Genomic DNA, 72,089 nt, shown 5'->3' with positions numbered 1-72,089 from the left:
GTGGTTAAGTCTGCTTGCTCCACTTCAGCAGCCCAGGGTTTCACTGGTTCGGATCCTGGGCGTGGACATGGCACTGCTCACCAGGCCATGCTGAGGCGGCATCCCACATAGCACAACCAGAAGGACCTAGAGCTAGAATATACAACTATGTACTGGGGGGCTTCAGGGAGAAAGAAAAGAAAAAAAAGAAGATTGGCAACAGATGTTAGCTCAGGCGCCAATCTTTAAAAAAAAAAGTGTCCACAGGATTGCTTCCTTGGACTGTGAGGGAGAATCTGTTTCAGGCCGGTTTTTGACATTCCTGTAGTTAGTCTGAGGGTGAGAGTTAAGAGTTTGGGTTCAGGTTCAGGTTTTGGATTGGGTTTGGGTTAGATTGTTGGAGTGCAGGTTCAGGTACCGGTTTGGGCTAGGGCTATGGCTGGGCTAACATGAGCGAGGGTTTAGGGTTTGAGGTTTGGCTAGGGCTATAGTTTGGGTTAGGGTTTGGGCTGGAGTTTGGCTTCGGAATCAGTTGCGGGTTGAGGTTTGTCTTGGGGTTCGGGTTTGTGTTCAGCTTGGGGTTAGGGTTCGGGTTAGTGTTAGGGTTGGATTTAGCATTAGGGTTAGGGGTCATGGGTTAAAGTTAGAGGTTAAGGTTAGGGTTCAGGTTCAGGTTTAGGGTTTAGGGTTAGTGTTAGGGTTTAGGGTTCACGTTGTGGTTCGGGGTTTGGGTTCGGGTTCGGGTTAGGATTTGGGCAAGGGCTACAGCTAGGATTAGGGGTAAAGATAGGCTTGTGTTCTGTTTGGGGTTTGAGGGTTAGGGTTGTGTTAGGGCTGGGGTCATGGCCAGGGTTAGCGGTAGGGGGTAGGGTTTAGGGGTCAGGGCTAGGAGTGTGTGTGTGGTGAGGGGCCACAGGTGCACGGTGAAGGTAAGGTTAGGGTTCAGGGTTAGGGTTGGTGTTAGCGATCAGGGTTGATGATTTTGTTGGCGTCAGGTGGGGGCAGGGCCGAGGGCAGAGTCCCATTAGGAATAGGGTCCGGGTCGAGGGCTAGGAGTGACAGTGAGGGGTCTGGGATTATGGTTAGGGTCCTGGTCATGGCTCACTAAATTTAGCCCACAGTGGCAGGAACCCCACCCCGGGTCCTGTCGACAATCAGCTCCTCATGCCGGGCCCCTGACCTACAGCCCACGCCCTTGCCCTCCCCAGCCCACACCCCCAGGCCGGAGCTCCAACTCCCTGCACAACGAGTTGAGGGCATGGGGCTCCTGCAGGAGCCAGGAACACGCCTCAAGCTCCTACCCACGGACGCTGCCACTGCCAGCACGGCCTGCGAACACACCAAGGACAGGACACGTGCGGTGTTCACCTCTTTGCAACCTCAGCCATCAGCCCAGGCCAGACAGCAGGGAGCGCGATGGCCCCAGCGTGGCCGGCAGGGCCCGGGGGAGGCAGCAGCGAAGCACACAGAGCGAGGTCGAGGTGTGTACTAGCACTGTGTGCTCAGGCTCTGCTCCACTCAGCACCCCCCGATTTGCCCCTGTTCTCCCGGGGGGCACTCCATTGTCACGTCCACTTACGTGTTCGCCAGGTTGGGGCTTCCGTGAGCCCCACGGGGGAGGCGGGGGAGGGGAACCAGCGGCGGGAAAAGGATCCCTTCCACAGCCTGCAAACAGCAAACCCCCAGGTCAGGAGGAGCCGAGAGCGGAACTGGAGAGTTGGACAGCCAGCATAATGTCTGGATTAGGGTTAGGGTTGGGGATAGGATTGGTTTAACGTTGAGGTTAGAAGTTAGGGTTAGGGGTTCAGTTTCGGGGTTCGCATATTGAGTTAGGGTTTGGGTTTCAGATCGGGTTTGGGTTAGGGGTTAGGGTTGGCGTCGCAGTCGGGGTCAGGGGTCAGTCACGGTCAGGGTGAGGGTCAGAGTCAGGAGTTAGGGTTAGGGGTTAGGGTTAGAGGGTTAGGGCTAGGGCTTGGGTCAGGGTCAGAGTCAGGGGTAGGGGTAAGGGGATTGGGGTTGAGGTAAGTGCTGGGGTGGGGTTAGGGTTAGATTTCGGGCTAGGGCTAGGGCAAGGTTAGGATTGGCTTCGCGGTTGGGGTCAAGGGTCAGAGTCAGGGGTTACGGGTTAGGGTTGGGGTTAGAGTTGGGGTGAGGGTGAAGTATTAGGGTTGGCATTGGGGTTAGGGTAAGAGGGTAGAGGATTAGGGTGAGGGAAACAGTGGAAACTTGTTTCTTGCCACACCAATATTACCAGACTGTTCCTGTTGATTTTGTTTTGGGAAACAAAGTGGGAAGGGTGGGGTGATAACAGAAATTGACGGAATGGAAATACTAGTAAGAACAGAAAATAAAATTATTCCCAATGCCTCATATTCACTTATATGAAATTGGATCCCATTAGCCATAAAAGTAAATGACACAAGAATCAGGCATTTGAGTTTGATTAGTTGAGTAAAGTGGTAAAGTTATACTAGCCCTGTGTATTGATTATGGCTAGGTTTGTGTGTGTGTGTCCATTAAATGCAATACTTGGGCTGATGTACTTACTATGATACATATCACTTCGTTCCTAGCATGCAAACTTCTTTAAATGAACAGGAATGGCATCCATCCCAATTCATGCATATCATCAAGAGAGAAGAAAACCTTTTCTATGCTTTAAAAGTTCCTCTAATTTGCTTCTAATTTATTCATGTAGAAACAATCAAGAATTATTATCGTTATATAGATTATTCTCTGGTGTAATTGCAAACTATAGGTTGAATTCTCTGTGTAGATACTCTGCCAATACAAACTATAATTCTTCCTGGCATAATCATCTTTAAAACATCAGTGAGCACTGTGTTGTTCTACATGAAACATCACTTTGCAAACTTTAATTTAAACACTAGGTGTCACTGTTATTTTTCCATTGGAATTATCATTTTTTTCTTTCCTTTTTTTTTCTGTTTAGACCTGGAAAGGTAGAGGGCAGTAATGGGAAATCATACAAAAGTGACAGTGTTTGCCTGATGACTCACAATTGAAAGTTGTATTATCTTCCTTCCTGCTTCTCACCTACTTGCTAAGCGTCACGGGCAACTTAACCATCATCACACTCACCCTGGTGGACACTCACCTCAAGACCCCCATGTATTCTTTCCTTCAGAATTTTTCATTCTTAGAAATTTCCTATACTACTACGTGCATTCCTAAATTGCTGGCTACTATGGCAACTGGGGACAAAACCATTTCCTATAACAGTTGTGTTGCTCAAGTGTTTTTTGCCTTCCTTCTTGGAGCATCAGAATTTTACCTGCTGGCAGCTATGTCCTATGACCGCTAAGTTGCCATCTGTAAGCCCCTGCATTACACCACTATCATGAACACCAAGATCTGCATACAGCTCGTCCTCAGTTGTTGGTTTGCTGGTTTTTTGTCATCTTTCCACCACTCATCTTAGGCTTAGTCCTTCACTTCTGTGCCTCCAACATTGTTGATCATCTCTACTGTGACGCTTCTCCCCTCATGCATATCTCCTGCTCAGACACACAGCTTCTGGAGATGATGGGATTCATCTCAGCTGTGGCAACACTCATAGTCACATTGGTAATAGTGATAATATCCTATACCTATATTGCCTTGACCATTTTAAGAATCTCTTAAGCTAGTCAGAGGAGAAAGGGTTTTTCAACATGTTCTTCTCACTTGATTGTGAGATCCCTTTCTTATGGCAGCTGCACCTTCATGTATCTTAAACTATCAGTCAAACAAAGAATATCTCTTTCCAGGGGAATTGCAGTGCTCAATACCTCCATTGCTCCACTTTTGAATCCTTTCATCTACACCTTATGGAACCACCAAGTGAAAAAAGCCTTCATGAATATGATACACAGGGTTGTTTCTTTCTCAAGCAAGTGAATATACTATTGCATTATATATAAAGGAAATGAACAAAGTTGTCTGAAATAATACCAGTGTATCCAATAAAAGCTCCAATACATAATTTCCTCCTTTTTTCCCCCTTTCATTTCTTTGATTTTCATCTTTATCTCTTTTCAAGTTTTATTTTCACAAAAATCTTTGTTCTAAAGATGTTAATTCTTTACATTCTTTAATAGAGACTTTTTTTCGCATCGTTCTTCCTTTTCCACTGGATGTATGACAGAAATTACGTATTTAATCTGCTTCATCTGTCTTTCAATTCTAGTAGTCAAGACTACAAAATATATTTCACTTGGAATTATATTTAATGTAGCATGTGATGCAAATTTTATTACTATCCTTCATTTGTGATCAGGTACAAACTACTTAAAACTAATATTCATTTATATTTTTTGTAATACTACCAACTTATTGGTGCACATTCTATTTAAAATAATAAGAAATTGTAACAGAGATTAGCCATAGTGTTGATGCTCATCTTTAAAAATGTTTATTTCTTTAAAGAAATTATTGTTGTTTTAAAGTACATTCTATAGAAACTAGTTATGTATAAGAAAGCATATTTGACAAATACTATCTAAAGGAGCAAATAAAAGATAGGCAGGAATAAAATACATGTAGTATATAAGTGACTAGACAATTAAATAGGTTTATGTAGAATAAGTAGAATGAACCAGATCTTAAAAGATATTTGAGTCATGAATATAATTTCAAGAAAAATGGTCATTTAAACAAATTATTACGTTTTTTCCTTGATAATTTAGACATAATTTTTTATCCATTTTTAGAAAGTACACCTAATAATCCTGAAGCATTATCTAACTTTTAGAAATTTTAAGAGCAAAAAAATATATATGTAACATTTTGAGACAATCTAATAAAAATAAAAGCTAAGGCTCTCTCACTATTCTGATTAATTTTGATTCTGTTATTTGCCAACAGGAAGAATTTGTTTAAAACACAGTCCAAGTTAAACCATTAATTTATCATTGAGCCATGCTGTGATGCTTTCTTATGTATTTTTAAATATCTGTCATCTATTCCCTATTTACCATATAGGATGTTCTTTAACTCTTATTAAGGATCTAGCACTTCTAAACTAAGACTCCCCCGTTCCACTCCCAGGCAGATTAAAGTTACATCTATCTTCTCTGTTATTTCAGTTTGACTATGACATATCACTTCATGTTGTATCTATTAGAACAGCTACCTGTTGGCCTCTGAATCCTGAATCCCTGCGTAGTTTATTATTGCTGTTTTTTGGTTTTGTTTTTGTTTAAATTGGGTCTCTAATAGGTAACACAACTTTTTAAGACAGGTACAACTTATTTCTTGAGAAAGCTTCCACCTGAAATGCTGAAACATTTTACCTTGAAACGCTTTCACCTTTTCTGTTCCAGTGAGGTCAGCTAGATAAGAAATATACCATTAAAATAAGACCTATATTTTATTCACTAGTCACTAAATTACAGGCACTGATAGGTGTTTTATACAATTCATGTAGTTATGGAAACAGTGTGATATAATACTTATTATTAGCATTATGCTTAAGAGCAAAAGATAACTCAGTGAGGCTAAGATCATTTTGAAAGATATAAAGCCAAAAAGAATAGTGAAAATTTAAACTCAGGAAGGCTTGGTTTTCATTTCTCCAATTGAAGATATTGATATCTTTTAAACACTTATTTTAAGCCTGTTCTCCAGACATTTCTGAGTTGTCTGGTAGAGGATATTTCTTTCCTTTCCCTATTGAGCACTCTGAACGAAAACTAAAAGAGTATTTGTAGTATGACTTTTATCCTGCTTGCTATCATCCTTACCTAAAGCTCCAACACTCTTGGGCTTTCTATCTTCTTGTCTCAAAACTAATAAGCTGTCTTGAGCCCTCTAAGTACTCAATCAAATATCACCTTTCCTAAGAACATTGTCTGTGTTTCAAGGCAGAGTTAGTCACTCAATTCTCTGGGCAACCTCATCCTTAATACATTGTTTTTCAAGTAACTCACTGGCATCTATCCTAACTTGTCAATTTATATGCCCATAAATTTAGCTCTTTTGAATTAATTTTTCTGAACTGAATTCTCTTAGATATCTACTTCTCTGTCTGTTTATGGTCACAGTTGTGCTTTTGTTCATTCATCAAATTAATCCTCCAGAATTTAAATAAAATACCTATGACTAAAAGACTCTCATTTGGGGTCCGGCCCTGTGGCCGAGTGGTTAAGTTTGCGCGCTCCGCTGTGGAGGCCCAGGGTTTCGCCGGTTCAGATCCTGGGTGCTGACATGGCACCTCTTGTCAGGCCACTCTGAGGCAGCGTCCCACAGGCCACAACTAGAAGGACCTGCAACTAAGGTATACAACTATGTACCGGGGGGATTTGGGGAGATAAAGCAGAAAAAAAAAAGGAAGACTCTCATTTGTTATTTAAAAGAGACCTATAGAAACTCCCATACTTTGTCTCCAGAAACATCTCAACTTGTGGTCAATTAATAACATAAAATCTCTTCTCCTCCAAATAGAATTTTTATTTGAAAAATTTTTATTATAAATACAACATCAATATTTTTATTAAGTTGAAAAATAAGGTTAGATCATCTTGGCATTAACTGGGTTTAGAACCTCTATAAGGTACAGATAATTCTTTCATAAAAATAAGTTCTAGGGAGAAATCATTTTTCTATCTTAAATGTAATTTCCTAAATTTTAGAGTATATTTCTCATCTTTAGTGCTGTCTTTTTCCCCATATGGCATATTCACTGTTCCGTGTGAGGTAAGACAGATGCCAGCCCTTCAAGGAACACACTGAAAAGCTGAGGGTGTTCAATGTTAGCCACACTCTCCCCTGCACCCCATCCCCCCCAGCCCCCCCAGGGAAGAGTTGTGATCTGTTTGCAGTGACCTGTGCCAGCTTGATGGAGGGGCTGAAAGGGATAAGATGAAATTGCTCTTCTTACCCGTTTCACTATGTTGATCTCAATTTTGTGGTCGTCTGGGATACTGCAAATCCTTAACTGGTCATAAAGGCATTTTAAATTTATATTGTTAGTAAATCTGCTTTTTGGTGAGAGGACAAGGGCTAGGTTTCCTATTCCACCATCTTGATGAATCATTTTCTTATTAATGTTTTGAGGATTCTTTATATAGTATAGATATGTGTCCTTTATCTGATATACAATTTGCAAATATATTCGCCCAGTTTGTAATTTGTCTTTAATTATAATGAGTGTCTTTCAAAAGCAGAAGTTTTCTAATGTAGATGAAGTTTCATTCATAATTTTTCAAATGGGTCATCCCGTTGATGTCATATCTAAGGTATGTTTGCCTAACCCAAGTTCACAAAGAATTTCTCTTATGTTTTCTTTTAGAAGTTCTGTGGTTTTAAGTTTTACATGCATGTCCATGAGCCATTTATATTTAATTTTTATGTAGTTTGAGGCACAAGTTGACATTTATCTTATGGCATATAGATATTCAATTGATTTTACACTATTTGCTAAAAAGACTGTCCTGTATTCTCTGAATCACCCAAGCAGAGCTCTGTGAGACAGAAAACAATAACAAAAACCAATAAGGACAGGGAGAGCCCTGGTGGCCTAGTGGTTAAGTTTGGTGGGCTCCATTTTGGTGGCCTGGGCGCAGTTCCCATGCATGGACCCACACCACGCCCCTGGCAGCGGCCATGCTGTAGTGGCAGGTCACATACAAAAAGAGGAAGATTGGAGGTGGATGTTAGCTCAGGGTGAATCTTCCTCAGCAAAAACAAAACAAAACAAAACATGGCAATGAAAACAAAAACTAATTCTTTAGAAGATAAATCTAATTGATATATCTCTAATTAGAACAGTCAGGGTAAAATATGAATGATGATTTTAGAATTGAGAAAGATGACATCATTACACATCCTACAAATTTTAAAGGGATAATAAGAATATATTATGACAACTTTAAGCCAAAAAATAGATAATTTATTTGAAATGGACAAAATCCTTAAAGCAAACTGCCAAAGATTGCCCAAGAAGAAATATATAAGGAAGAAATAGATAAGGGCTGAATTGCCCTATGTCTGTTAAAGTGATTGATTTGTAGTTAACAGCTTTCCCACAGGAAAAAAAAAATTAGCTCCAGAGTTGGTGAATTCTACCAAAAATTTTTTAAAATACCAATTTACATACATTCTTCCAAAAATTTGAATAGGAAGTGAAAATTCCCAATTCATTCTTAAGCTGGCATTGCCATGGTACCAAAAACAAAGACAATAAAAGAAAATAAAACTACAGAAAATAGTCTTCATGAATACAGATACAGAAATTCTTTAAAATTATATCAAATTGCATCCAAGAATATAAAAATGATAATACATCGTGACTGAGGGAGGTTTGTCTCAGGAGTGCATTGTTGCTTTGACATGAGAAAAAACATTGATAATTCATTATGTTAACAAATAAAAGAAAAGCATTACACACAGATGAAAAATCTGATAAAATTTAATATCTATTGCTGAGAAAAACTCTGAGCAAACTAGGGACAGAAGAGAACTCATTAACTTGATGGAGGGCACCTCACATTAATTGACAGCTAAGAGCATACTTACGTTAAAAAACTGAATGCTTTCTCCTCAAGATCAAGGAAAAAAATAAGATGTTCACACTTCTCACTTTTATTCAACATTCCGTTGGATGTTCTAGCCACTGTTAACAAGTAGAGGAAAATAAAAGGCAACCAATTAGAAAATTAGAAATAAACTATCTTTATTCACAGATAACATGATCTTCAAAGTGGAAAAAGTCAATGAAAGCTACAAAAATGTTACTTTAGTAATGAGTTTAGAAAATTTGCAGAATATAACTCAAATACAAAACTTAATCCTATTTCTATATACTATAATTAAAAATTAGAAATTAAAAATAAAAAATGCAATTTTCAATTATAAAACTTGAAATCAGTCTGGGATCAATCTGACAAAAATTTGTAAGATGTTTACACTGGAAACTATGCAACATTGCTGAGAGAAATTAAGAAAACCTACAATAAAATGAAGAGAAAACATATGTTCATGGATCAGATATAGTGTTCATAGATCAAATTCAATGTTTTTCAGATATTAACTATCCCGGAAATGACCTATATTCAATGCAATCTCACTTAAAACCCCTGAAGGTGCTCTGTGTGTGTGTGTATTTGTGTGTGCAAAATTGACGAGCTGATTCTTAAATTCATATAGAAATGCGAAGAATCACCTGGAATCACCAAAATGGCTTTAGGAAAGAACTATGTTGGAAGGTTAACACTACCTCATTTTAATATTTACTATAAAGCTCCAATAATCAATGCGGTGTAACGTTGTCTTGAAGTAGATAAACAGATCAATAAAACAGAACAGAGTCCAGAAATAGACAACAGGAGTATGAAAAGCTGATTTTTAACAAAAGTTCAAAGACAAATCTGTTGAGAAAGGATAGATTTTTTTCAAGGAGTTGATCTGACGTTTTTCTTGTATAAGAGCAAAGCGTTTTTGGGCTGCCATTCAACCCTGTGAATTCCTATAGTAGACCTGGAGGTTTCTTAAAAATGCATGGCAGTAAGCAATTTTTCTTCCTATTTAAACACCAATAAGAAGTCTTTTTTGATTTGCCTTTACTGACTTTTTTATTAGCCTAAATGTATATAAATAACCTAAATATATATAAATGAACTTGTAAACTAAATTAATATATATTAACTAACTAAATATATATCTTTTAAAATATATATATTAACTTAAATATATATGTAACTTAAAGTAGAAAAAAGTACATATTCTTTAATTTATCCATTTGTAAATGGTTTCTTCAGTCTGAAATTGCCGATGATGCATAATTACATGCTACAGTCAATTCTAAATTGTTTCCCATACATTAGTTCTCTTTATATGATATTCCTCAGAATTTTTCCTTTGGAACTTGAGGGATTTTTTTTGGTTTATATGCATTTTTGCCCATCCCTCCCCAATGGACTCTGCTCTGCATATATAATTTAAATAAAAGCATACGAGTTATTTTAAATACATTTTTCTATCATTTTTATTCAACCTGTGCAAATGCGCTAAGTTGGTTTGTCTTTTGAGAATGAGTATCAGGGTGATTTTTCAAAACCAGGATTTAGGATTACATTACAATTCCTGTGATGGTCAATGGCTAAGGCAGTATTGACTTCCAGTGATTAGATAAAGATTCTAATTATAATAGTTTTTAAACTTTGTACTGAGAACACACCATTATTATTATCAATTTTCTTGACGGGCTTTGCTATCCTCCAATGGACAGCAGTTGTTTCCCAGTATATACAACAAATAAAACAAAGCAAAATACGATAAAAACAAGCAATATATTTTAGTTAAAAATATTGTGTCTTTTTTCAATTAACCTTTTGGAAATGTATTCTTGTTTGTGTGTATATAATTTTGAGTGCTGTTTTTTTACTTCCTCCATATACGTTATAAAACTATTAAATATCCCAGAAATTATATTACTCCCTATCCTTTCTACATGTAAGGATTCCATTTACTTGCATGTTGTACTGTCCCTCTGTTGTGTTAGACATGCCAGTCTACTTCATTATATGCATTACCTGCAAACTTTTAAAAGAAATGGGTTACTAGAACACTCTTCACTATCTTTATTCTTTTGTATTTGACATTAATATTGCTGCCCTGTCTGTTACTTTCTTTCCTTATTTGGAAAAAATAAAACTAAGCTTTTCCAAGCTTTATGTCATTATTCAAAGCTAATGTTAGTGAATAGTTTTAATATTTTTAATGGCAACTGAAGTCTTAGAGACTTCAACTACTAACTGGTCACAAGGTTTAATTGTAAAAATATGTATTTCTGTCCTTGCTGTGACTCCCATCTTTGTCTACCTCTGATTTGAGAAAGTGTGTTCTAGGAGTTAGTCATACAATTTCTGTTACCATGTGGGTCTAACAGACTGTTCTAGAACTATGTTATCTTAAATTACAGGGGAGAGTTGCTCAGTATTTTTTCCACATTGCTTTACCCAGGGCAACATGTAATTCTTAAAGAGAATCAGAGAAAATGAAACTTAGATGCAATTGTTTATGAATAAAATACATTACAACACCTGTTAATACACGACCATATGATGACTCTACCATTAAAAAAATTTGTAAAACATGAAAATTTGGTAGTCAAATTTAATTCCCTGAATTGGACTTATTGTGTATTTGACTTAATTTCTGATTTTGAAGTTAAGTTCAAATTATAGTTGCCTTACCTTCTTGAAACTATTTTATTTATTGTTCCCCATGTGTGCAAGGAAGAGATGTATGTTGACAAAATTAATTACAATTTTATCCTCTTTTATGGTCATATTTTATTATCAATAGGGAGATTTATAACTACTGATTTTTATGGGAAGAGGCAGTGTGGACATATTGTGCTTCTGTAAAGAATTTCCACATTCCCTCAAATTCACGCTCACTGTGAAGTTTGGTACTCAGGTATCAATGATTTTAATGGACATCCATCTTCTGTTCCAGATAAGTTGCATTTTGCGAAATTTTGTTCTTATAATTGTTGCCATTCAAAACCTCAAAATAGGTTGTTATTCTTTAAAATGAAATAAAAAGTGCAACTCAAAAAACTCAGGACATCACCTGATGAAAGATAAGCAGCTGCTCCAAGAGAGAGAGATTCCATATTGCCAACTGTACCCTTATAAGATGCTGCAGTTTTATCGTTTTCTACTTACTACAGACTCAAGGGATCTATTGAAATAAAACGAAGAAAGAAAAACTCTTCTTTTGAGATGAGAAAAGTACTGATTATTGGCAATAGAAGACACCGTTGCAATCTACTTTTAAATGAAAGCCAAAGTGAAAGTATCCCAGAAGAGATCAGAAGTGATTGAGAAAAATCAGTGAAATATTGAACAGGATCGTCAGCAGTTCACTGTCCCGGGCAACACTGGGCAATCTCAAGCTGGTTTACACCAGCACAAGACATCGCCTCACTTCCAGTTAGCAACAGAGGCAATGTTAGACTTTATTATAAACTGTTTTCCACTCTGGTGTATATATACATTATCTATAAGTATTAATTCTACATAATATATCATCGGATTAATAAGGTGAAACTTGGGGTGGATTTTTGATGAAATTTTTTTTGATCCTTCAAGTGAACTGAATTTTGTCTATTAAATACATTTTACCTTGATGCCCAAACCCGGAGACAATCCAATGCCCATCAGCTGGTGAATGGTTTAACAATTGTGGTATATGCATGTAATTGGAATAAACTAATGATATGTAAAAGACACAAATGAATCTTAGAAACATGCTCAGTAAATGCAGCCAGATACAATATCTAGGTACTCTGTGACTCTATTTATAATTCTGGAAAACACTAAACTCTAGGGACAGAATCTTGTCAGTGCTTAGGGGCTGAGGGGGAGGAAAAGTGGGTTACTACGGAAGTGTCCTCATGAGGGGCCCTCTTAGGGTGATGGAAACATTTTATATAGAAAACATGTCGGAAACATATATATCATTTTATATATGATAGTGCTGGTTGTATGGCTATATATGTCTGTTAAAGTTCATCAAACCGTACACCCCGAAAATGTGAACTGTTTTGTAGTTAAATTCTATCTCAATAATCTATGTATCAAATATATTTGGATGCAACTTGCCACTTTTTTAGTAGGCTATTGAGAAGATTACTTAGATCTATACTGTCCAATATGATAGCCACTAGCCACATGTGGATACTCAGTATACATATAAATTTAAAACTATGAGCATTAAATTAAATAATTCAGTTCCTCAGTTGCAGTAGCTTCATTTCAAGTGCTTGATAACTATAGGTGGCTAGTAGCTACCATATTAACCAGCATTGACATAGATAATTGATATTTAGCTGTCATCTTTTCTAATGCATACATTCAATTATGTAAATTTTCTGTAAATGTGTCTTTAGTAGATATCTCATAATTTTGATATGCTACATTTTATGATATAGCCCCGAATTTTCTCTAATTCCTTTCTGATTTCTTTTTTTTGGTGAGGAAGATTGGCCCTGAGCTAACATCTGTTCCAATCTTCCTCTGCTTTTTGAATGTGGGACGCTGCCACAACATGTCTTGATGAGCAATGTGTTGGCCCACCCAGGATCTGGACCCACAAACCCTGGGCCGCTGAAGCGGAGTGTGTAAAATTCACCATTATGCTGCTGGGCCAGCCCCTCTGATTCTTTTTTTTAAACTGATTGGTTATTTAGAAGTATTTTGCTTAACTTCCAAATATTGGGGACTTTCTAGTTATTTGTCTGTCATTGATTCTTGCTTAATTCCACTATAATTAGAAAGTATACTTGTAAGGATTTAATCCTGTGGAATTTTTTTGTACTTCATTTATGCTAAGCTCATAGTCAATTTTGTAAGCATTTCATGTACTTTTGAGAATATTAGGTATTTTGAACTTGCATGCAGAATTTCCTACTTATCACGTGGTAAAAAAGAACAAAGCTTAAGTTCTTTTGTATTTTTGCAAAGACTAATACATTTATAACAGTTTAGTTATTGTAATTTTCATCTCCATAATTCCGTTTTGGTTTCTTATTTCATTTTTCTGGTTTCCATTTTGTCCATACATTGCTTTCTTGACTTCTCTACATCTTCCTTCAGTTCTTTCAGAAACTTTAAGATAGTTGTTCTCAAGTCTTTGTCTAGTAGCTCTGTGTGGTAGATCTAGCAGATTAAGTCTCTTTCAGGGACACTTTCTGCTGCTTTATTTTGAATGGGCCATACTCTTTTGTTTCTTTTTATGACCCATGATTTTTTATTGAACATTGGACGTTTCAATCCAATAATGTGGTAACTCTGGGATTCAGATTCTTCCCCCTTCCCAGGGATGCTGGTTTTTTTGTTATTGTTTCTGTTTCTATTTTATTTTATTTTTATTATTGTAGGCTTTCTCTGACCCAAGTAGCAGCCTGAGTATAAACTCAAGGTCTTCTCAGGTTTCTTCTGAGACTGTGCCTTCCCCTGTGTATGAACAGTCTCTTTCTAGTTTTCCCTGTATATACATTTACTTTTTAATGTCCTAGGCTTTAATGTGTGGCTCCCAAAAGGGGAAAAAGGAAAATGAAGAGAGGGAAAAGGGCACTAGCCCTTTCAGTCCCCTGAAAGTCACTTCAGCTAAAGAGGGAAGGGCTTACTATAACGTGGGGAAGGTTTGACAACAATGGCCGCTTACCTTTTTGTCTGCACCTCTGTGGTCACAAGCAGCAACAAGGGATCAGATTGCTAATATTGGGAGGACAGGATCCTTTTTGCCCACCTTGGCTCCTGCAAGCTGTGTGCAAGCCGCTCCAGGAACAGGTACACAGCTGCCTGCCATGGGTGTCGGGGTGCAGGATGGGTAGCTGCTACTGAGCCAAGAGCTGAAATTATGGCAATTAAGAATTTGTCGTCCTACCCTCCCCCTGGAAGTCGCAAGTCTTCAGTAGACTCTAGAGTTCCCAAATGATTACATCAGACAGATTCTGTCAGTGCAGCTGTTGTCTAGGTGGGAGACAGATTCCTGGTGCCTCCTAATCCACATCTTCCCCAAATTCTCTCAAAGATCTACTCATTTTCATGACAGGCTTGTAAACTCCAAGTAAATGACATATTTGACTCAAGCAGATTCGTGGTCAGTCAATATACTCCCTTTTTCCCTACATTAATCAATCAATGTATCAGATATCAGGTTTTTAACAACTGTTCTCTAATAATTTTGACCACAGTTTATCATAACTCAAATATTCTGAATTTTGAAGATAATCTCTAACATTGATTTTTTTCTACATTGGAAGAAAAAGCTATGTCCTTAAGATATTAATTTGGTTCGGTGAGTTTTTTTCTTTTGCCCCATTTAATGTCCGATTGACTGGGCTGCAGAAACATCTGAAAAAGAATTCCCTTTAATCTTGTGACAACTTCTCCTCTTTTTCGTGGAAATCATTTGTCAAATGTCACATAATTTGTTTAGTATTTGAGAAGTTAAAACTAATAAGTAATTATCACCAAAGACTATTATTTCCTCAAAAAAGAATCAATATAACAGTCGTGAATAGCCTCTTTGGAAATCCCCTTTCTAATCCCACTTACAAACTACTTAGCTGTACAAGTAGTTAATTGATCATTCCAGCATTTATTTCCTAGTTGGCTAAAAGGAGATAGTAAGAGCTTTGTTCTATTATGGAGTTATTCTTAGCTTTGATGAGATAATATTTATATAGGGCTTAGTACTTAGTAGCAACCAATACATAGGATAATTTGTTAATTTAATTATCACACTATCTAAGGAATATAAGGAGAAAGAAAAAAACTCAGAAAATTAAAACAAATTTGATGCTATGAGTCAGAATATAGTACTTGAAAAAAATTGATTTCCACAGAAATTGACCATAAAAATTCTGACCTTTATATCTGCCCATGATCCTGATCACCTAATTGATCAACTCTCTCAGCATACTAATTAATGCAACAAACCAGAATAATGAGAATAATAAATCTACTAGTGAGGACATAATGATGATGATGATGTAACTGATGGACGGATAATGGTTTCCAAACATAACAGGGCCTCATCCCTGGAACCTGTAAGTATTACCTGATGTCCAGAAAAAGGTCCTTACAGACGTGATTAAGTTAAAGATCTTAAAATGGGCACATTATCCTGAATTATCTAGATGGGCCTTAAATGCCGTCACAAGTGTCCTTATGAAAGAGAGGCAGAGGGATATTTGACACAGAAAGAAGAGGAGAAGACAATGTGAACACAGAGGCAGATACTGGATAATGTGGTCACAAGCCAAAGAAAGCCAGCAGCCCCCAGAAGGCAAAGAAGAGGCAAGGAATGGAGTCCCCACTTTGTGCCTCTGGAGGGGGAACAGGCCTAACAACAACTTGATTTTGGCCCAGTGAAACTGATGTCAGACTTCTGGGCTCCAGAACTGTGAAAGAATAACTTCATTGTTTTAAGCCACTCATTTTATCTTAATTTATTACAGTATCCACAGAAAACAAATACACTGCTCACTAAAAGAAATGACAATATATACATAGTTATAGTATCAATATTAATAAAAATCTATCCTGAGGAACATAAGGAAGGGAAAGAGTCTTTTACTTCCTAAAATATGGCATTCAAATGTCTTAAAAATAAACTTCCTGGTACAAAAAGCCTAAAAGTTCTGAAATAAATTGAAAAGGAAAATGAAAAGGTGAATGGCTGAGCTGGTGGAATAGTAAGTGAAATCTGCAATGTCTAGAAAGATAGAGTGAACGAGTCCTGAAACAGATCACCACAGATAAAAGTCAGGGAACAGGTGTTGGCCCAGGTATTGGACTTTGCTGGACTTCAGAAAATGGGGTGATGAAGCAAAGTTTGGGTGCCATATACCGTTGTTTGTTGTGTTGCATGTAGCTACATGGAGCTGGAACCGGGGAAAGCTATCGTCCTCAAAATTTGAATGAGAAATATAAAATCTTCCCCTAAGAGAGAGAAATGTGGACACTTAACTCCTTTGACCTTGAGTATGGGTGGAAGAAAGAAAGCTTCCTTTAGAACTTCTTTCTCATCCCTACACTTAGACATATTCGGAAGCAGATTGCATACTTCCCCCAAATTTTAATGCCACCAAATCAAAATTAAGTTGACAGAGGTCCCAGTGATGAACACCCAAACACCTAACAGCTGCAAATGCCAGTCCTCTTTGTAGAACTCAAATATGCACGCAGATGCCATTCTAAAGAATGTGACTGCACAGTAAAATATCTCATAGTATTTGCATGGCAGGTCATTACAAGTAGTCACAAACAGAAACAACAAACTGCTGAATAGACTCATAAAAGTTGCAGAAGTTTGAAGAATCATACAAAGTCTATCAAATAATGTATAATAGCTTAACGAAATAAAAGTAAGGCAATTTTATGTAGGGATAAGAGACTACGGAAGAGTAAGTTTTAGAAAAAATAGTACTTATTGAAATGAAAATAAAAATAGTTGAAACAAAAATTTATATATAGGTTAAACAGCTAATTGACATATTTGAGGAGTGTGTAAACAGGACAACACTTCTCAATAACTTATTTAGAATACAGCATAGAAAGGCAAGATAATATAAATGTGAGAGTTCACAAAACACTGCATATATGATGAGATGTTCTAATATATGATGGATTGGATATTAAGTAGCAGAACATATCTAGAACAAGGAGAAACATTTATTAGGAGATAATAGCTACTAATTTTCCATAATTGATGAAAGAGACCAATTTATATTTTTAGGAAACCAAATAAATATTAGGCAAGTTTAAATAAAAAGAAATACACGAGAAGTCAAATCTTAATGAAATCACTGAAACTGCAAGGATAAAGAGAAGATTTTAAGGGCAGTAAAAAAGCAAAGATAGATTTAGAGACACAGGGCAAATAATAATTCAACAGCAATTTTGTGATACAAAGATAGTTTAATGATTTCTTAAAAACATGGAGAGAGAACTGTCAAATTAAACTTGTGTATGCAGCAAAATAATTAAGAATTGGAGTTTAAAGGTTTTTTTAGGCAGAGAAATAGCCATGAGAGTTAGTTTTTCAACAGCATCAGAAAATGAGAAAAATATAAGCCACACATTCAGAGGCAATATTTGCAGCCAGAAATGATTAGTATCTGCAATATATAAAAACACTCTTGTGAAACCATAGGGAATAGATAAACAATCTACCTAAAACTGGCTTAACTTCACAGGACCTGACATATCTGAAGATGAGTTTCAATTTCTTTTCTCTAGGGAAATGTCGTTAACGTCACTATGAAGAAAGTAATTTCAAAGAACTTTATATATCAATCCTCAGATGGAAAGCAGCTGGAAGAATGGGAAATATGAAAATCATAAGCTTGACATAAATTGGAGAGATAACAAGGTAGGGAAGAGTTATCAGGCCAGAATACAGGGAAGTGAGATCCAGGAAAATAAGTTTAGACTTTGGGCCTCCTTTTCCCTGAGGGAATTGCTGATTCAGAACTGTCATCACTGAGGAAAGCTCAGTGTTTTTGACTGATTCCTGGGTCCAGGGAGTCAGACACAGGGCGCATCAGAGGAGACTTGGTGAACACCTCTAATTTGGGGTTGAGAAACTCTAGTAAGGCACACTCTCACGAGTACTGTATTTTCAGCTTCAAATCATCTCAACATGTGCATTTGGACTGAGATTATCCTTGATTACTAGCGGCCTCAGGTGCCTGGCAAAACCAAAATTTAAACAACTTTGGAGGAAATATCATCATCCTAATCCACATTTTTTTTCCAATTGCACATCAGATGAATACGGTGGACTAACTTCTGTGGTGCTGGATTGATGTGTTGGTTTGAACTTGTGTTATTCAATATATAGAGACATTACAGAAACACATACAGATGTAAATATCTGTATATATGTGTGTGTATATAAATGTATACGTGTGTATAAATATGAGTGTGGGTATATATATACTCTCTGTATATATTTATATGTATATTGTGTATGAGTATATATGTGTATGCCTAACTGTGTGTGTGTTTATGTGTTTGTGTAAATCTGGCCACTGTGAGGACCTGGGAATGTTGACCCCCCCAACAATGAGCATAGGTAACACTCATAGAACTCAGATCTTGGCTTCGAAATAACTTTCTTCACTATTAAAAAAAGCAGGACTCCTTGAAGAAATGGTTTAGACCAAGGATGGTGTAGAAAAGGTACAAGATGAGCCATTTTGTGGTGCCAGGGAATCAAGAAGCCCTCAAAAATTGATGGAGCATGTGAAAAGGACAAGGGAACAATCTTGAAGAGTTCTACACTGGCCAAGTCTGGGGCAATAGAGCATCAAAATAAATAACGATAATAATGAATAAAATTGGAAACCACAAATCCGTAATGATATGAAATAAATAATTAATCTATAAATTGGAAGTTTTTCCAAGGATTGAGATATTTATATAGTATTCAAAGTACTTACACAAAATACTAATTTCAAAGACAAAAGAGTAGCTTTAGGGTGAGCAATCCTGTAAACAGCCATATTAATCAAGAAATAAAAGAAAATATCACCAATCATGGGAAAAAATGAAATAGTGTCATGCCTGATAGGATTCCATGAGAAGACATCATTACTTCTGTAATATTCCTGCCAAAGGTTAATAAATTTAAGATAATCATGCAAAAACTTCAGAGAAAAATTCAGAGACATAATATATAATTACTGGAAAATAATTTCCAGTCAACATTCTTGAGAGTTAAGGAAAGACTAGGGAACTATTCCAAATTAAAGGAGATTAAAAATTTATGACAATTAAATGAAACGTAATTCTAAACTGTATTCTTTTTTCTATAAATGAAATTTTTAGACAGCTGGTGAAACTTGAATAGGATTGGAAAATTAGATGTTAATAATGTAGCAATGTTAATGTCCTGATAATTAAGGTTGTATTGTGCTTATCTAGTACAATATTCTTTTCGTCATAAATACAGACTACTAAATTGAGTAGCAGATGGGGCATCAAATGGCTCAGGAATAAAAGGTCCTTGTTAAATATTTTTTCTTTGTTTTACATTGTTTCAAAATAAAAATAAATAGGGGACCATTTAATACTTTATTGTTAGTGTGCTTGAGTCTATTCTCACTCTTAGCTACCCTGAGTCCAGCAGAGCAGAACCCTGCCTGGACTTTTTGCACCATCCTCTCATGTTCTGACGCTATATCAGACGATGCTCCACTGCGATTCAGAGGGATTTCATGGATGATGTATTTGGAAATGGGATCTCAGTGGCATAGCTTTCAGCGTCACAGCAACAGGCAGCTGCCACAGTATGACAACCAACAGACAGACAGGTGGTGTGGTTCTCTGACTGGGAAACGAACCCAGGCCATGGTGGTTTCCCATTTTGGGGATGGGTCACAAGCAAATTAATGGGATCCTAACATATATGTTACCTAATGGAGGAAACAAACAGGCTCCTTTTGGGGCTAAACCTCTTTCCAGTAAAATTGCTCATATCGTCCCCGAGCCGTGGAATATCTGAAATTCTTGTTGGCGTTAAGTATAGAGTTTAAGTCACTTCTAGTTCCCTTTGGGGACAATGTCTCTTCAGTTTTATAGTTAAAACAATTTACAGTGGTTTTTAATTCCTTATTTCTTTGTTTTCTTTTTTCTCTCTCTCTTTTTTAACTTAATTGGTATGTTCAGTCTCCAGAGGGCATTTCTTTTTCTTTCCACTTTCTATTTCAATTAATCCCTTTGTGTCTCTTATGAGGAAAATGATAAAACTGTGGCTTTCGTTAGTGTACAATTGGAAGCAAAAGTTCTTGGTTACAAAATTTGAGTTCCTTTCATCTGAGAGATTTCCCAAAGATTTTTCACTTAGAATTTTTATGAAGATGTTTTCCTCGATTTAAATATGCAAGAAAAACCCCCAGAAAATAAACCTTATCTGGCATGAAAGAGGATTCTAACTGAATTATCTGGGTCCTGTGATTTTAATGAGTGTAAGTGAAAGTAGAAGACGTTAGCAGATGCATATAATTTCCAGATTGCGTATCTGTTTTGAATCTTTTTCCAGAAAAACATCGGAATTAAATTTCTTCTTGAAATACTTGAATATTTTATAGTATTATAAAGGGAGAATATTCTTCATTTATTTTTGACTCTTGTTTCTACCATATTCTCAGAAGGGGAAAGTTATATCAATATATCCTGGACATGGTAAGTCATTTATAACTTAGAATAGGTATCTAGATCATAAATGAAAGCAACTCTGCAACCCCCAGTCAGGTAATATTCACTGATTTTTAAACTGTCATATTCTTTTCTATTTTTATGTAGATCCAATATTCAATACTTCCTGATTAAATACAACTAATTATGAGAAGACTGATGTATTTGAAACCCCTCCAAAATAATCATGAAATGAAATGAGATGAAGGAACAATGGAGAAGTACCGCAATCGGACAAAATAATTAATGGTGTATATTAGCGTATTTCAATCAAAGAGGAAATAGGTAATTTCTATATGTTCCACATATTTAAAAAGTGCTTTGATCAACTAAGAATTTTTGCATAACATTGCAAGTTGACACTAGCATACTAGTCTAGATGTCACAAGAGTTTTTTCAATAATTTATGAAATACACATAGAAAATACATTTCAAGTAATACTTATGTTCTCTCTGTTTAGAACATTTAAACAGAATTCAGCTCATTTGGGAATGAGTGGCTAAAATTTAAATTCTCTCTCAAGTTCAAATGGGGAAAAAGGAAGGATTTAGTAACGTTGTAAAGATCACTGTGGCTTAAATGTCAGTTGGAGGCTGCTTAGGTTGATCTATGCTGTTGTATTAGGTATCATCTGTCTTGTCAAATTGGATCAAACTTTTGAACTTGTTTACATTTCTGATTTTTTTTTATGTCTGTAGCTTTTAAAAAATTTGGTTATTTCCACTTTTGGAGTTTTCCTATTTCTATTTAATCTGACTCAAATCTGAAATGAAGAACCAGTCAAGAGAGACAGAATTCATTCTCCTGGGACTGACTGATGACCCAAAATTGCAAATTGTGATTTTTATATTTCTCTTTCTAAACTACATGTTGAGCATGATGGGGAATTTATCCATCATCCTCCTCACCCTACTGGATCCCCACCTCAAGACTCCCATGTATTTTTTCCTCCAAAATTTCTCTTTCTTGGAAGTTTTATTGACAACTATCTGTATTCCCAGATTCTTGGTCACCATCGTGACTAAAACCAAAATCATTTCCTACAATGGTTGTGCATCTCAGTTATTCTTTTCCCTCTTCTTAGGAGTTACAGATTTTATCTACTGGCTGCCATGTCTTTTGACCGTTATGTAGCAATCTGCAAACCCTTACATTACCCCATCATTATGAGCAACAAAATGTGCTACCGGCTGGTCCTCAGTTCGTGGACAGCCGGCTTTCTGATTACCTTTCCACCCTTGGTCTCGGGACTGAAACTGGAATTCTGCGCTTCCAGAGTAATTGATCATTTCATATGTGACACTCCCCCTGTGCTGCAGATTTCTTGCACAGACACGTGTTTCCTCGAATTGGTTTCATTTGTCTTAGCTGGTGGAACGCTCATGGTCACGTTGCTCTTAGTAGTTTTTTCCTACATGTATATTATCAAGACCATTCTAAAAATCTCCTCTGCTCAGAAAAGAACAAAGGCTTTTTCCACGTGTTCTTCTCATATGATCGTAGTCTCCCTTACTTATGGGAGCTGTATCTTTATTCACATGAAGCCATCAGCAAAAGAAAGGGTGACTTTATCCAAAGGTGTAGCTGTTATCTACACCTCAGCTGCCCCTTTGTTAAACCCTTTCGTTTATAGTCTAAGGAACCAGCAAGTGAAACAAGCCTTCAAAGATACTCTCCAAAAGATTTTTTTTAAATCAAAAAATGAATAAAAAGTTTAGTTTTAAAAATCTCTGAGAAAAGATAAAAAATATTTACTTATTTTTTAAGCTTACTTAATCTGTCCTTCGATTAATTAACCTTCTCCAAACATTTTAACCAAACCTTTCAGCACAATGGCCTTTTCCTTCCTACTTCTCTTTATGATTAGCATTCCTTTTATGCTATAGTGAGAGTCTTCTCTTCTAGTTATCAACACAAACGCTAAGTTTTATTTACAAGAGATGGTACTGACCTCCTCCTCCAAAAATAACTATTTTTTTAGTAATTAAAAAAAATTGGCACCTGAGCTAACATCTGTTGCCAATTTTCTGTCTTTTTTTTCTTCTTCTTCTCCCCTCAAACCCCCAAGTACATAGTTGTATATTCTAGTTATGAGTGCCTCTGGTTATGCTGTGTGGGACGCCATCTCAGCATGGCCTGATGAGTGGTGCCATGTCCACACCAAGGCTCCAAACCAGTGAAAGCCCTGGGCCGCTAAAGCGGAGTGTGCGAACTTAACTGCTTGGCCATGGGGCAGCCCCTCATCAGAATTATTAATGACTGTGTTAATTCCTTTTGATCTCTCTGGAGTGAGCTACAGGAAACCTACTTAGAGGTTATTGAATAAAATAACTTGAGGATTTACGTGACCTTTTCATATTGCAGGCCTCAGCACTCTGGTGGTTTCTCAAAGCTACATCTCTGTAACCACTCTTTTCTACTGGAACTGTTGAAGTGATAAATCATTCTATCTCCAAGACCTATAATTTCTAAACAGTCCTCTCCACCAAAAGAAATATATTGGTATTCAGCCAGAATTCCAACTTGACTTGGTTTCTGGTCTTCTGCATTGTGTCTTGTGAGGCTGTTTTTTAAAGCATCTGGGGATTAGTCCTGGGAAATAGAACTAGCATAAAAGAAAAGAAAAGATTTCGTTAACCCTGTGACTCTTGTGGCTAATGAAAGCAATCACTGGTGCAGCTCAAGGTTAAAAAGAAGAAGAGGGGAAAGGGTAACTTCTCACCAAATCGCCTGATCTCAGCAAATTATTTCATTAACAAATAATTCAAATTACTGTTTCTGCAGTGGCTCACTGATTCAGCAGAGCCAATTTGGCCCCCCAGGAATTTCAGATCAAATGAGCATGCTGTGGGCTACATAGACCCTCAGTGTTCACACTGGCTTTTCTTTCCAGGGCCATTCCCCACATTCCAGGTAAAACAAATGCTACTTTGTCGTTTGTGACCCTCATATCAATCTACTTGAATCGCTCCCATTCTGATAGCAGTTTTGAAACCAACCACTTAACACCCTCAAAAAGAAGAAAAAAAAGACAAAGAAAGAAACATCTGAGAAGTTGAAGAGTCTGAAAGAAGTCCAAGAGCACCAGGAGGCCAGCCGTCCTGGAGACGTGGGAGACAACAACTTGGCTTCCTTGCCCTCTGGTCTTGAAATACAGGGACACAGACTTCAGTAATGGACAAGGCATTTGCAGAATTCAGAGGCCAGGAATACAGGGATCCCCTCTCCTGTGTTGTACTTCTTGACAAGTAGAATGTGTGACAAATTAAAGGTGGTATTGAAATAGTGCTCAGTTTTCCATTGCAAAAAGTATTGAACAGCTGTCACTCCTGCAACTGAATCCATAAGTCTCCCAAGCCTTACAAATAATTATAGCATGCCTAAATTACTTTCCCTCCTTGGTCTTGGGAATCAAGCTGGATTTCTGTGCTTCCAAAGCTATTGGTATCTTCTTCTGTGACACTTCTCCTATCTTGCAGATCTCTTGCTTCATAGAATTGATGGCTTTTGTCTTAGCTGTGGTGACACCTGTTGTCACTGTGTTGTTAGTGGGCTCCTCCTACACGGACATCATCAAAACCATTCTAAAATTCCCTTCTGTTCAACAATGAGCAAGAGCCTTTTCCACCTATTCCTCACACGTGGTTGCTGTCTCTATTACTTATGGGAGCTGTATCTTTCTGTATACGAGACTGTTACCGCACAAGGGCATGATCTGCTCACCACGAGACGAAAGCCAGTCGTCAAGAGGCAAGATGGTGGCAGAGAAAGGGCATTTTATTACAGCTTGCTAGCAAGAGGGAAGATGGCCAACTAATGTCCAAAAGAACCATCTTCAGGGGGGCACAGAATCTTGAAGCAGTTATATAGACCAGTGGGTTATAGGGGAGGGAGTTAGGAATGTTGACCCTCTGGTGTTACAGACTGGGAGTTGCCAATGAGATCTTTCAGTTCTCATTGATGATGGCTATCAGCGTAGACTCTCTGTTTGGGGGGTCATCACATTCCTAAGGAACTAAAAAGAACACAGTTATCGTCTTATCATAGCTGGTAGGTGTATGCACTAGCAGGGGTCATAAAATCTACAGAACAGGTGCAAATCCAGCTGGGTTAGTTAGTCAGAGGTCATTTAAAGAAAAGGTTCCTTTTCTACAATGGCTTCCCTTATGTCAACCTTGTGTTGAGCCAGTATCAAAACCATCAGCAAAGGAAAAGGTAACTTTAACTAAAGGTGTGGCTCTACTCAACAGGTGGGTTGCTTCTTTACTAAACCCCTTCATTTACACCCTAAGGAATCAGCAGGTGCAAGAAACTCTCAAGGATATGTGGAAATTGCTTGTAAAAGAACTGAAAACTGTGCATTTTAAAAAGACTGCCTTCTCTGGCTGAGCACCTGTTTTTGGGTCCACCCATGCTATTGCATGCATCCTTAGTTTATTCTTTTTTTCTAACGTGATTTAGTAAATCTCAATTTAGCATATTTGAGTTAGCAAATTTAGAACCTCTGGTGTCCTTTCGCCATAGTCAGTTTACCCTCCCCTATTCCCACACCTTGGTATTCTTAATTCTCCATGAGATCTCTTCACAAAACTGAATCGTTTACTTTGACCAGTGTGAAAAGTCAGTACATACTATATTCCAAAATGTCAACTCTTGAAAGTCTCTATCCTCCCATTATGTCCTTTTGAAATAAACTGTCTGACAAAGGGAAGTTAGTTGGAAGGGATTATTCCCCATGCCTTGGTGACTCTACTCATCAATTCCCATCCTCCAAGGCAGTTGAAATTACAGGAATTGTCTTTAGAGAAAAATAAGGAGGATACGCATGGAGGAACACCAACCACTTTGTTGCTCTTTCTAGTGTCTCATCTCAACTCCAAATTAACTCCATCTACTATTTTTCCTTGATGCAGCAGTTTGCAAGACTCAGCCTGCTCTTCTCTTTGGTGCTAGCAGCTCATTTGAGCTAGTGGAGTTTTCACCCAAAAGGACTTGCTTTTGAGTAGTACACTGTCTTACTTCCTGTCTTTGCTAACCATGAATCAGCGTATTTGGTTTAAAGTTACGCTGCCAAATATATATGAGATCAGAAAATACTGCAATCATGGGAAATTACAAATTGAAGATTCTTGAAGAATGGATTCTATATCACTCAGGGTTCAGTAGAAAGTAGAATTTCTGTATGTATTCTGAAAACAAAGGGGATACTGGAAGAATTGCAGTTTTTAAAAATAATGGGAGAGATGGGGGAGCAAAAGTTTGAACAACAGATAGAATGTTGAGAAAACTAATACCACAGATCTCAAGATGAAGCCCTGTACAGAATTGTTGAAGAAAGCTTAGTGGGAAATTGCAATAACCCAGTAACTTCTGAGAAAGCATGTACCAATAGTCTAAGCAGTAAAGTGGTTAGTTCTCACTGAGAATCCACTATGGGTTTTGCCTCTGCTCGCCAGTATGACTATGAGCATCTCTGGAGATGGATAATAGCCTCTGCTTCTCTTCCAACTTCCAAATTTTGCACAAAGTCTTCTCATTGACAAACTATAAATTAGAAGCATACAGGGAAGGGGACTCTGGGAGATGGCATCCACTTTCTCCTCTGCAATTAGAGAATGACTAAGAAAGTCATGTGTGATGTTGAGTTGGCAACAGACAATTCAGTGCAGACACTTAAAGCCAAAGATGCGGTCTCAGAAGTCGCAAAGCATTGCTTCTATCACTGGCTCTGCCCAAAGACTGAGGTCAGTAGTGGAGACAAGTGAGGAGAGATGGGATTCATTTTGCACCTTCTCGTTCAATTTGCCATCGTTAAATAGGACACTGTTTGAAGTGTCTGACATTATGACTGCTTAAATCCCTGTAATACATTCAGAGTACGTCAGACATCTTTGGCTCCCTGGTTGAAAAGTGTGTTCTACAGGGCACACTAGATGGTTTCCTGATGGAGAAAAGAACGAGGGAAAACTGTGGTAAAAGTAGGGAAACAAATTATATTACTACTAAAGGAATTTAATTTTCCCAGGAGACTTGCAAATTTAGATATTAAGCTCTAGAATTGTGTCCCAGGGAGAATGAGACCTCTGCTACAAGGTCTTCTAGGATAAATTCTTTACACTCAACAAATTCTAGACCCTAGGAAGAAAACTATGTTTGTTCATTTGTTCATTAATTAATTCATTCATGCAATTTTCTATCATTTTTTTTTAAACCTGTGCAGATTGCACGAAGTGGGTTTGTTTTTTTAAAATGAATGTCAGGGTGATTTTTCAAAACTAGGATTTAGGGTTAAAAAATTAGAACAAATGTATATCTCAGAGTCATTTTGCCAAAATATTGAACATATATGTACACTAATTTTTGACTTTGATATTTATTTTCCTACTTACAAATAATTTGAAGTTCATAATATCCTGTATCTCTTAGTTATACTGAAGGTATGTGTAATGACTCATTTCATATACTCTCCTTGCTTATCTTTGTTATTTAAAAAATAAGTAAAAGAGGAATATTTACGCAGCTAGCATTACTCTTATGCATCCTGGAAGTTTGATAGGAACGTCATAAATAATAATATACCTTTCATAGAGAATAGACCTGATTACCTCTTTTTTACAAATGTGTAAATTGATGTTCAGAAAAGTTGAGTAACTTGCCTGAGGTCTTCAGCTATAATAGCCAATATAATAGCTTGATTCGGAAAAAACAAAACAAAATAAACAAATGAAAAATTGTGTTTGCTCTATTCTATACATATTTGAAACTCTGTAAGGACCTGAAAATTTTGCATAGCCTTTATTAAGGACTTGCACAATTTTATTGGCTTTTTTCACTCACACTATCTCATTTGGGCATGTTTATATTATGATAGTCTCATCAAGGAAGGTATTAACTCCTAATATTATAATTGGCATGTAAAGTACAACATTAATCAAAACAAGAAACTCTTCAGTTGCCATTCTTGGTGAGCAAGAAGGGAGCAGGAAAAAAAGTACTATGTCTTAGCTGTATTATGGTACCAAAGATTCTTTTTGGAAGGCAGATTAAAAACAATGGAGTTAACGAATGTATTTAGTACAATGTGGTAGATTACTAGTTTAAAAAAATGGCATGGTGGGGCTAGCCTGGTGGCACAGTGGTTGATTAAGTGCACACATTCCGTTTCAGAGGCCTGGGGTTTGCTGGTTCAGATCCTGGGTGCAGATATGGCACCGCTTGGTACTCCATGCTGTGGTAGGTGTCCCACGTATAAAGTAGAGGAAGATGGGCACCGATGTTAGCTCAGGGCCAGTCTTCTTCAGCAAAAAGAGGAGGATTGGCAGCAGTTAGCTCAGGGTTAATCTTCCTCAAAAAAAAAAAAAAGTCATGGAGTATTGGGTAGAGATCTGCGTCAGGAATTAAGATATTTGGTTGCTAAACTCTACCTGAAAAATAATGTTAAGGGAAACAAACATCACACTTAATGTTGTTGTTTGCATGTTGTTACTTTTTTCTGCCTCATTGGACGCTGTCCCCCAAGTGTCCTTTTCCGATTTCAATACTAGTGTGTATCGTGTTTTGTATTCCTTAGTGTTTTGTGTACATTCCTGGTCTGGCAATTTCGATTCACTGAATTAGACCCCTTGAGCCAGAGGCAGAGAGAAGAGATAAAAAATTAACTGGCTTGTACTACGTAAAACTCTATGTAGAAGCTATACCAGAGAGTTTTAAAGCACCTTCTGATATTTTTTTCTCTTTACTATCTTTTCTCCTTTCTCACTCTCTGTAGTTAGAGAAATACATTCCCTCTGGAAAAAATGGAAAATTTCAGACGAAAACATTGACAGTAGAACGCAAATTTGTTCAATGAGAGCAAATGTTTTCAGAAAGGTGGTTTCCCTGGCTTACAACAATGGCAATTGCTAATATTTTTTATATCCCAGCCATTCTGAATGTCAGCGAGCCTGTATGAAAATCACAGGTAAGTCAGTCATACAGGAGGCAATGGCGGTCTCCCGAACCTTATCATTGATTCATTACTTATCAGCTTAACTTTTAATCAAATTGACTAGGATATATTGGAGTTATATATTGTAACTGGATAAATTAAAAAATGTAAAAAGTGGTTAGTGTATATTTTTATTATAGCAATTTATTCATTCTCTGTTAAATAAAGGCAAGAAATTACTATCCCTTGTCTGTGTGTTTCTAATTTAATACAGGCTATGTAGTACTTTGTTTAAGACTTTAATTGCAGGTGGTTTTTGATTGTGTTTGATGTTTGGTAACTGTACAGATATGTAAGGTGGGCAACCTCTCTGAGCCTTGTTCTGTATTTGGGAATAAAGATAGAAGTTTCGTAGGTGTGTTATAAGAGCTAAATGAGATGAAATACAAAAGTCCTTAGTATTTCTCTGGAACAAATAATGCTTTTGCTAAATCACAATTACTATGAATATCCTTCCTAGCAGTTAATTCCAACTAAAAGAAAAATAAAGATAATAAAACAGCTATTCTAAAAGAATATTAAGTGCAATGTGTTTTATAGAGTACTTTCGTTTGCATTATTTCAATTACTTCTCAAAAACACCCTTGAAATTTCAACTCCATTTTAAACAAAGAAAACTGAAACTTAAAGAAATTAAGTAACGTATCCAAAGTCACAAATCCATCAAGTGGCCCATTTGTATTTTAATCCATGTTTCTCTAACTGCAGAGCCCATATACTTTCTCTGATAATAGTTTATTCCAGAATGTCATAAGAAATTAATAGTGTTTTGATACTATACTATAAAATACTATAAAAGATACTATAAAAATAATAATCTTTATTTGTCTTGCCTTGTTTAAATTATAGGTGACTAGATAATGAATGGAAGATGTGAGGTTATGAGTTGATATTCACCACTAACCTCTACAGATAAGAGTGTCACTATGTCTGAAATTATTATTAAATGTGATGATGATCTCTCTTTTCCTTTGATTTGATTTGATTTGATTAACACTGGTATGAATGCTGAGAATTGAACCTGCCCATCATTACTGAAATGAAGAAATAGAAACTATTCAGATTTCTCTAGGGAAACAGTCGACTAAAATAATTGTGAGAAAAGAGTAAAAAGCATCTAATAAAACAATCCTTCCAACCACTGGATCTCCTGAGGGGAGGAGTCTTTGCTTCATTCAGGCCAAGAGAAGTTATTAAAGGAACCTGTGTCATAGCCTAAAGCCCAGAATGATTGAGCAGTGTGCAAAATAAATGTAATTAGGAAGCGGAACTAGATTTTACCCACGGCATTGAATTAAGCAATTTTCCTTTTCTCTAATGTATTAGCCTAAACCCTGAACAACTCTTTAAACTCAAAGTAGAAACTAGAAACAAAGTGATATGAACAATAAAGCACATTGCTTTGGAGATATGGTTTGTGAAATTTTTCTAATGGTCTCTAATGAGGTTTAACTTAAGAAGAAAGAATTTAGTAAACATAAAAATAGTTGACGCAAGTAGACTTTCAAAGTTATTGCATTGATGAAGGATATTTCCACCCAATGTAACCACACGAGAAGTAAGATGAAACCAGTCTAAGGCTCTTATCTTCAGTCTCCTGGAGAAACATCCTTTGGTCTTCAAACTTAATGTATCCTTTAATATAGAGTCCTTTTCTCACCTTAGGTCTCAAAGATATCAATAGCTAGTTTATCTAAAGAGTTATTGTTAACGTTAACTTGATGATAGGGATTTTGGAAGGGCAAGATATATAGGTGTTTTCAGAATGGCGCCTTGAAGATGCTTTGTGACTAGCTTATTTAACAAATATGAAATATCATTGTTGATTTTCATTTTTAATATCTCAAAGAGTCTGTCTCAGTGATTCTTAGAAGGTAAGTAAGAATTGATTTTGATGAAATGGGTGGAAGGAAATATAAAGCTTAATAACCTAAACCAAGTTCTTCCTGGGGGAAATATGGACCCGCATTCAGAAATAAAAAGCTGAAAAGATGAGCTAAATGCTTGGAGATATCCTTCACACTCTACCTGAGTACATCCTTGTGATGGCTAAAAGCTCTAGGAATCATATGCACCTTGTTAACCATTGGTGTATTTCTCTCAAAAGCCTGACGAATGAATGAATGAATGCAAATAGTTCTTATCAGGCTTATTTGAAGTTGGTAAGTGATTACAATCCATTGAATTTTAATCAAGTTTTTACATAAAAAGTATAGTATATCACCTCCAATTCTGTGGTATTGGATTATCTCTTGCTAGGGTTTCTTTAAGCTTATTTTTTCTGGCCCTAGAAGACTGGCTATATATATATTCGTTTTCACTGATGCTCACATGAACCCTGACAGATATTAATACCTCTCTTCACAGCTGTTCATATACTCCTTCACAGGCTTAATCAGTAGCCAAAAGATGTAAGTCAATGTATATTATTCAGAAAAGTGTTAAAATTAACTGGAAACTTAAGAGGAAAAACATATGCAAAAAAGTTGAAATAAGGTTAAAAATATAGTGCAATGCTACATTATTCACTATGGAATTGTAATGATATAATATTTTTAAAAAAGGTACCTGGATCTCGAATGCCAGTAAGTTATTGCAAAAATTTCAATCTTGAGATTGAAATCAAATCTTGCACATTTGATGAAAATGCTTTTAGTGATTTCAAGATATTAGGAAACACTAACGCTTTCAACAAAAAGCAAACCCTGCTGAAGGCAGAGTGATGTTAATGAGCAGGAGGAAAACTAATTAAAAGGAGGAGTTTTAAAGAAATTTAAGGAAAGTAATTTTGAAACAATATTTTATGAAGTTTTCTTTTAAATTTTATATAAAAAGTTTGGCTTGTTTTACATGTCCTTTATCATAAATTTACTTATACAGGAAGTTTAGATCAAGTAGATAAATACATCTTGAAAAGTAGGTAAAGTAGGAAAATACATCTCATAGATACAACCGACACAATATTCAGCCTAAAATTTGTCATAAAATAAAGAATTGTACCTGATGGCAGTAGGTGATTCAATGACAAACTCAACATTAATTAATTAATTAGATGAGCATCTGTTTTAATCTACTATGACTATACTAGGCACTGGATTGTGTTGCAATAGCCTTGAAGCTAAGACTCTGTCCTAACTTTCAGAAATGCACAGAGCAGTGGAGGAGTTGGCAGGAGATTTTAGCACAGGATGTGTGGTGGGCTGGGAAGAACGAGTACAAGATTCTTATGGAACTCGTGCAATAAGTCTTAAACGTAGTATTGTGGGAACAAGGAAAGAGGTGATTTTGAGTGTTATTGAAATCTGCTACTCACAATGCCAGTTATTTACATATATCTTCTTTAATGCAAGCTTCACAATCATTCTCATAAAGAGTACTATTACTAATGAGGGGCAGAGAAATGAAGTGGCCATTGGTAGCAAAATTGGTAGCAATGCTGCAAATAAATAACATGCCTCAAATGTGGTGATCAAATCCTAGCTGAAGATGAGAGAAGTGGATTGGGTGTGTGGGTGGGATGGGGGTGGTGATGGAGTGAAGAAGGCAGATACACCATGGCGGGAGAGGTCACCACATACACAAAGTGGAAGAACAAGGCTAAGATTCAGTTGCCTAGAATGCCTGACAGGTACTGTACGACCAAGTGATTCTACCTCATTTTCTTTGGTTGTTATTGTTCTATGTGATTCTCTTGGTGATAAATTTACTAATTACTACTTATCTTAGACACAGCTTTTACACAGGACACCATCTTAATCCCAAAGTTTTCAGCTCAGCGGTTAGGGAACATTTTCTCCATTGAACAAAGCCTTATAAGGCTTTTATTAAGTGCTAAGCGAATTTCTAAATGCTTCACATACATTAATTCATTTAATGCTCACAGTATCCTTATGAGAAGGCTTGTATACAGAGGAATAAACTGTGTATCTATAGATGAAGCACAGAGGGACTAAGTGATTTTCAGACCTGGTAAGTGGCTTGGATTCAAACCTAGATACCCTCACTCTTCCTTATGGAAATATCCATGGTAATACCATTTAAATTTGATGTTTTAAAAAAATTAAAACTATTTTAAAAACACATACGAATAAAGAAATTAAACAACCTCAGCTTTCTTGGAGAGTACTTATGTAACTCTAACTGAGGGAAATTCTTCAATGTAATAATAATAATAGCAATTTTAAATAGGGAACTAAGTTGTATAGGAAGAAAAGTCATAAAAATGACACATAGGCTGAAGTGTCATAAAATATTGCCATGTATTCAGATATAATCAACCTCAATTTTAAGCCCTCCTACCTTAAATTATTTTCCACCTCTTTCTCCCCTCTCTCTCTACATCTGAAGTTGCTCGTGGCAATGACTTTAGTGTTTCTGAGTTCCAATGAGGTAGTAGTAGGAGTTGGAAAAACTGAGTGTTAGCAAAAGCTGATAGATGGCTGAAGACAAAACAGTCACTTAAAAAAAAAGTTCGTTTCTCATTTTTGAGGATTCTTGATGTAATTAAACTTTTAACTTACATAGAAAGGGATTGGAGCCATAGCACAAAGATGGTTCTCAATGGGAAGGAACCTTGTGGTCACATCCTTGAGAGTTCATAGGTAATATGTGGAGTCAGAAAAGTCTGGGAAGAAATCCCTGCGCAATTACTGCAAGCTTTGTGATACTGACTTTTTTTTAAGTCAGCCTCAACCAAAGAGTTTTCATCCGTAAAAGAGTGGAAATTAACGGATCGCTGTTATCAATTTGCTTTAAATTTCCCCTGAGGTGAAATGACATACTATTTCAGCCACATTATGGCTCCACACTTGGATATTTGTTAAGCGACTCTTCTAGTTTGCTTTTTGTGCTTCCTCCCATAGATCTGCAGGAGGAAAACAAATAATATCTGAGAATGAGAAACCGGACAGAAGTAACAGAGTTCCTCCTCCTGGGACTGTCAGATGACCCACAGCTTCAGGTGCTGATCTTTGTCTTTCTGCTCATCTCCTACATGCTCAGCATCACTGGGAACCTGACCATCATCACCCTCACGCTGCTGGATTCCCATCTCCAGACCCCCATGTATTTCTTCCTCAGAAATTTCTCCTTATTAGAAGTTTCACTTACAACTGTCAGAATACCCAAGTTCCTGGGCACCACTATTTCAGGAGATAAAACCATTTCTTTTAATGTTTGTATTGCTCATTTTTTCTCATTCTCTTGGGAGTCACTGAATTTTACCTTCTGGCTGCTATGTCCTATGACCGTTATATTGCCATCTGCAAGCCTCTGCATTACATGGCCATCATGAATCAGAGAGTCTGCACTCTCCTTGACTTTGCTTCTTGGCTGGCTTCGTTCTTAATCGTATTCCCATCACTCATGCTATTCATACAGCTCGATTACTGTAAGTCCAATGTTGTAGACCATTTTACCTGTGATTATTTCCCCTAACTACACCTTTCTTGTTCAAACTCAAAATTCCTAGATATAATGGGGTTTTCCTATGTTGTGTTTACTCTAATGTTCACCTTGGCATTAATGATTTTCTCCTACATATATATCATCAGAACAGTTTTGAGAATTCCTTCTACTAGTCAGAGGACAAAGGCATTTTCCACGTGTTCTTCCCACATGGTTGTCATCTCCATCTGTTATGGCAGCTGCATTTTCATGTACATTAATCCATCAGCAAAAGACAGAGTGTCTTTGAGCAAGGGAGTTGCTGTGCTAAACACCTCAGTGGCCCCCATGCTGAACCCCTTTATTTACAGCCTACGGAATCACCAAGTCAGGTGAGCCTTCGTGGACATGGCGAGGAAGAATGTATTGGTCACAGCAAATATAAACATGCAGTGTCATGAATGAGACTCACAGTGAGTGGAAATTTAAAACACTGACGTGAATTTTGAGTGGCCTCTTCAAATCAATATAGCCTTCCTGTCATCCTTGTTTATCTCTTTCTTTTTTCTCACTGTTTACAAGCATATTTGTTTAATATATTTATTTCATTAAAACATTTTCCTTGTGTCTCTGTGACTCCTGCTTCTTTGAACAATACGTTTTTAAATTACAGCCCTTTCAATAATTATTTTGAAAGTGAAATCATGTTTGAGTTTTGTTCTGGAAAAAAAAGATGAGTCCAAGAAATCTTGGAATGGCTTTACCAATATTGATAAGACATTTCACTTGTTATACACAGAAAACATAATTTTATGTTATTCATTTATTTTTGATAGAAATTCCCTTCTCTCTGTTGCTGACGTTTTAGGAAATATATGAAAAGTTGCTATCTAATTTAAAGAAATGTAAATGCATCCATTTGAAAAGCAAAGAATGTTTTTATTACTCATTTTAATTGGGTATGTCCATCGAATTTATCTATTGGTAAGGAGGCGTAAACCATTATCGGGATAAACTATTTTAGGGATAGGTACTAAGTGCATCTCTATATTTTTGAATCCCAAGGTATCTCTCTCTATAGAATGATTGATAGGAACGCATATACATACAGATGCACCTCCATATATGCATACATACATACGCAGATGTTAAAAACTAGTGAGAATGTATGTTAGATAGCTAAGATAAATTCATTTTCTATAATTGAGTAGAAAATACACTATTTTCTGTCTATCGGTAGCTAAAAAAATAATACACAGGTCTCTTTCTCAAGTTTTGGACTAGCTTGAAAATAGCAATTATTTATACCTAAACAGTTATTTATGGTTAAGTTTTGTAGAAAATAAAAGCTTTACAACAAAGTAAAAGTTTTCCAATGTTTATAAAATTATGAGTTTATCTGTGAAAAGTTCTTTTCTTTCTGTTCTACTTAGTGCAATAATGATTGTCTAAAATATTTAGGCAAGATATGTGTTGTATGTGTGTGTGTGTTTTCCCGTGAAGTCAAAAGCTGAAACAAGGGTTTATGATAGTAAATAATATTCTAAATTTTATCAACTGCACTTTTTAGTAATAGAAAACAAAATTTAATTTTAACTGGTAGTGCAAAATTCTTAATGATCGTCATGCAATATATCCTACTGGGATAAGATAATAATCCTACTTAGCATAAGATTTACTGAGAAAAAAGTGATAGAAAATGGAAATGAATTCAAAGTGTTAGATGGAAGATAGGAATGGTTTCTTAATTTCACCCTTTCCAAGCAGATTCAGCAATTGAATGCTAAAGAAGAAAAATGGTTGAAAACCTGAGATTTCCATATTCTCTGAGCATATATTTCCTTACCTATAAGCCAGGCATAACATCTTAAACAAGATAATGTAGGGATGGGATGAAATCTGTAATGAACATAACATAATGAGCTTTCAAGTAATAATTATGATTATCATTATTTTTATATATACTGGTATAGTTGTGAATATGTTCAAAGAGAATTTTTATATTCCTTCAGAACTTCACTCAAACTGACAGATACAGTCATAAATATAAAAATTAAGTGGCAGATTATTAGTGTTTGAAAGGATGTATAAATAAACTCCATAACAGATGAGGAGGAAAATTGCTACTCAGTTGGGGATATTTATGGAAAGCTGACAGAGAGGATTGGACATTCACACAACACTGAGGAATGTATTATACATTAGCAGAGTTGGCGTTGCTAAGAATTCCAAAATGGGGGGAATTTTTAAAAGCCAGAGAAGGGAGAGTATCTTTGGAATATTGATATTGATGTATAATGCAGTATTATTAGGAAACAGGTTATATACGGGTGATAAACCAGGAACAAATTATGAAATTCTTAAAAACTACTCTAAAGTATTCGTATGGTCTATGATAATTGATTTAGAGTTATTTTAGATTCTTCGGGAGATTTTTCTGATATAAGTCTTAAGGGTGAAAGCAAATTAGTTATAGGACTGCCAGCTCATTTTACTGTTTCCCCATCAAGGGGACTTTCTCTAACTTCCTGAGAAATAGAGCACGCCCTTACCTCACCCTTCTAACCCAGGCCAAGTGGGAAATCCTCAGAGGCTGATACTGACGCATTTTGAAAATTGTTGAGGGCAATTAATAAAACAAACCATGGACTATTTATTTTACAAGTGGCCTTGCAAAATATAGCCAGGCTCTCTAACATACACAGTGTAACCTATGGAGTCATACAAACAGGTTGGAAACTCTGATAGTGATTCTTCTGGACAATCATTTCTACCAAGGCCAACTCTAACACTACCCCTTTCTGACACAGTTTCACTAATTTCTGTCACCCAAGTCCTTGGTACTTCTTTCAGTAATATCCTTATTTGGCGTTTCAAATATCTGTGGTCTCATTCCCAGTTTTTAAATCTTCTCTTATTATGTAACTGATTCTGCTCTCTCTCTTGATTGTGACTTTGCCTTTGTTTCTCTGGACTCATGCCAGCCATATTGACACTCCTGAAGTTCAGCCTTAATCCATTTTTATCTATTACTCTCTCACCATCTATTCCTTCTCCTGCTTTAACTTAGAATCTATTGTCAGCTACACATCTTTTAACACATTCTAGAAATTCTATTTTTCTATGCCTTTACACCTAAGATTTCCCATTCTTACTCATCTTTCAAGATCCAATTTGAAAGCTTCTATAGTTCCAGAGTTATTTATACTCAAGTAGCATGCTGCCTTAGATTTGGTTCAAGATATTTTAGCAAAGAAAAAAAAAAAACAGGTGAAGTAAGTTGGGTAAAGTGCTGATAATTGATGAATACGGATGGTAAGTATTTAAGAATTTATTGTATTATTCATTCTAGTTAAAGTTTAAAAATATTTGTTAAAAAAAGTTGGTTTAAAAGGTCCTGTTACAAATATTACACTTAATTAGAAATGTTACAAGCATATTCTATGAAAGGAGGTGACTGATAAGGATGCCCACTCCCACCGCTTTGCTTCAACATTATGCTGGAGGGGTCATCCAGAATGCAGTAAATACAGAAAAATACATGCAACTTAAAAGAAATGGAAAAGACGAACCACAGCCGTCACTAATTGCAAATGACAAGGTTAGCTACATAGGTTTCCAGTATTTGCAGTGTTTTTTAATCTAGAATAAACTATTGTCAGATGTCTGCTTGACGTAACAGCCAGAGCTGCTTAACACTGGGGACCTCTCAAAATTTTTCTGAGGATATGTCTTCTCAGACTTATGTTTAGAGATTCTTAATTAGAAAATTTTGTTCTTTTTTTAGATGGAGCTCATAACCTCTTGTTTCTCCTGTTTCTGTCTGCTGTAACTCAGGTCCTTGAACCAAGAGCATGCCATTCAGCTCTTTATTGTTCTCACCAGAGCCCAGGCATCTAGAGTATGTCAGGTCCCACAAAAGCTTCAAGATGGACTAGACAGACACCAGTCCTTGGGCAGCCCCTGAAAAGCCCAAACACTGTACTCCTGCTCCATTCTTCTCTTCTCCCATGAAGGAGAGGCCACTGAGCTGTATTGGCCTCTGTTTGCTTTAAATGGATCCTCTAGAGCATAAAATTTTCAAAAACTCTTTATAGTGTCATAAAACATCCTTTCTTTGAATTAAATCCTTCTAAATTAGTTGAATCTTACTTTATGGCCTAGATTATGGTCAGAGTTTTTAAGTATTTCAAAACATTTCTAAAAAGGTTCTGTAAAACATTAAAACATTTGAAAATTATGTGTAGTGGTAGTTGAGTGCAGTGTTCTATTTAAGTCGACTGGATTGAGTCCATTATTCACATAATTTAAATCTTCTACACTTTTACTATTTGTATCATTGCTGAGTTATTTAAATCTCCCAGAACAGCTGTGGAGTTGTTTCTTTCTCTTTGTAGTTATGTCAATTTTTTATTTTTTAAAATAGTAATATTGTATTTTTATTCAGACACAAATTTAGAATTGTTATATCTTCTTGGTGAATTTAACTTTTTTTAATCATGAAAAACTACTAATTCTTTCCTATTGGAAGTACACTTTATTCCATAATGTCTACATTGACTAATATTGATATAGCTATATCAGCATTAAAAAAATATATTGTTTACAGGGCATATATTTTATCTATCAATCATTCACTTTTGAGTGGATGCTAGTCTGTTATGCAGAATATCTGTAAGACTAAGTACATATTTTTATTCCTTGATCAAAGCACCTAGTTATTAGGTACTCTCAATGAGGCCATACATATGGACAGAGGAAGAGAATTTTTTGAAATTTGTTTTGAAGAATTCTAAAACATTTGTTCCTATGCCTTACTTGTGCCTCTGGACCTATTTGAGTCTGCTTTCCTAAGCACTGTCGTCTTTTTTTTTTTTTTTTTTTGAGGAAGATTAAGCCTGAGCTAACTACTACCAATCTTCCTCTTTTTGCTGAGAAAGACTGGCCCTGAGCTAACATCCATGCCCATCTTCCTCTACTTTACACATGGGACACCTACCATAGCATGGCCTGCAAAGCGGGGTGCCATGTCCGCTCTGGGATCCAAACTGGTGAACCCCAGGCTGCCGAGAAGTGGAACCTGCGAACTTAACTGCTGCACCACCGGGCTGGCCCACCAGCACTATTTTCTTTTGATGATGGATTTCTGTCATGAATGACCAGCATTATAGCTCGGAGGGTCCTACAACACTCAGTTCATTATGGAAAGCTCAAGTCTAATGGTCAATTGAAATCCTGTGGTTTGTTTTTTAGTCTCTACTTGGACCCAGTAGCAAGCCAGAAAGTGTTGCTCAAAAGGAGAATTTAAATGTGCAATAGGCTGCTCCATAATCACAGTTTGTTACGAATTTCCACTTGTGGTGAAGCAGAAGTGCCATATAGCATCCCTATTTGTCACTGACACTTCAAATAGCATTAGAACTTCTTGGTCATTTGGCCCAAGTGGAAGAGGACTTATACTAAAACCAATACGAAATTTCTTATGGAAAAACAAATATTCAATAACAATTAGGAAATTTTGACCAAAAAAGAGCAATATGAGAGGACTAACCATACTGATATTAAAATACAACATAAAGCTTCTATAATTAAAACGTACTCAGGCATGAAAGGAGAGATCGATGGAGTAAAAAATGTAAGTAATACATTTCTGAGTTTACCTATTTTTATAGTTTTAACTTTTGAGTTATTCTCACCACTTCACATATCTGAAAGATAAAATTAAATGAGGAAGAATGGGAAAAAACCCTAAAATTGTATACTCACAAGTGAACGTAATTCTAAAACAAATCAATAACCATGTAGGGATGAGAACAAAGAACTGAAATAAGTAATTTTTCAAGATAACATTTTGACAACTGGCCAAAAACTGCAAAAAAATTTGGACTTTATAGTAGGCTTGTTGTTATAATATTAGGAGTAAATAATTCAGAAACTATTTTGTGTGTGTTGTAGAACTGAGTAATTGTTGTTGGAGCCAGGTTTCTCACTGTGGGGGAAGATATCCAAATGTGGTACAAGAGAAGAAGTGGAAAAATTCTGTGTTATCACACTGGAATAAGAAATGTCAATGTGAATTTACCTTTGTATACAATGTTAAAATGTATTTCCTTTCTCTGTTACATGAAAATTCCAAGGAATAATGATAACCCAATAGCAAGGAGCCCATAAAGCGTACAGATTTTGGAATCTAAGTACCATTTTTTGCTAAAAGTAATCTCTGAGAGCTGGAGAAATGGTTGATTCCAGGACTCAACATTGAAAGAACAAGATGGACTGGAGTGTCTTGTTCCAAAAAAGAAAGGCGCAAAAAAATGTAGCAACATGTCAAATGATATAGGATTCACTTAGAAAGAGCTCCCACTGACAATATTAGGACAATTGAAGCGCCGAAATGAAGAATGATAAAAATTGATAAAACATATTAAATAGAAGGGCACTAAGAAATAAATTAACAAAAAATTGATAAATCAATAGGATTAGAGAAGATAATGCTTTTCTTTTTTTATTGCAGTAACATTTGTCTATAACATTATATAAATTTCAGGTGTACATTGTCATATATTTCAATTTCTGTGTAGATTACATCATGTTCACCACCCAAAGACTAATTACAATCCACCACCACACACATATGCCTAATCATCCCTTTTGCCTTTCTCCCTCCTCCCTACCCCTCTGGTAACCACCAATCCAGTTGGTGTTTCTATGAGTTTGTTTGTCATTGTTTTTATCTTCTACTTATGAGTGAGATCATATGGTATTTGACTTTCTTCCTCTGACTTATTTCACTTAACAGAGTACACTCAAGGTCCATCCTTGTTGTCACAAATGGCCAGATTTCATCATTTCTTATGGCTGAGTAGTATTCCATTGTGTATATATACCTTCAGAAGAGCTCCTAAATACAAGAGAGAGGATATAGCACACTGGTAGAGCACAGAATGAGAAAAGAAGCATTCGTAAAGGTAAGAATAACAGTTTCTCTGTTTTTGTGAGGATATAAGTTTTTTAACAGTTTTGAGTGAATACCAAGGAGTGTGATTGCTGGTTTGTACAGTAAGAGTAAGTTTCTTTTTGGGAGAAATCACCAAACTGCCTTCCCACGTTGCATTCCCATCGGTAATCAAAGAGAGTTTCTGTTGCTCCACATTCTTGCCAGCATTTGATGTTGTCAGTGTTCCCGATTTTGGCCATTCTCATAGGTGTGCAGCACTCTCTCGTTGTTGTTTTAGTTTGCATTTCCCGAATGACTTATGATGCAGGACATTTTTGCATATGATTATTTGCCATCTGTATATCTTCTTTGAGGAAGTGTCTGTTAGGATCTTTTGCCCTTTTGTTAATCAGCTTGTTTGTTTTCTTATTGCCAAGTTTTAAGAGTTCTTTGCATATTTTGGATACCAGTCTTCCTTCAGATGTTTCTTTTGCAAATATTTCTCCCAGACGGTGCCTTTTCTTCTACTTCTCTTGTCATTGTCTTTCATACAGAAGAAGTTTTAATTTTAAAGAAGTTCAGTTTATCAATTATTTCTTCCAGGAATCATGCCTTTGTTGTTGTATCTGAAAAGTCATTGCCATACCTAAGTTCATCTAGGTTTTCTTCTGTGTTATCTTCGAGGAGTTTTATAGTTTTGCATTTCACATTTAGGTATGTGATTCATTTTGAGTTAATTTTTGTGAAGAATATAAGATCTGTGTTTAGATTCATTTCTTTTTTGCATGTGGATGTCCCATTGTTCCAACATCATTTGTTGGAAAGACTATCTTTGCTCCATTGTATTGCCTTTCCTCCTTTGTCAAAGGTCAATTGACTATATTTATGGAGATCTATTTCTGGACTCTATTCTGTTCCATTGACCTATTTGTCAAGGTAGTAACACACTATCTTGATTACTGTAGGTTGATAGTAAGTCTTGAATCTGAGGAGTGTCAGTCCTCCAACTTTGTTCTTCTTCAATATTGTGTTGGTTATTCTGAGTCTTTTGTGTCTCCATACAAACTTCAGAATCAGTTTGTCAATATCCACAAAATAACTTGATGGGATTTTGATTGGGATTGCATTGAATCTATAGATTGTATTGGGAAGAACAGATAACTCGACAATACTGAGTCTTCCTATCCATGAACAGGGAATATCTCTCCATTTATTTAGTTCTTTGAATTTTTCCTCAGATTTTGTAGTTTTTCTCCCAGAGGTTTCATACACATTTTGTTAGGTATACGTTTTTTTGGATGCTAATGTAAATGGTCTTGTGTTTTTAATTTCAAATTCCACTTGTTCATTGCTGGTACATAGGAAAGTGATTGACTTTTGTATATTAAGCCTGTATCCTGCAACTTTGCTGTAAATGCTTATTCATTCCAGGAGTCGTTTTGTTGCTTATTTGGATTTTCTACACAGATGATCATGTTATATGTGAAAAGTAACAGTTTTGCTTCTTCCTTCCAAACTTCTGTACCTTTTGTTTCCTTTTCTTGCCTTATTTCATTTGCAAGGCCTGCCAGTATGGGGTTGAAAAGGAGTGGTGAGGGGGAATATACTTACCTACTATCTGATCTTACTGGCATAGCTTTGAATTTCTCATCAATAAGGATGATGTAAGCTTTATCAAGTTCCTCTACATTCCTGGTTTACTAAGAGTTATTATCATGACGGGGTATTGGATTTCGCAAAAGTGTTTTTCTAAACCCTATTGATATGATCACATGATTTTTCTTGTTTAATCCATTGATCTGATAGATTACAATAATTGATTTTCAAATATTGAACCAGGCTTGCATACCTGAGGTAAATCCCATGTGGTCATAACGTATAATTACTACAATTTCTTTTTTGGTGAGAAAGACTGACCCTGAGCTAACATCTGTTGCCAATCTTCTTCCTTTTGCTTGAGGAAGATTGCCCTGAGCTAACATTTGTGCCAGTCTTCCTCTATTTTGTATGTGGGATGCTGCCACAGCATGGCTTGGTGAGCAGTGTTTAGCTCTGTGCCCAGGAGCCAAACCTGAGAACTTCAGGCTGCTGAAGCAGAGAGCACAAACTTAACCACTGTGTCACCAGGCTGGCCCCTACAATTATTTTTATATCTTTACAAAGATTTTGTTGAGGATTTTTCCATCTACCTTCATGAGAGATATTGGTCTGTAATTTTCTTTTCTTGTAATGTTTTTGTCTGGTTTTGGTATTAGGGCAATGCTGTGCTCATAAAAGTATTATGTTAGGAAGTATTCCCTTTCCTTATATCCTCTGAAAGAGATGGTAGAGAATTAGCATAATTTCTTCCTTAAAGTTCAATAATATTCTCCAGGTAGCCTATCTGAACCTGGTGCTCCTGTTTTAAAAGGCTTTTAATTATTTTTTCAATTTATTTAATAGTTAAAGGCCTATTCAGATTGTTTATTCATTCTTGTGTGAATTTTGGCAAAGTGTGTCTTTCAAGAAATTGGTCCATTTCATTGAGGTTCTCAAGTTTGTGGGCATTGAGTTGTCATAGTATTCCTTTATTATCATTTTAGTGTCAATAGGATCTGTCATGATGTCTAGTTTTCATTTCTTTTTTCTTTTTTTTTTTGAGGAAGACTAGCCCTGAGCTAACATCTGCTGCCAACCCTTCTCTTTTTGCTGAGGAAGACTGGCCCTGAGCTAACATCCATGCCCATCTTCCTCTACTTTATATGTGGGGCGCCTGCCATGGCATGGTTTGCCAAGTGGTGCCATGTCCGCACCCTGGATCCAAACTGGCAATCCCCACGCCACTGAAGTGGAACATGCAAACTTAACCACTGTGCCACCAGGCCGGCCCCTTTCATTTCTGATATTAGTAATTTGTGTCCTTCTCTCTTTTCCTTAGCCTGGCTAGAGGTTGATCAATTTTCTTAATCTTTTTAAAGAACTAGCTTTTGTTTTCATTGACTTTTCTCTGTTGATTTCTTCTCTAGTTTTTCTTTCTTTTCTTTTGCTTACCTTGGATTTAATTTGTTCCTTTTCTAGTTTTCTAAGGTGGTAATTTAGATTAATGACTTTAGATCCTTCTTCCTTTCTAATATATGCATTCAATGCTATAAATTTCTCTTTGAGCACTGCTTTTGCTGTATTCCACAAATTTTCATAAGTTGTATTTTCATTTTCATGTAATTCAAAATATTTTTAAGTTTATTGTGATGTTTCTCCTTTGTCCAACATGTCTAGAAACATGTGGTTTAATTGCCGCATATTTTGGGATTGTCCAGTTATATTTTTGTTATTGATTTCTAGTTTAATTCCACTGTGGTCTGAAAACAGATATTGTATGATTTCTATACTTTTAAATTTGTTAACAAGTATTTGAGACCCAAAATGTGGTCTCTCTTGGTAAATGTTCCTTGTGAGGTTGGGAAGATTGTGTATTCTTCTGTTGTTAGGTTAAGTGGTCTCTAGATGTCAATTTTATTCAGTTGATTGATGGTATTGTTGAGTTCATCTATGTCCTTACTGATTTTCTACCCGTTAGATCTGTTCATCTCTCATAAAGGGGTGTTGGAGTCTCCAATTATGATAGTGTAATCATCTATTTCTTTTTTGCAATTTTATTAGTTTATGCCTCACATAGTTTGATTATCTGTTGTTAGGTGCATACACATTATAAATTTTTTTGTCTTCCTGGAGAATTAACCCCTTTATCATTACATAATGTACTTCTTTGTTTCTGCTAACTTTCCTTGCTTAGATGTCTGCTCTGTCTGAAATTAATATAGCTAATCTGGCTTCCTTTTGATTAGTGTTAGCATGATATATTTTTCTTGATCCATTTACTTTTGATCTATATGTGTCTTCATATGTAAGATGGGTTTCCTAGAGACACTATGTAATTGGATTTTATTTTTTAACCTGCTTTGACAATCTCTGACTTTTCATTGGTTCATTTGGACTATTGATATTCAAATTATTATTGATATAGTTGGATTACGATCTTTCCTATTCATTACTGCTTTCTATTTTTGTCCTTGTTCTTTTTTCCTATTTTTTCTTTCTGCTTTTTTTTTGCATTTTGTTGTTCATTTGAGCATTTTATATGATTCCATTTTCTCTCTTTTCTTAGCATGTTGGTTATACTTTTTTTAAAACTTTTTTTTAGTGGTTGCCATAGAGTTTGCAGTATACATTTACAGTAATCTAAATCCATTTTCAAATACCACTTTACCACTTCATAGGTAGTGTGAATACCTTATAATAACAAAATAATCCTAATTCCTCCTTTCCATCTTACAATTTATGATTTATATATAAACATACATATATATGATATATACATAAGCATACACAATCAAATACATTGTTGGCATTATTATTTTGAGAAACCCGTTACCAATTATATCAATTAAAAAATAGGTATTTTTATTTTACCTTTACTTATTCTTTTTTCAATGCTCTTCCTTACTTTATGTAGTTTTCAATGTACGTTATTTTCCTTCTCTCTGAAGAACTTCTTTTAACATTTCCTTCAAGCCAGGTGTACTGACAAGAAATTCCCTTAAATTTTGTTTTTTCTGAGAAATTCTTTATTTATCGTTCACTTTTATTTTTCAGAGGAAGATCTGCCCTGAGCTAACATCTGTGGCAGTCTGCCTCCATTTTGTATGTGGGTCGTGGCCATAACATGGCCGCCGATGAGCGGTGTAGGTGTGCACCTGGGACCCCGAAGCTGGGCCGCTGAGCAGAGCGTGCCGAACTTAACCACTAGGTCACAGGGCTGGCCCCTATTTCTCCTGCAATTTTGAAGGATAATTTCACAGGTCCAGAATTCTGTGTTGGTGGCTTTTTTTCCCTCAACACTGTAAATATTTCACTCTTCTCCCTTCTTTCTTGCATTGTTTCTGAGGAGAAGTTGGATGTCATTCTTATCTTCTGCTATAGGTAAGGTGTTTTTTGCTCTGGTTTCCTTCATGATTTCTTCTTTATCTTTGATTTTCTCTTCTTTGAAAATGATATGCCTAAGAGTAGGGTTTTTGTAGCATTTCTCGTCCTTGGTGTTTCTGAGATTCTTGAATCTATGATTTGGATCTGACATTAATTTGGAGAAATCCTCAGTCATTTTTGTTTCAGATATTTCTTTTGTTACTTTCTCTCTTTCTTCTTCTTCTGTTATTTCCATTACATATATGATACATCTTTTGTAGTTGTCCCACACTCCTTAGATATTCCATTCTGTTTTTCAGTCTTACTCTTCACTTTTTGTTTTTGAGGGTTCTATTGAAATATTCTGTAGCTAGAGATTCTTGCCTCCATCATGTCCAGTCTACTAACAAGATCATCAAAGGCATTCTTCATTTCTCTGACAGTGTTTTTTATCTCTTGCACTTCTATTTGGTTATTTCTTTGGAATTCCAACTCTTGGCTTCCCTTGCCCATCTGTTCTTACATTCTGTCTACTTATTCTTAGAACCCTTATTACATTAATCATAGTTGTTTTAAATTCCTGGTCTGATAATTCTGACATTCTTACCATATCTCGTTCTGAATCTTTCTCTGTATCTTCCACTTGTGTCTTTTGCTTTTTGATATGCCTTGTAATTTTTTGTTGACAAACAGACATGATGTACTGTGTAAAAGGAACTGATGTAAGTAGGCCCTTAGAAACGTATTGGTGAGGTGTGGGGTGAGGGAAAGAATTCTATAGTCCTACGGTTAGGCCTCAGTCTTTGAGTGAGCCTACGCCTCTGGACTTCAAATTTTTTTCTCCTTGTTTAGGTGGGAGAGGATGGCTAGAGTGGGCTGGATTTGCATAATTCTCTTCTTTCACGTGGAAGACTAGAGGACACTGGAGTTGGGTATTTCATTTCCGGCAATAAATTCTATCTCATTCTTCTTTTTTATTGCTCTCTGTTTAGTATTTTTTAGTAACTTATTTGATACTTAATAGCCTAGAGAGCCTCTTTTATGGATACATTTTATTATATGAGGAAAGAAAATAGAATGTTTACATATAAGATTAAGTTTACCCAGTTTTTTACTCAGGAAGAAGAAAAGTTTATTCTTCAGAGAAATCCTCATTTAGGAACTCAAGAAACCTCTCCCAAAACCTTTGCACATCTAGATATTTTCTCATTCAGATAGCATGCAAAATACTCCATATGCTTCTGGCCTACTTCTTATGCCCTTTCTATCTCTCTGGACATTGTTCCCCAAGTTTCCTGTTCTAATATTGGTATAAATGTGGATAACATTTTTATAATCCTTAGTGTACTTTCCTCTTGGCCTTTGTTGGCACATTTTCTTCACTGGAGCATTTCCCAGGAGCCTTGGGCATATCTTGCAGATAAAACAGCATGTGGCTTATGCAGGTTAAAATTCATATAGAAACCATGTTCAGAAAGGCCCAAAGTAACTCCATATCCAGCTTCTCTTCACTATTTTTGCTCCCAAGGCTACAATGGAAAATATATCAAAGAATATTAACTATAGAAATAAAATAATTCCAAAAGTATTGAGAGTGATTTTTAGAAATGCAGGATTTCTTTTTTTTTTTGCTTGAGGAAGATTGGCCCTGAGCTAACATCCATGCCCATCTTTCTCTACTTTATGTGTGGGACGCCTGCCCCAGCATGGCTTGATTAGCAGTGCGTAGGTCTGCACCCAGAATCCGAACCAGTGAACCCCAGGCTGCTGAAGCAGAGTGTGTAAACTTAACCACTGCACCACTGGGCTGGCCCTTAGAAATGCTAGATTTCTTAACCTAACAAATAGTTGTCCATGTATTTTTTAAATAATTTCAACCAGCAGAGGCAGTGCATTTGTATGACAAATAGAGGTAAGATTATAAAGTTAAAGCCCATGAAAAATTTTCTTTTCTTAGCAGTGAGTCCTTAATTCTTAGCTCAGCTTTCCATCAGATTGAGTGGAATAATTTGGAGGTACTAACTTTTTCTGTAAGTATCAAGGACTATGAAAGATGAGCATGTTTACATTTCTCATTTGTCATAACAATTTATTTCTTTATTAATTTTCAGAAAATTATTGCCTCTGAGTTTGGTCTTCCTCATTGAAGATAGGTTTAATAAGTAGCACATGCTTCAGTTTCAGACAGAAAGAGTTTAGAATTCCAATTCTACCGTTAACTAGCTGAATGAGCTTGTTTATTTTATTTAACCTCTCTCAGTGTCAGTTTCTTCAAACTCAAGGTAGGGTTATTGTAATGAGTAAATGAGATAAATACATAGAGCCTTAGTACTGACTCTCAAATGAGTTCCTTCAAAAATGATTATTATTATTATTTTATAATGGAACTATCTTCCTCAAATGTGATAACTAGTTTTATTTTTAGGAATAATAAAACTAGCAGCATCCACTCTCTGGGAGTACATACTATAAAATTTTTGTATGAATTAATTTTACTTTTTATTTAAATTAGTCCTCAGTGGGGCTGGTCCCATGGCTGAGTGGTTAAGTTTGAGCGCTCTGCTTCAGCGGCCCAGGGTTTCGCTAGTTCAGGTCCTGGATGCGGACATGGCACTGCTCATCAGTCCACGCTGAGGCGGCGTCCCACATGCAACGACTAGAAGGACCCACAACTAAAAATATGCAACTATGTACCGGGGGGCTTTGGGGAGAAAAAGGAAAAATAAAATCTTTAAATTAGTCCTGAGAATAATTCCATGAAATATTATTTTCATTTTTAAAATGAAATACCCTAAAATTCAGAGAAAGTTGCAGTCTTAGTCCATTTCTCTTTAAATGCAAAGCCTAAAGTTTGCCCCAATAACCCCGCACGTTGTAAATTCATATCAAGTCCTGATGCCATACTTTCTATAAGGATTCCTTTTCTTTTTTAACTTAAAAATTATCTTCAAATATGGATACGAGTTAACAAGCTGAGACGATCAGGGTATAAATAGAAGATCTCTATAAAAACCTGTAGATTTTGAGAGTGATTTATGTGATTCTTGTTTTCCTTCATTATTCCTATTCATGCTGGTTGGTGCTTTGATCTGACTTGATCTGACTTCCCTTTCCATTAGGAAAAAAAAGCAACTTCATTTTTCTTTCAGAGGACTCAGGGAAATGGAATTCTGAACTAATTTTAGGAATATTCTAAGGCAGTCCTAATGCAATAATCTAAAAAAACCCTAAGTTGGTTCTCATGAGATTTTTTGCATTCAGTCATGATGAAGTTCTTACATGATATTAGATGTCAGCAAATACAGTTGGGAATGGAATGAATCACCCCAGAAAAAAAATTAGGGGTTATTATAAAGCCAAATTATTACTCAAGATATCAAATTAAACCAATATTCGGTTCTCTTCTCTGACAAATTAACCTAGCATATAGACCTACCAGGAAGAAAAAATGGTCAAGTGAGAGACAAAGATAGAGAATGAGAAAATGGTGTAGTAATGTTGAGGGTGCAGACTGCTTCAGGGATGCATGTGTTCCCAGCTTTACCTAGGACTTCCTAGGAACTTTAACTTAAGAAGAGAGAATTTAGCATACATGTAGGATGCAGGATGGTAAAACAAGTTTCCAATTATAGTGTGGAATTTAGGAGCGTCTCACCTACTTCTCGTAATTCATTTAAAAAAATAAGGAAAAATAATTTCTTAACCCTTTAATAGGCCTTTAAATATTTTTACTTCCTTATATTGGACAATTAGGGGAATACTATTGTTCTTTTCTCAACAAGACCATCCTTAAAATTCACCGTTTCCAGTTATTTCACTTGATGCAATGGCAAGTATTTGTTTATTGAATAGATTAACTTTCACTTTCAATGAGCCACAAGCTTGATTCAACAGTGAGATATTCAATAAAATTAGAATTCATTAAAAAGATAGGGGGAGAAAGGAATATGGAGCTTGTTACCATAAGTTATATGTGACTAGGAAAAAAAATGTAGATGAGTAGTTAAGAAGTTAACCTGAAATGGTGTCTTATAGTTTGGATATATTATTCACTATTCTACCTAAACCATCACAGAAATGGCTTAAAGATCAGAGCCATGCCCAGCCTTTAATTACAGAGGATTGTTCAGTGAGAACAATGACATTTATGTTTGTAAATATCTATCATGTACTTGAATTGCCATTAATTTGCTTACAGAATATGTCATTGTAATGTCTGTTTTTCTTGTAAGTTCTCTTCAGCCTGTTCACTCCAGTCTCTGAGGAAGAGCAAAGGAAAGTGTTCATTTTCTTGTGAATCTCGTATGCTTTCCCAGCAGCATTGGCTGCCATCCATCTCAGCTGGAAGTTTCTTCAAATCATCATAGTGATATTTTTGGCTAAATACTGAGTGAAAATACTGAGGTGAGTGATAAGAGAGCTCAGGCATGTCAGAGAAAAAAACTTGAGAAATTTCACAGTATTATGATGCATTACATACTACAAATCAACAATCCTATATCTTTAAATTAAATATTCTATTGCAAAAGTTTCTCTCATGACACTGAAATGAAAACTTTACTATTTAATGACAGTACACAGAATGAGTGATATGAAAATTGACTGGTTGAATTTATTCAGGGAACTTTTAACTTCCTTTTAAAATGTGTTATTATCATTATTATTATTATTCAGGAAAAGAGAATAAAGGGCTTTCCTGTGCTGTTACATTGATTACTTCAAGGTATTGACCAAATAGAGCTTCTAATAAGTGAATGCTGATGTAGACAAGAAAATGATACAGAACAGAAAAACCTAGGTTTAAATCTTTGTTCTTCCCATTTAGGGTACGCGATTTGGATAAGATTTAAAAAATCTTTTTAGACTGTTTGCAACCTGTAAAATAGGGATTTTCTGAAGAAATAGTCTCTGTAGAACACAGAACTTGGCATATCGTAAAAATTTACTTTAAAACATGTTACCTAGTTTCATTAACTTATTTTAAAAATCTAAATTAAATTAGTGTGGTATAATATGTTTGCTTCCAGAGACAAATTCCAGCACTACTCATGGATAATCCTCTTTTCTTTAAGCCTTCTCATGGTGTTTTCTCCTCTAGGTTACACAAGAAAAGAAAAAAAATGGGAAACTACACAGAAATAACAGGGTTCATCCTCCTGGGACTGTCAGATGACCCACAGCTCCAGGTGGTGATCTTCGTCTTTCTGCTCATCTCCTACATGCTCAGCATCACTGGGAACCTGACCATCATCACCCTCACGCTGCTGGATTCCCACCTCCAGACCCCCATGTATTTCTTCCTCAGAAATTTCTCCTTATTAGAAGTTTCATTCACAACTGTCACTACACCCAAGTTCCTGAGCACCATTATTTCAGGAGATAAATCCATTTCCTTTAACGATTGCATGGCTCAGTTCTTTTTTTTCATTCTCTTGGGAGTCACTGAATTTTACCTTCTGGCTGCTATGTCCTATGACCGTTATATTGCCATCTGCAAGCCTCTGCATTACATGACCATCATGAATCGGAGAGTCTGCACACTCCTTGTCTTCTCTTCATGGCTAGTTTCATTCCTCATCATACTCCCATTACTCATGCTATTCATACAGCTCGATTACTGTAAGTCCAATGTTGTAGACCATTTTACTTGCGATTATTTCCCCTTACTACATCTCTCTTGTTCAGACACAAAATTCCTAGAGATAGTGGGTTTTTCTTGTGCTATACTTACTCTATTGTTCACTTTGGCATTAATAATTTGGTCCTATATTTATATCATCAGAACCATTTTGAGAATTCCTTCTACTAGTCAGAGGACAAAGGCATTTTCCACGTGTTCTTCCCACATGATTGTCATCTCCATCTCTTATGGCAGCTGCATTTTTGTGTACATTAATCCATCAGCAAAAGACAGAGTGTCTTTGAGCAAGGGAGTTGCTGTGCTAAACACCTCAGTGGCCCCCATGCTGAACCCCTTTATTTACAGCCTACGGAATCAGCAAGTCAAGCGAGCCTTCGTGGACGTGGCGAGGAAGACTCTTTTTCACAAGCAAATGAAAAAATGAAAGTGCTATCATAAATTAGAGGCACAATCAAAAGCAAATAGATGAAAAACAGAGCTTTTCAAAAGTCTGTTAATATTCACAGAGCCTCTCTGAAGGTATTTTGCATTACTTGTACTTCTATTGTCAGCAGTTTACTAAGGATATTTGAATACAGGTACAGATACAGATAGAGGTACAGATATGGAGCTCTCTCTATACACCAGTAGAGAGATAGGTAAGTTTTTCTTTTTTCTGTTCAAATTCGAATCTTCTCTCATGCACTTCCCTCCTTGGCTAGTCTTTCTACCCTCTAACTATGAGATTGACCTCATTTCCATCTTCTAGATATTTTTTAATTCTAATTTTTCGCAATAATTCTTAGAAAATTAAAGAAAGAAGGAGACAGAACAAGACAGAACAGTGTTTTATGATTTGACCAGGAAACACTTTTTCTAGAAATTCAGGAAATATTAAATCATGTTTACTATTATTTTTAATTTGCTATAAGCATACTTAGACAGACCTATTAGAATATTATGGACACTATCTACTTGATGCTGTAGCTCATGTAGTAACTATGTGAAAAACAGTACAACTAAAAAAAATCATGTAATTATATTTTCTTAAGAAATCAAGAATCATTTTTCATTATGCAGTTTAATATTTCTGGGTCATACAACTTAGTTTAAAAAACAATTATGAATACACACTTGCTTAGGGAAAATTTTCAAATAACCCCCAATTTTTTGGAACTCTATAATTGCATACAGATTATGCCAATTTTTAATAGAAGCATGAAGAAATAAAAATTACTAGATACCAAATTTGATTACAATTTGCTGTGGCTCAGTGGGATATTTAAATAAATGCTTGATGTTAAGCTGCTCTTTTTGATAACCAATAGCTAAGTGTTTTATAACTTTCTCATATTTGTGGCTATTTTGATATAATATCTCACACATATAATTCATTCAATTACTTAAGTGACAAGCCATATAGACAGGAATAAAGAAGGTAATGGCAGTCACTATACGTAAACTTGAGAATTTTTTTTCGTGAAACAAATCTTTCACATTCACTCTAATTTATGCATTAGAGTGTGGGACTTCATTGGAAAATTTACTGATTAGAATTTATACAGTGATCATACAAGATCAGACAACTCTGGCCATGAAATTTTTTCTTGTTTTCCGTGAAGTCAAAAGCTGAAATAAGAATGGAGGATACTCAAAAATATCCTAAATTTTTATTAACTTTTTTCTTGAAAAGAGAAGAAAGACTATAATCATAATCACTTGGGCCAAATTCTTCATAATATTCATGTACTATGCTCAATTGAGAGACTCAGCTCGATGATTTGCTGAGAAACAAAGTTGTCACAATTTAACGCCGAGGAGATCAGTTGTTTCTGGGGGGTCATGGAGTCACTGTTTCCTTCCTTTTTATTGGAACTATCATTTCTAAGCTAAATTGGGAAAATTTGAAAATATTGAACTTTAGATTTGATTGATAATTGCTGGTTCTCAATCACTCAATAAAAATATACAATAAAGTGAAGATTGCTGTAGATCTGGGAATCAAAAGAATTGTAACATTATTACAAAAAATATGAGGAAGTTTATGCTGGTATTATTGGATGACTCAGCTTTCTATATAACTCTATACCAACTCCTTAGTGGTTTTTATAAATGTTTGGAATCTGTAGGAACATTTTGATTGTCAAAATCATAGGTCAACAAACTTTTTCTGTAAAGGGCAATACAGTAATAATTTAGACTTTGCAGCCATAGAGTCTCTGATGTAACTACTCAGCTCTTGCATTGTCATATGAAAACAGCTATAAACAATGTGTAAACGACTGGACTTGGGTATCTTCCCATGAAACTTTTTAAAAAAATAGACGATGGGCCAAATTTGGCCCATGAAGCATAGTTTGCCCACACTTGTCTTAGATTTTTCCATAAACATTGACCCACATATTATTTCACCTTGAATGTAAGATAATTTGACTAAAATTCAATAATAGATGTAAGATTTTAAAATTTAACTCTAACTTTTATTTTTTATTATGAATGTGAATGAGAATAATCTTATAAAACATTTCCAGAGGAAAAAAGCGGTAAACATTTCTAACTCATTTCATGGACTTTGATATCATTCTTGATATCAAAAGATAATATGAGAAAGGAAAAATAACCAGCAATTTGACTCATAAAATAGAAGATAGAATATTAAAAGAAATTAGGAAACCTACTACTTCATTTTACATATGATTTTATTCCAAAGATAATTTATCTTTAGAAAATCTATTTGTGGAATTTACCACATTAACAAATTAAAGAGAAAAAAAGTAAAACAAAAAGAAAAATGCTCTTTGATAAAATGCAGTGGCCATTTATGATTTTAAAAAGTCTTTTAGTAAAATAGAAAGAACAGAACATTATTAACCTGATAAAGGTCATCTACCAAATCAGTACCTGCATAGGCAAGCACAACCAGATATGCTGGATGCCACTGGTTTGGCTCTAATTCGAATGTCAACTGTAGAATGATATTTTGGGCACAATTGGGGTCATATGAGTATAGGCAAGGTTGTAAATGATAACCAAAGATTTTTTGTTAATTTTTCTGGCTGTGGAAATTGCACTGTGGTTAAGCAAGAAAATAAACATATAGTTTAGAAATTCATACTGAAAATATATAGGAGTGAAAAGGTATGAGATTTAGGTTTTGGTTTAAAATACATCAACAAAAGAAAAAAAACTAAAAAAGACAGGTAAAGGAAATATGAAAAAGTCTTCATATTTATTGAATCTGCTTGATCTGTACATGAAATTTATTTTTCCAGTTTTCTATCGTAACGTATGTTTGAAAATATGCATAATAAAAAAATTACCTCAAATATCATGCTTAATTTCTGAAACCACAGCAATATCCTTGGTAAAATCAAATACAAGATGAAAATGCCTGCTACTGCTTTTTATTTAATACTTTGCTGGAAGGTCTATCCAGGGCACTAGCACAAAAACCAAACATATTTAAAAATATTAGGAAGGAAGAAACAAATCTTTATGTGCAAATAACATGATTTTCCTGCCAAGGCCTTAGTGCAATTACACTAAATGTTTCTTAAACCTGAAGTTCTGCTCTCCCAGGTATCTGCATGGCTAACACCCTCAACTCCTTCAGGTCTCTGTCCAAATGGCACCTCAGTAAAGCCCATCCAATGACACTTTTTAAAATTATAGTAGCTTCCCACTTCCAAGTTTTTAAATTTTCCCTTCCTTTACAAAATACTTAACTTATAATTTACTTATCAAGTTCATTGCTTATTGTCTATATTCTCTCACATCCCTCACCCCTTTGTAGACAAAATGATGTGCTCTCAGCAGTGGTGTGTGGAGCCTGCCTGTATCACTTCCCAAGAGCCAATTGTGTGTGTCTCTCCTCAATGCTGCATTCAGTAGAGTCATATCGGCAGCTTGAAATCTGCCATCACGGGAGACTTCACATCATAGAAACTGACAAACTCTGCACAGCTGCCCCTCACTTCTATCCCCTGAGAGACGGTTGAACATTTACAAGAAGTCACAGCCTCTTCATTTAGAATATGCATCTGCCATGTAGTGCATATTCAATAAATATTTTTGAATAAATCAGTAAGTTGCATAATTTAGAATGGTTCCAGCATTGCAGAAATCAGAAGCATTAACTAAATATTTTATCCAACATAAACACAATTTATATAATAATGGACATAACGTTGACTTAGCTTTAAAACAACGTTCAAATAAAATGTATTTCATCAAAGCTAGACAATTTTGATTGACAAGGAAATAATTAACTGAATATTCTCTAAGGTATTTGTTTAATGTTCCTTTTTCTCCTTTTATTTTATGTTAGGCCAGTTGATAACCCTTTTTTATTTTATGTTTGTTGACTTTTCACGAGGTCAGTAATAACTCTTCTTATTAAGGTTTGCTTTTTGAGCTTTCTAAGGGTAGGAATTTCCAAATGATGTAAACCCATGTTCATCTTATAAAAATATTCTTTTAACTATTTGGGTTACACCTGGTACTACATGAAGTCCAACATCATCTGTCAATAAAATAACTTCTGAGATTTTAAACTCACTTTATAGAATAATAACTCAATTAAATGATGGTCCTCAGTAAATGGTAGGCCAATCAGACATCTTGCTGGGGGACTTACCTATAAAGGATGATGATATATCACTGGAATTAATTTGGTAACATGAACTGGAATTATTCAGTAATATGATCTCAATTTAGGTTTTCAAAGAAGGTCTTAAAATATTTGGACCCTTTAGCCACTTTGATTTAATACATTTTATTTTTTGGAGTTTGAGCATGTTAAAGCAAAATATTATTTGTAATTGAAATTCTTCCTTCACTCTTTAAGAAGAGTGAATCCTGGTAGCTGAACTATGTATGTTTCATTGGCTTAAAACGTAGTCACTCATCAACCTCAGAATACACTGGAGATAATTTGACACGTTATCAAAAAGCAGATGTCCTACTAGCTTGTGGACAGGAGTGTAATAAAAATAAATCAGTTTCAAAAGGGTGAATTATTAGGAGGCCCGGAGAAAAGCTAGAGAACTATTAGGAACTAGGAACAAAAAATAAAAGTAGAAAGTAAGAGAACGAGAAAAGTGATCAAGGAAGAAAGAGAGGCAATTTAGCAGCTAGGAGTCTGAGAAAAGATATTATGGAGAAACATGTCTCATAGGATTTTTCAAATGAAAAGTGGTGCTTTGTGAGATACAAACTCACTCTCTTTCCTCTAAGAAAATCAATAAAGACATTGCTCACAACAACACATGTGGTGAAGGCAAGATACTTAAACTTTTTTCTGCCTCAAACTCTTTATCTGAATAATAATACTCACCTCATAAGGCTTTTTGTTGTCCGTTTGGAAAAAAATGACACAATTTAAGTTTATAATCAATGCCTGGTAATCAATAAAATGATTGATACATGTATTATTGTTAAAGAGTTTAAGAAACAAAACATGAAAAGAATCTCTATTTGTATACAAAAATAAAGGCAAAGGAGTTGAATTTTCATAAGCAGAAAATCAGTTTCACTATCTCTACTGATGGTGGTCCCGTCGTTAAGATCCAGAGGTCTCACCTCCCTGGCACAGGTTCATTTCCCAGTCAGGGAACCACATCACCCATCTTTTGGTTGTCACACTGCCACAGCTGCATGTTTATGTGTTGCTGAAATTTATGCTGCCCGTATTTCAAATACCACCAGGGTCACCCGTGGTGGACAGATTTCAGGGGAGCTTCCAGATGAGACAGACTAGGAAGAAGGACCTGGCCACCCACTTCCCAAAAAAACGTCCACAAAAACCCTGTGAATAGCAGTGGAACAGTGTCTGATAGAGCGCCTGAAGGGGAGAGGATGGCACAAAAAACCAGGCAGGGTTCTGCTTTGTTGTCCACAGAGTCACTAGGAGTCAGAATTGACTGGACAGCACTAACAACAAGTCTCTACTGAAATATATTAAATATTTTCAATGCCTATTTTAATGTGTATCAATTATAAATTTGATGTATCTCAATGTCTATGTACTGTCCTATGTGTTCACCAGTGGTTTGCCCTTTCCTATTTTCTTCCTTCTGTCTTACTTTCCAATACTCTCATCTTTCAGTCCTATAGATAATCTGCACTTCTGACATGAAATGCACATATTCTTCATTTCCATATTTATAACAGTGAAGAAAATAAGGACAAATTATAAGATGTACAATTTATATTACACATGTATGAATATATAGTATATGAGTATTATATTCTTCTAGTAATAAAATTGACATCTCTCATTGCAGAATATGTGGAAATAAACAAGAATATCCAATGCAAGATTTCCAAATGCTTATTTTCTTGGTTCATAAATATTCTCACAATGAGATATCATATGAACAAATATAAAAAAGGATTTAATGAAAGTAAGCTATATTGTGAAAGGAAGTAGTCAAAAGGCAATAAATGCAACATTTAGCAAACATTGCTATGATATTAGTCATGGGCAGTGGGAAAGTTTTCCCTAAACTCACAGGGCCGATACAGCGACAGAACTCCTTATCTGTCTTTAATATGTTGTCCATTTTGGAAGACAATGAAGTCATCCTAGAAATCCAAAGCATTATTTTCTACCATTTCTTTATGGTTTTGTAAAGAACTCTTCTCTAAGTTGTCAAAATTCAGAGGAGATAAGCACACTAGTTCTCCTGAGGATAAAGACCAGAATTACTGGGAGAAAAATGTGGACTCCTTGTGCAAACATAGGAAAGTCAAATTCCAAGTCAAACTTTCACACATTCAGTATCATGTGTTGCCTATACATTTGCCTCATTCACCTCAATAGTTTTGCTTTTTTGTACTTTCTTATCAATATTTATAAAAAGACCAGCAGCAATGATCCAGCTGCATCCTTCAATGATGCCTCTCCTTGACACTCTGTTTACTTAGTGAATCCCCCTGAGCCAACAAGAAAGACACAGATAAAACAAGTCCAGTTCCATTTGCATGACATACATAGAGAAGAACATTCCTTACTTTCTATTTTCCAAAGCAGCATTTCCAGGAAAATATAACAGTCTCTGAAGCCTAAGGAAAATATTACTTAGATTTCATAGATGTATAATCATAGAATTACAAAATATTCATTTAAAATATTTGCATAAATACAAAGAAAGTGTTTCAATAAAAAAATATTTTGTACCATATGAAAAGTGGCAAATTGAGGAGTACTTTACTAGTCCATTCAGGTGTAACTGAATTTGTATATGGAGCTTAGGTGGGAGAAGAAAAGCAAGAATGAGTTTATAACAAAATGTTCCAAAATTTTTACAATATCAGGAATGAAGGATATTGTGGGTCTGACGTTACTAGTCTAACAACAAAGAGAACTATAACCTTTGTGAGCTAGGGAAATGTTAAATCATCATGTCTGTTTTGAGAGTACAAAGAAACCAAATAAACTGCTAACTCAATTTAGCAGTCCTGAAATTCTGTAGATATTTAAGCAAATGAGACAATAAAATCTGACTCTAAATCATCAAGAAGAACCAAAAAGTCAGTAAAATTGCTGTTCTTCAATATAATATATATTATTCCCTATTCTTTAAGTGTTTAAGAATATTATTTGCATATGTGTGAATTTTTCAATATTAAAATCTAAATAATTGTTTACTACCAACAAGACTATTAATGGAGGCCCACAGCAGGAGCACAGAAATAAGTCTTGTATTGTTCATTTACTTTTTTCTATGTTTAAATAGTATTCTGTTACAGAAATAGGATTATAGAAAAGATCTTCTCTATTGGAAAGAATATCTGCTTCCCAGTAAGTGTTATTTTGACTGTCTACTTATTCCTTTGCTATAGCAATATTGTAAAAAAAAATGAATTGTGCATGGTGTAAATTAAACTGTTTTTAAGCAATTATTCATTTTAGTAACGGCAGTTTACCTTTCTTATCCTTCTTTGTTATCAGAAAAAGAAAAAATGATGTGAGTGAGTGATAACATCAACTAAACTCTTAAGATAGTAATTTAATTTAGGAGAGAATGCCAGCAAAACATTCCCATGGATCAACATGCTTGCTCTAAAGTGAGATGATTACCATGTTGCCTAGTTGTTTAACTTTGTGAAAGTTTCCTAAACTCTGTGGGCCTCAAAATATAAAATATGGAGGGAGGCCTCAATAACCTCTATGAGCTTTCAAACTCTGTATTTACATTATCCACGATCCAGACCAGTTTTTATAATATTGAGGAAAGAAAAAAAATCAATTAGAATATTTTCATATTTTTTATAAAAGGAGCTAATATTTTAAAGAATAATTGTACGCTTAATTTTAAAGAAACATTAGAAGACATAGTTTCTGTTTAAATATTAGCACAAGGTTTTTTATCCATGGCCTGTGATAGTGTATTTTCAAAGAAAAGAGATCAATATTTAACTTCAGATAATATTCATTACTTGAATGTAAGGTCGAATAGAAATTGCAGAGTTTTTGAAGGGAATGTGTGATTTTTATTTTCATAGATTATTCATCATCACGTATATCTTAAAAATTTTATACCTTAGCCTGAATCTTGTTTTAACTTTTCTATATTCGATAGAGGCAACATACATTTTCTGTTCTAAAGGGAGGAAAAAGGGAGGAAAAGAATTTTCTGTTCAACATGCATTTTTCTGTTCATTGGCAATGAAAAACCGCACAGTACCCACAGAATTCATTCTTCTAGGGCTGTCAGATGACCCTGAGCTTCAGATTGTGGTTTTTCTCTTTTTAATTATCACATACATGTTAAGTGTCACTGGAAATCTGACCATCATCACTCTCACCTTGGTGGACTCCCATCTACAGACCCCTATGTATTTCTTCCTCAGGAATTTCTCTCTATTAGAAATATCCTTTACAACTGTCTGTATTCCCAGATTTCTGAGCACAATTATCACCAGGGACAAAACTATTTCATACAATCATGGTAAAGCTCAGTTGTTTTCTTCATTTTCCTCAGTATAATTGAAATCTTCTAACTGCCATATCCTATGATCGCTATGTAGCCATCTCCAAACCCGTGCATTATACAACCATCATGAACAGGAGTCTGCACATTGCTTATCTTTTGTGCTTGGCTGGTAGGATTCTTAAATGTCTTCTACCAGTTATTCTTTCCTCCATTAGATTACTGTGGCTCCAATGTCATCGATCACTTTGTGACTATTTTCCCCTCTTGCAATTATTCTGCTCAGACACATGGTTCCTAGAAGTGATTGGTTTTTACTCTGCAATAGTGATTTTCCTTTTTTTTTTTTTGAGGAAGATTAGCCCTGAGATAACATCTGCTGCCAATCCTCCTCTTTTTTGCTGAGGGTGAATGGCCCCAAGCTAACATCTGTGCCCATCTTCCTCCACTTTATATGTGGGATGCCTGCCATAGCTTGGCTTGACAAGTGGTGCATAGGCCCACACCAGGGATCTGAACCGGCGAATCTTGGGCCGCGGACGTGGAATGTGCTGCGCCACTGGCTGGCCCTAATAGTGATTTTGCTTTTGACTCTAGCATTAATAATTCTATCCTACATGTTCATCACTAGGACAATTCTGAAACTGCCTTCCGCCAGTCAGAGAAAAAAGGCGTTTTCTACCTGCTCCTCTCACATGATTGTCATTTCCATCTCTTATGGGAGCTGCATATTCATGTACGCCAACCCCTCAGCCAAAGAAAAGGCATCATTGGCCAAAGGAGTAGCTATTCTGAATACTTCCATTCCTCCTATGATGCATCCATTCATATACACACTGCGGAACCAGCAAGTGAAGCAAGCCTCTATGGACACCATCCAAAACATTGTATTTTTCTCTAGTAAATGAAAGTATTAGTAGTGTTAAAAGAATGAAGTTTTTGTCAATGCTTTCTGTATGAGTATGAATATACTCTCCCCAAACTCTCTTTCCTTCACTACAGTTATACAATTACCTCTTTATTCCATTCCCATACTAAAATTTCCCCACATTGAACTCAATAAATTTGATAAAGCTGACTATTGCTTCAGAATTTTCTGTAAATTCAGGTATTTTATTCAAATGTATTTGTATGAAGTAAAAAATCTGGGTTAAAGATTATGATTTTGAGTAGCAGTGGTTTGTTTTTAAGCAGACACAGGGCATTTAGTTTGATGGAAAAAGTATCAGGATAGATGTGAATTTCTGAACTTTTGATTCTTACCAGGTAATAGAAATGAATGTTACTGGGAAATTTCAGTTCTATTTGATTTCTATGAAATCAAATAACCACAATCACCAGGGGATTGGGAGTAAAATGTAAAGATCTACTTAAATGTTATAAAAGATTAGAAACTCATATATATATTCAAATTCTTTATGCTATTAGTAATACTAATAAGGGGTATGAGATGGAAGAGGAGGAGGGGTAGAAGATAAAATAATTTTTTTCAGCAATTACTCTATTTGAGACCTATTCTAATTGTTTTCTTTGTATTGGCTCATCTAATCCCGTCAACGAATTCATGAGGTACCTACAATTGTTATTCTCTTTTAGTAAGAGGTATTTTATTTAGGTAGATTAAATACCTCCAAAAATTAAAAACCAGAGAGGAGACAATGTAAAACATGTCAAGTAAATGCATGAAACTATGATCAACTGGTGAGAGTTCAACTTTCTGGAGAACTAAATTTTAATCTGAGGGCCTAGAGCTGCCTTTAGGGTTTTGGCGGGTAAGAAAAAAGAAATAGCATCTACTGATATGTTCCACACACTCTGCCTTGTACTAGGTGAGTCACATGCAATATTCATTGTACAAAATCTCTTAGAAAGTGAACGTTATTCCTCATTTATAGGTGAATGAACAGAATGAAATTGAGGTTGAGAGTTCGAGTTCACAGAGATTGCAGGTTTTGGAACTGGGATTTAAATCATTCTGCTTTAACCTCAAAATTCGCACTAGTAGGGTTACTTTCTTTTTCACACTGACTTTCATTTGTAATAATTTATGAATAGACGTTCATGTTAAGTATTAGAATTGTTAACAGACTTTCTTACGTGTATTTATCTCATTCAGGGCTTTACTTACTTATTTTATGACAGACGTTGGGTATATATTAATGAAAAAGGATGATTCTTGCCCTAAAATAACTCATAATCTAGTGGGGAGAAAAAATAACACATAATTAAAAATTAAATTTGATAAACGTATGAATTTGTCTCTAAGCAAGCAATAGGCCTGATAGTGTTGTCATTGACAAAAAAAAAAAAAAAAAAAAAGTCAGTTTTCCTGCCTTTTCTCCTGGCAGAATTATGGTCAACTTCACAATAATTGCAAAATGTTGCTCCATTTTAACCCTCAAGTCTCACGCATGTGATAAACCTTGTTTTCTTTGGCTATCATCTTAGTTTTCACTTTTCTTTCTTTGTCATTATCTTGTGTGTTATAAAAAATCACATTATTTCCTGAGTAAAGAAGGGCTACTGGGAAAAAGATTATTATGATCTCCGAAACTCTCCCAGAGGGCTCCTTCTGGCCCCAACCTCTATTGTGAATCATGGATTGATTCTCTACTCATTTGACCTGTGTATCAGTCCGTAACTATTATTATCTCAGATGTATATGAAAGATGTTATATCAATAACCACACTCTAAATTTCTAGGAGATGTCAAGCTATTTCAAGTATTTATCACTTTGCAACCAGGAAACACTGAGGTCTATTTCTCAAATTAGGTCCCGTGCACAAAACTAAAAGAAAAACCCATAACGATAATATATATTGAATACTGTAAAAAGATATCTTATAAATAATAAAATAAGTGATTATGCATACAGTATTTTTTCTTCACTCAATAACTATACATAGATATTAAAAGCTTCCTAGAAGTAGAACAAGGATCTTACAGATATAATTTCTTCCTAATTCTTATATCATTGTGATAATTCATTCAGATGTTGTTTCTAACGACACTTTTTAAAGCTACTAGGTTACAGGCATGAGCTAGTCATTTAGAATATACCATCCCCACCCCACAGGATTTCAGGCAACAGATAAAAATGTAGACATTTGGGGGCTCGGCCCTGTGGCCGAGTGGTTAAGTTTGCGCCCTCTGTTTTGGTGGTCCAGGGTTTCACTGATTTGGATCCTGGGTGTGGACATGGCATCGCTCCTCAGGCCATGCTGTGGCAGCATCTCACATAGCACAACCAGAGGCACTCACAACTAGAATATACAACTACGTACTGGGGGGCTTTGGGGAGAAGAAGAAGAGGGAAAAAAAGATTGGCAACAGATGTCAGCCCAGGTGCCAATCTTTAAAAGTAAATAAATAAATAAGTCAGATCCTGTGGGGAAAAAAATGGAGATATTACATAATAGAATTAATCTCTTATAAAAGCATATACCAAGTGCTATATCAATATAAAAGATGGAGTTTCTCACAACATTTTCAGTAAACAAATAAGGATTCCTAGTAAAAATAATAAATATAATTAAATGAATATTTGGGCAAAGAGAATCATGATTGCAAACAAAAGAGTCTTAAATGGGAGAGAAGTGTATGGTGAGTCATGTGGAAATAAATAAAAAACAAGTAACAGTTACTTCTTTTTTATGCTTTCCATGAAAGAGAGAATTTTGATTCAATTTATTATGCAAAGAAAAATAATGCAATAAAACCAAGGCTTACTTCCTCATGTGAATATTAAATGTTTTAAACTATATTAAATGCTTTACCTATCCCTTTAGGATTTTAACAGTCCCTTTAAGTAAGGATGTTTTCCTCCTCCTTTCAGAGAATGAGACAGAAATTCATAGGAAACAAATAACTTACATATGGCCAATAAACATCAGAACAGTGATTCAAATTGGGACTATGCCCCCAAAATAAGTTTTACTAATTCCAGAGGGAGGGGAGAAACCTTGCAAAGTAAAAATATACAAGTCAGTCATAGAATTTCAGAATAAAATGCTATTTAGATAATTTATTCTCTCACAAAAGCACTAAAGGAACCCATTGAAAATGGCAGCCTTAGCCTATAGGGATTTCTCTCTAAAATAACATATCTCAGAAAACTAAACATTCAGAAGACAATTACTCCTTTGGAAATAAACTTAAATCCCCTGCACAATGCAAAAAAATCACTTTAGCCAAAGAAACTCAAGACTCCCTCAACTCTTCTATTGGTAATCTCAGATGTAACATATATCCGCATGATAATTTAGTCTCTTATGGGCAAGACTCTCTGTCATTTTTGGATTGAGCACTGACTTATCCACACCACCAACCTCGGCCACAGCTATAGACTATGCGGTTGATAATTCATTATCTCACTCATAGACATTACTTAGTCATTCTCCATAAGGCTGATTTGAGTCCCAGTAAATCTTTGTGTTCATAGTCAAAGCTCTTCAGTGTTCATCATGCTCTACATCTCTTTCTGACCTCAGGTTTCCTGTGTTCAAGTTCTCAAGCTCAAGCCTCCTTTTTTGCTCTATTTATATAATTGGACCTGTTTTGCTATATTTTACAATCATATAGAATCACGTGAACCTCTTGGAATGGAGCAGTGTGCTTATCAATATGACAGAAATTTTCACAGTGTCCTGGAATTTCATTCTTCTTGACTATCTCTATTAATAGGCTATGAGCATTTTTCAAGAAAAGGAAACATTTTCTTCATTATTGCCTACTAAAGGATTTATTGTAGCATCGTCATTCGGTAAAATACTTGTTAAATTAATCAACATATAAATGTAAGTGTCAAAATGCCTACTTCCTATCTAAACTAATAATATCTCGTGATTTGAAATTATCATTGCTCTGCTCTGACATCTTGTTTGAAAAAATTTCTGTCTGAATTTTGTAGAACCCCTTGTTTTTCAGAACCGTAGGTAGGAATCATCGTAACCCTTAACAATACTAGCCATCTCTTAACCTCCTTATTCAACAGACTGAACCTCTCTTTTCTTCTTTGGGTGTACCTCCAGGATCTCCACTATACACATATTTAGGGCAGAATCCTATCTTTTACTCATTAAGGTACCAGATGGACCCCTATGATTAGAACCCATGGGCATCAAATTTTGATGTTTTCTTAACTTGTGATGTTTTCATATAGATGATAGTGAAAGATCACAATGATACTCAACTACATTATTAATTTAGGGAAGTTCTTTTGCTGTTACTCCTCACGGTGGCCTCCTTGAGTTGAATTTCTTCAAGTCTGAGTAGCAGCTCATCTACTCCCTTATTCACTGTATTTAATTTCCGGGAGCATAAGTCCATTTGTGTGAAATTGGTCAAATTAGCTAAACTCTCAATGAGTCAGTTTCCTAATATGAAAAGTAGGGAGAGTAAGAGTAATTTCCTCAGAAGGTAGTTGTGAATATTTATTTAGACAAGGATTAACATGTGCTTACAAACATGCCTGTTACCTTCCAAGTGCTTAATAAATTGTAACTATTACTACTGTCCTAAACAATGCCAGTTTTAATTTAATGACATTCAGCCATCCAATACAATTTAATCAAAAATAATTCAGCTTTACACATCACTATAGTGTTGTTACAACTGTTGTTGTATAGCACATTATGCAGTATCCCCTCATCTGCAAATTGAGAATTACAATGTTTTACTTAATTTATTGATATGAATAATTTACATTTCTCCTTTAGATATCACTACTCTGAAAGCATTTGATTATGAACTTACTAATTCCAAAACTTGTAACATATGCAAACTGGAATACCACAAAGAGAAGAAAGAGAAAAGAGAAAAGGAAGTATTTGAAAAAATAATGGCTGTGGAACCTTTCAAAATTAACGACAGAAACTAAAAACAGATACAGGAAAATTAGAGAAAACTATGCAGTATAATATCACATTATACAAAATATATTATATTTTACAGATATTTTATACAAAATAATATAACATCATACAAAATATTATAACTATTCATATCATATTCAAAATGCTGCAAAATCAAAAGAAAATCTCTCTTTTTTTTTTTAAAGATTGGCACCTGAGCTGACAACTGTTGCCAATCTTTTTTTTTTTTTTATATCTTAGTTGCAGGTCCTTCTAGTTGTGGCACGTGGGATGCCGCCTCATCGTGGCCTGACAAGTGGTGCCATGTCCACGCCCAGGATCAGAACCGGTGAAACCCTGGGTTGCTGCAGCAGAGCGCGCAAACTAACTACTTGGCCAGAGGGCCAGCCCCAAGAAAATCTTGAAATAATCCAGAAGGGGGAAAATACAGCTTATCCAGAGAGGAACAAGGGTAAAATTACAACACACTTTTAATCAGAAAGTGTGCAGGGCTAACCCCATGTCTGAGTGGTTAAGTTCTCAAGCTCCACTTAGTTTCGTGGCCCAGGGTTTCGTCCATTTGGATCCTGGTTGTGGACATGGAACTGCTCATCTAGTCACGCTGAGGTGGCATCCCACATAGCACAATCAGAGGCACTCACAACTAGAATACACAACTACGTACTAGGGGGCTTTGGGGAGAAGGAGAAGAAAAAAAGAAAGATTGGCAACAGATGTTAGCTCAGGTGCCAATCTTTAAAAAAAAAAAAAAGAAAATGTGCAAGTGAGAGGGGAATGGAATGAAATATTTTATTTAAAGTGTTTAAAAAGAAAAACCACTAACCTACATCCAGTTCAATATTCCTTCAACAGTGAAGGAAAAATAAAGGCTTTGTCAGACAAACGCAAACTGAATGAATTCATTATCAGCAGACTTGGCTTGCAAGAAATGTTTTAAAAGTTATTAGACAAGGGATAATTATATAGGTCAGAAACTCCATTCTACACGAAGAAAGGAAGAACTTGAAGATGAAGTAGCTGAAGATAAAATAAAATATTTTTTTCTATCTGAATCACAAAAGTGAAATGTTTGGTCAAATGCATAATAAAACACTGTATTGGCTATTAGATATGAATATGTGAAATGAATGACACCATGTCATAAAGGATGGGGTGTAGGAACTGAGAATACTCTGTGTTAAGGTTCCCCACACATGAAGAGATACATGTTATTTGAAGGTGGATATAGATTAGTATAAAAACGTATATTGCCAATCTAGAGCAATCATTAAAAAATTTTAAAGACATAATTTATACACTAATGGGAGATAAAAGAGAACCATACAAAATTTCCGTTAAAAACAGAATAAAGAGAAATAATGCAAAAAATAAATCAATAAATAAAGAATAGTTACAAACATGATAGATGTTAGCTCAGCTATGTCAATAATTACTTTAACTGTGAATTATCTAAATAAATAAGTTAAAAGGCAGAGAGTACCAGAGAAAATTAAAAAAAGAGATTCAGCATATGTTATCCACAATAAATAAAATTTAAATATAAATATGCAGTTAGGTTAAAAGCCAAGGGATAGAAAAAGATATCTTATGCCAACACTAATCAAAAGAGTAGCAATATCAATTTCAGACAAACTATATATACTAAGAAACTATAGAAAGAAGAGCAGCTTAAGAAAAAAGCAAGCAGAAGAAAAATAGTAAAAATAGAGCAAAAGTGAAGCAATTAAAACCAGAAAAGCAAAAGCAAGAAATCGTTAATATTAATAAACCTCAAGCCAAGCTAAACAAAAGACCAGGAGACAAAGAGACAGAAGACACGAAATAATCAGAAATAAAAGGGAAGCCAGCAGTACTGATCCCATGAATATTAAATGGTAATAAAGATACATTATGAGGCAAAGGGCTTAAATGGACATTTTCCCAAAGAAGATATACGTATGGCCAATAGGTACATGAAAAGGTGCTGAAAATCATAATCTAATTCTCAGGAAATGTAAATCAAAACCACAATGAGGTATCACCTCACACGGGTCAGGACGGCTACTATCAAAAAGAAAAAGACAAGTGTTTGTGACAATGTGGAGAAAAGGGATCCCTACTGCACTGTTGATGGTTTAGGAAAAGTCATTAATTTGCAGTTTATCAGTTTTTAATCTTGTTATAAGAATGGCAGTTTTCCCCCCATTTTTCTACATTTATGAACTAAAATAGAGTCCCTTGATTTTTAAAAAAATTATTCTTAGCCATCGCAAGTAATGTCTCCCAAGGCCACCTAATTAAAATATTTCTGTGTAAGCCTAGTGTGCATTTCCTAGGCTTTTCTATCTCTGAGGATTCTTTTTCCCCTGAGAATAAAATGCCCGTATTTATCTAAAGTTACTCAAGTAAAATACATGTGATTTTACTGTTGAATCAAGGTTCTTACCTGGAAAATCACAGAAATAATGAGAGAATAGTCTGCATATAATCTTCTCTTCTTGTAGTAATATGTAGAGAAATACAATCGTAGATTGTTTATTGTCTTGCACCATATCTCTGATCTCGTTATTTGATAATGTGATTATTTAGCTATCATTCTGCACTATTAATTATCAGGTTACCCCCCCTTGTGGTTATACAGGTACATAAATTTGACAAAATTCATTTAACTCTGCCCTTAAAAAGGATATATTTTACACTCTGTAATTTTTATCTTAATTAAAATAATTATAATACTAAAAATGGGACGCAGCATTTCAATCAAATGATCAAGTGTTTGGCTATAAAAAAATAGTAAGGACATTACCTATTATGTTTTATTTTTTCTCATAATTTATACCATGGTTTTTGTATGCATCTTCAGACTATATGTTCAGATCCTAAAACACTGATTCATAGTGTCTAATATAAGATTTGAATGATTAAATACATCATTTTATTTTATGCTGACACAGAGTTAAATGACTTTCCCTGGATAATAGTGTGTTAGTGGAGGTTACTTAGAGCAAATATAGACTTAGAACTGATTGGTTATGTTTTCATTACAAATTAAACTAAGATTGATAATTTCATATGACACTCCCTATGATTCTGCCTAGCAAATATAGTCTCATTTTGAACTACATGTTTTTTTACATCTAATCAAGTGTCAAGGATTTGTGTTTTCATTGAGTGCTAGTAAGAAATTAATTGCTTTTAAATTGGATAAGAAACTGAAAGTTGAGGGACTTTACAATTTTAGTATTTTTAAAAAATAATTTGTGTAGTAAAACACAAAGAAAGTAGAGAAATGACTTTTAGGCCTTTGGAATTATTGCTTTGGCCCTTCATTGCCAAAGATAGTATATGCATATCTAAGTTTTACAGATTTAATCTTTAAAAACAGTAACTATTACAACATGGTTTGTTTGCCTTTAAATTCACTTTCAGTGAATAAGAACTGATATCCTTGAACATCTTTGTAAAATAGGAAGTACATTATTTCTACTTCTATAATTTGTCTACTTATACAGAGCCTCTACAATTTAACTCATGCAGGAGAAATGTCAACCTGGTCACTTAGAGTGGTTCTAGTAGTGAGAAAATATTCATCAATTGCATCTCATACATAAATTGCATCTCATACCTTTAAATATACAACTTGCATTATTAGATTTCTAGTTTAAATAGAAGGAGAATTGACTGAAGAAATAGTAATTTAGGAACTAACGCTTCTAAATACTAAATTTAACCTTTAGTTAAACATCACAAATTATACATTGCAGACTATTTCCTCTTCTTCTGAAAATCCATAGTAAAGTATTGTAAATGGTGGAAGGTATATATTAATTGAAGAGACCATTTAATGGGGCCAATATTGGGTGAAATATTTCAGTAACTTTTGGAATATGGAAAGACGGAGAAGCATGGATTGACATAGGTAGAAGCTGGAGGTTTTAGATTTAGAAAAGAACCTGGTTAAAATTTTCCTCTGAACTCTCTGTCTCTATAAGTATAGAATACTTGTAGATACCAATATTGTGAAAACTCTAACAATGAAGATAAAAAAAATACACACAAAGAAGGCAGAGAATCTAACACGGGGATTTTGAAACAACCCCCCCTAACTAAAAGTACAGTGGATTTGTAATTAGAAAATAATCAAATATAAAAAAGGAAGATGAAAGTGAAAATAACAATCCTCAGGAAAAACCTGTGAATCACTTCAAGGAATCACTTCAAGGAATTGAGTCCATCTGAAAATGGAAGAAAGAGACTTCAAAACTTCCCCATTTGTCTCCAGATTCAGAGGATAGGTTTATTTTATTTTATTTTTTGTAAATGAGAAAACTCACAGCCATTTTTCTACTTCCCTAAGTTCTGAAGGGTGAAATAGTCAAAGTGATGTTTTAGTACACGTATCTCCAGTAAATAGACATGGTCGCACTCTTAAAGAAAGTGTGAAAGTTCCACATGTTGTGTGGTGAGTATTGGTGGGGATTTATTGGATTTTGATAAACAATAACACACACATACAAGCTCTTTTGTGAAAAATGTTGGGCATGTATCATGTGACTAAATCCTTTTTTGATTCCTTTATTTCAGATGATCAAAGAAACAGGCAGAGGGGATAGTGAAATAAGACAAAAAAGTAGTAATGGGAGTTGTATACAACACACTGCCTTACAAGTGGATACTTTAAAGACTTGACTGTGACAAAAGAGGAAAGGAAGAAAAAATATAAAGCAAAATTTCAATAGAAGACCTGTGAAAACATAAGAAAAAGAAAATATATGGCAAATAACTGTTATTCAACACAATAAAAAAAATAGGAATAAAAACCAAAAAAAGAAATGGAAGAGAAAATAAAGGAGAACAAGAGAAAAGAAATTTAAAAAGAAAAAAATTAAAAGGGGAAAGCTGAAAAGTAAAAGCTATTTCTGAAAAATCACAAATTCAGAAGAAAATTTGAAAGATTGCTGGGCAAGTTCAAAACCTTAAAAAAAAGTTAAATTAAAAGATAAATATAAAGCCATGCAAAAAGAACAATTTAATTATTGTAATAATAAGAAAAAGTAAAAGGAAAGAACAGTATACGAAAAGGCTTAAAAGAAAGATTGATAATATAAGAAAGTTCTGCAAAGATATAAACTGAAATGGAATTATGAGTCAAATGTGTAAAAATCCAAAAATCTGATGTCTCGTTAATTCAAAGTTGTGATTAATAGAACAAATATGAAGAAGCTCTCTCAAAATTCAGAACCTTATTTTTCAATGACAAAAAAGAATTTAATAGATGTGGAAAACAAATATTGGAGAGCCCAAAACGTGGAACCTTATACTATTGCAGGAGAGAAAATAAATAATGGGAAGGAAGAGAAAAGACAGATTGCTACCTGGGAGAATGGATTGTATAAGACAAATATAATTACAAATATAGCTTGAAAAACTGATAGATGATAGACAAAGATATACATAGAAATATGTTAAACTACGACGAACAATGTGTAACAGTCATTAAACACAAAAGTTAAAGATAAATATCAGATTGAGTTGAAAAAGTAATTAAAATGAACTATCAGTAACTCAGTTAAAATATAAAAGCATTGCCTTGTAAATAAGGAACATGCCTTATTGTTTACAATGACAAAAACCATAAAAATACCTAAGAAAATTTCTAAGTATATTAATGAGGGATGATTAAATGCATATTTTTTAAAAATAAAGATACCAAAATTCTGGAGTTCATAT

General features: G+C 35.3%; 1 protein-coding gene and 4 pseudogenes across 1 annotated transcript; all 5 read left to right on the top strand.

Annotated features, from left to right (window-relative positions):
- Window positions 1–2,955: 2,955 nt before the first annotated feature.
- On the top strand, window positions 2,956–3,879 carry LOC106822818 (olfactory receptor 6C74-like; annotated as a pseudogene).
- A 17,589-nt stretch (window positions 3,880–21,468) lies between these two features.
- Window positions 21,469–22,409, top strand: LOC106822832 (olfactory receptor 6C6-like; annotated as a pseudogene).
- Window positions 22,410–33,581: 11,172 nt separating this feature from the next.
- On the top strand, window positions 33,582–34,537 carry LOC106822817 (olfactory receptor 6C1-like; annotated as a pseudogene).
- Window positions 34,538–51,070: 16,533 nt separating this feature from the next.
- On the top strand, window positions 51,071–52,015 carry LOC106822816 (olfactory receptor 6C1-like). Its single transcript, XM_070494207.1, has one exon. It carries the CDS (start codon window positions 51,071–51,073, stop codon window positions 52,013–52,015), a length of 945 nt encoding a protein of 314 aa, XP_070350308.1.
- An 8,226-nt stretch (window positions 52,016–60,241) lies between these two features.
- On the top strand, window positions 60,242–61,414 carry LOC123279881 (olfactory receptor 6C3-like; annotated as a pseudogene).
- The last annotated feature ends 10,675 nt before the right edge of the window (window positions 61,415–72,089 follow it).

Source organism: Equus asinus, chromosome 22, assembly GCF_041296235.1.
Source record: "Equus asinus isolate D_3611 breed Donkey chromosome 22, EquAss-T2T_v2, whole genome shotgun sequence".
Classification (NCBI taxonomy): Eukaryota; Metazoa; Chordata; class Mammalia; order Perissodactyla; family Equidae; genus Equus; species Equus asinus.
Note: the sequence above shows the minus strand (reverse complement) of the source record. Positions and strands in the feature narration are given on the sequence as shown.

Bases quoted from the DNA above. Each gene is read 5' to 3' on its own strand.
- LOC106822816 (XM_070494207.1), top strand. From the start codon at position 51,071: ATGGGAAACTACACAGAAATAACAGGGTTCATCCTCCTGGGACTGTCA.